General features: G+C 37.6%; 1 protein-coding gene across 1 annotated transcript; it reads left to right on the forward strand.

The window, feature by feature from the left end:
• Positions 1–16,758: 16,758 nt before the first annotated feature.
• Positions 16,759–57,393, forward strand: LOC131901209 (POTE ankyrin domain family member A-like; the record flags this gene model as incomplete). Its single annotated transcript, XM_059252438.1, has 18 exons — positions 16,759–17,009; positions 19,038–19,152; positions 19,311–19,484; positions 23,552–23,658; positions 24,502–24,639; positions 26,604–26,662; positions 33,080–33,110; positions 35,568–35,640; positions 42,044–42,131; positions 43,923–44,005; positions 45,876–45,933; positions 48,204–48,232; positions 48,316–48,376; positions 51,426–51,454; positions 51,545–51,605; positions 55,497–55,525; positions 55,615–55,675; positions 57,299–57,393. Coding segments are annotated over exons 1-18 (1,542 nt in total), but the record flags the coding sequence as incomplete, so codon positions are not given.
• Between the last annotated feature and the right edge of the window lie 9,362 nt (positions 57,394–66,755).

Here is a 66,755-nt window from a genome sequence, read left to right on the forward strand (position 1 = left end):
TTTATGTTTCTGTGTAGACTTAGGAAACATTTATTACACTAGGCTTTTTAGACACAGAGGTAACTAGGGTGAGTAGCATGGGAAGGAGATGGCTTGGGTGGGCTGTCTGCATATGTTGGGAAAGTTCTAGTTAAATGGGTGAAAGGTCATGTCTAAAGTAATAGGAGGCAAAAAGGCAGAACACAAGAGAAAGGTATTTCTGACTCTGGATGCTGCTACTCAGCGTAGAACAACAGATCAGCTCTTACCCACTGCATGACACATGGCTGTCCCAGATTTCTACTTAGCATGGTGAAATAATTGTCCTTGGCTTGCTCTACAGTGGTGTCTATAAAGATGATACAGGTCTAAAAGCATTTGTAACAAATACACCTAAATGTACAACCCCTTACAAGGTATTCTGCATCAGAGCTGGTTTATACCAAAGTCCATGCTCAAAGGGTTGTCCAGAAGTAGAATTCTTTCCTGAGTCCATTGTCCTCTGTGATTATGTTGGATACCTACTGTCTTAGTTAGGGTTTCATTGCTGTGAAGGGACACAATGACCACAGCAACAATTTTAAAAGAAAACATTTAATCAGGTGGCTTACAGTTTGAGAGGTTTACATCATTATGATCATGGCAGGACATGGAGGCATGCAGGCAGACATGGTGCTGGAGAAGGAGAAAAATGTGGAGATGAAGCTACATCTTGATCCACCGGGAGCAAAAAATTGTTCTGAGACACTAGGGATGGCATGAGCATAAGACATCTCAGCCCTCCCCACTGTAACATAATCCTCCAACAAGGCCACACTCTCTCCAACAAAGCCACACTCCCTAATAGTGCCAATCCCTATGAGATTATGGGGGCTTATTGCATTCAAATTAACAAACTTCCAAGATATCCTTAAAAGGCATAATAAAACAGATTATGGTGGGCTAATAGAAGATGTTTTTGAGAGGAGAGTACTTTTTTTAAAAAGAGGAGAGTCTTATCATTTATTTCTACCCATCTTAGGTTTCTTTTTAAAGACTCCACAACAAAACAGAGATTACCAAAAGAAAAGCATATTCACTTACCTAGTGCAAACTTTCACAGCACAAGTCTTCCTAAGGTAGAAAAAAAAACCCAAAATTGCTTAGACATGAGATAATTTTTTCAAGATTGTTTTCATCCAGAATTAATTGTCATTACATAGAATATCTTGTGCTTAAGAAGTAATCCTTAAGTGTGCATATTTTCACATAATATTAAGTAAATATTCTAATTTACAATTGAAAGAGTCAGGTACTTTAAATGTACATTAGTAGCAACATTTTGACTTCACTTAATCATTATCAAATTACTTAATCATAAAAGCATATAGTATTGATGCCCAGCCACTTAGTGAGCAAGGGAGTTGGGAGAAGGTGAACATAGCATCATCAGCTGCCATCCATCCCCACCTCACTGTCATTTGCCCTGGGGAGCCTCTAACCCTGAATCCCAGACCCCCGTGCACCCAGCCAGGCACCATACTCATTTGGAGAGTTCCCTCTTAGACCCAACTTAATGAGCTTCCAGCTATCAGGTAAAAGATGGAAAGAGGTATCTCTCACTAAAACTGTTTGATACCTATGAAAGTATAAGAGCAACTGCTACCAATGTACATGCCTGCGCTGTCTTTGAACAGGTCTCATTCCCTGGTCTATGCCACCCCTAGTCAGGCTACCAAGCATGAAAGACAAGAACAAAGCCTTTGACACTTGTGCCTAAAGTTTCAACAGGAAGAGCAAGCAAACAGAATTAATCCATCCCCAGAAGTCTACATGCCTCTTCCAAATGGCAGCCACCAGAAGCTTCACAGACTCCTGCCAAAAACTGTCCCAACAGCTGCAGAACACTCCTTAGTTTAGAAGTGGGGTAACATCCCAGGTGCAGGTCGAGTGACCCATGGAGCACATGGAGATGGTGAAAGGGCATCAATCCTGCTGTGGAGATCATCTCAAGAGGAATTACTGACCCTGCAGGCTGCTAGAAACCAGGACAAGGCTACCAATGAAAGGGAGTCTTCCAAACACTCATCTGGTCTCATATCAGGCTTCTGTCTCCAAATTCTACAATGTGTAGGCACAGAGGTGCACATGGCCCCAAAATTATGGGCCCTTACTCTAGATTTCATTATGGTCCTGATCCTTGGAGTGGGCTAAAGCCTTCATGTTCACCAGAGTTCCTTCCTACCACAAAATGATGCCTTTATGTATCTCCCATGTTTCCCAGTATCCCTACCCTTCTTAGCTTTTCTGATACTCAACTCCTGGTAGGTCCAGTCATTTTACCCATGCAGCATGGTATTGAGCTGTGAACATGCACCATGGCTCAGGGCCAGCACTGCGCCTCTGAGAGTATGTAGTAGACCTGAGGTTTTATTCTAGAGTTGATGGAAAGTGAAATGTGAAAGTGGAAGTTGATGGAAATATGAAATGTGTGTCAAAATGAAAGCAATAGGAGACAAGCAGATGAATGGCAAATAGTGAGGGCTTTTGGATCATGTCCTCTCTGTGTGCCTTCATCAGTCTTCAGATATGAGGCTGCACGTTTCCTCCATGGAGGGACATGTGGTGCTTCTGACTTGCTTCAGGAAATTGTCGGGAAATCCTTTCTAGGTTTTATGAGCAGTTTCAGGGGAAGATCCAACTCCTTCCTCACATTCATTTATCCACTCAAATAACTTCCTATGTCAATCCCCATGTTTTGATATAGCATATTCTGAATGCCAACAAGTATGCAATAAAGCAAAAGTCTGGGTATAATTAATGACTCTGCTCATATTTGATCCTGAAGTGTAACTTTTATATAAATTTAAAGATGCATCTCAGTATATCATGTTCTGTGCATGTCATTTTGCATCAACTTTTCATTGATTCTTCTTTTAAAAGTATCTAGAGATTGAAATGTACAAAGTACTTCATCTAAGTGGAATGTTTTTCTCTGAGTCTTCGAGACATTAGTATGCTAAAACATGCAGTAACAACAAAGGCTATCTAAGTTCAGAAGTACCTTGGAAATTTTGATCCTTGTAAGAATGTTATATTGGGAAAAGTATGTGATGATTGCTGTAAGTGGTTAAATGCTGAAACCTGAAGTATCCACAGTGGTCTCAGATCACTAATGACTAATAACCTTAGACCTGACAAGTGCATGGGGCACATAGGACAGACTCTCAAAGGCACAATGCCAAGAAGGAACATGGCATCTCAATGACTCACCCTGGAACCTTCCTTGGTGCTTTTTCACTGGTTATTTTCAGTGAACTCACTTTCCTGTATGCCAGAGTAACTTCACTTTTGCTTTTTCCCATGAATTACTCTGGACAAGCAGTTTCTTCAAGCTAGACACACAGCAACCCTCATCCCATCAAGAATTCTTACCCCTAGGGTGAACTTTTATTAAGAGTATCAATCATTTGAAACAAAATTCTGCACAAATTTTCCAATGGACTTTAATATTAAAATATTCTCTAAGTTTCAGAACCACAAGAAAATCCTCTAAGGCAGAAAGCCACGAGTTGATCATGAAAAGTACCAGGGAAGGGCCGATGAGATGCCTAGTTGGGTGGGAGGAAAGAGCTTACTCCTACAAATTTGTTCATTGACCTCCATATAAACAGAATGTCAAAATGGCATGGTGTGCATTGTATGTTCATTCTCTCTCTATCATATGTATGTATGTATGTATATGTGTATGTATGTATATATTTCCCCCTCTCAAAATAAGTAAATGGATATATGTTATTATTTTAAATTCCAATCAGTAGATTTCCATACCCTATTCATATGAAATAATTAATTTTTAAAATAATGAAAGAAATCGATGCAGCTCACAACTGTTTGTAACTCCATTTCCAGAGGATTTGACACCCTCACACAGGCATACATGACGGCAAAACACCAATGCATTTAAATTAGTGAATAAAAAATTAAATTTTTGTAGGTGATAGTGGGGTCAGAAGCCCCACAAGCATGCCACAGAACTAAATAACCTAGGCTCATAGTGACTCAGAGCCTGAACCACCAACCAGGGAACATGCATGGGACTGACCTAGGCCCTCTGCATATATTTTCAGTTGTATAACTTGGTCTTCTTGTGAGACTCCTAACAGTGGGAGCAGGGCTTGTCTCTAATTCCTGCTTTTGGGACCCATTCCTCCTACTGAATTGCTATATCCAGCCTTAATAGGAGAAGTCATGCCTAGTCCCACCACAACTTGATATGACATGGCAGGCAGATATCTGTAGGAGGCCTGCACATTTCTGAAGAGAAGAAAGAGAAAGAGGAATGGATGTGGATCAGGAAGAGTGGAGGTGGGCAGAGGGTTGAGAGGAGAGGATGGAGGTGAAATTTTGGTTAAGATGTAAAAACAAAAGTAAACAAATAAATAAAAACATTCATTCTAAAAGAAGGGAGAATATTGATGTTTATCATATTTAAATATGAGATACTAAAAAATGTCCCTCAAGGGACATTGCCACTTATTCTAACTTTTTATTGTGTTTATAGTTGTACAGGGATAGTTAAATCATGCTAGGCATATTTTTGAGCTGGTCTAATACATAATGTGTTTGCTTTGTACTTGGAATAATTATATCATGTTTAGGCATTATTATGACCTGGTTATTGTTTTACATTTAGAAATTAATCATGATATAAAAAGATATAATTGTGTGTCAAGTTGACATGGGGTGAAGTTGTGATAGATATTTTTAGTTATCAATTTTATTACATCTGGAATTAACTAAGACCCAAAAATGGAGGGGCACACCTGTGAGGTATTTTTGCTTAATTTGAAGAGAGAAGATCCACATAGAATCCAGCTCTTTGTAGTTGGAAGACATTGTCTGGATGTTAATGAGGAAAGAAACACCTTTAACTCAGACATTTTGAGCCCCAAAACCTCACCTGTAATCTGAGCCAGGCCTTGTGCTGGAAGCCCATATACAGAAATGGAAGAAGGGAGCTTTTGCTCTTTAACTGCTTGCTCTCACCTTGCTAGCAAGTCCATTCCTTCACTGGCATTGGAGCCATCTTTTTGAGATTCCAGACTATACTACTGATGGGCTGAGACATGAAGCATTGTGGACTGAGCAACTACTGGATTCTTGGACTTTGCCATTATAGCCAGCCAATGTTCAATTACCTGGACCACAGCCTCTAAGTCATTCTAAAAAGTGGGCTTTTGTATGTATAGAAATGCATTCTAGAAGTTGTTACCCCATAGAACCCTGACCAATACACCAGACAGGGATAGAACTTTTAGAGTAGTTTGGTCCTCACAAGAACATTATCTCAGTTATGAATTGCACAGAATCACTGGGCAAGAAAATAAAATAACACAGGTCTGAAATTTCTCAAATAGAACACACAGTAATCAAATTAAATGAGTAATTTTATGAGATGGAAAGAATCTAGCTTAAGTGAGGAATGAAAAACCAGATGTCTTAGCTATTGTGGGACAAGAACTGACAACACACACACACACACACACACACACACACACACACACACACACGCGCGCGTGCACACTAAGATCAGAAGACAGTAGGTACCTTTTGCTCTTGATAGTGATAGTTCTAGCCTGGAGGCACACGGAATTACTTCCTTTACACATTAAATCTCTGCCTCACTCTCAGTCTCAGAACTCAGATCTATCCCAGAGGAGCTTCACCAGAGTAAATCAGTCATCTTGAAGAACTTTCTCGATATAATCGAGATCTGCTGTGGTAGCAGAGCACCTTCAACCACTTCTCTCCTTTTATAGTTTTGCCCAGAATCACTCTACACCAGAGACATTGTGGCTCTGATGCAGGCTCCATCCACTCCCTCTAGTCATGAGGTTCCTCCCAACATTGCTTATCTGGACCATCAAGAGGGATTCCTCATCCTACCTCCACCCCCAGCAGGGTCTTCTCAATTCTGCATTTCATCAGACAGGCTGAATAGGTGTTGTCAACCTAGAAGAGATCTAACAAATCTGTTCCATTCTGACAGTCAGTGAGACTGGGGCAGGATCCTGAACCTATGAGAGCCCTGAATGGATGTGTAGCAGCCTAAGACAATTAGCATGCCTCTCCCTACAGTTTTCAATAAACTTCAGTCTTTGTTTGGGAGTGATTCAATCCACCTAATACAGCACACGTGGCTGGGAGGATAAAGGTCAATTGCAGGGACTGGGGAGATGTCTCATCCATTAAGAGCATTTATTGCTGTCTCAGAGAACCCACAGGACAGCTAACAAACCTCTTTAACTTAAATTCCAGGTGGACTCTGCCCTCACCTGGCCTCTGTAGGAATTGCATGTATGTGGTGGTAAAACACCCCTAAGTATAAAGAAAACACCACAAAATATCCCAGCATGTCTTACAAGAAATTATCTCTACTGATCTGTTATCACTCATGATATATTTCAAGAAAACTAGAGGCATATTGCTTTTCATTTCCTGATTTCTTTTATACAATTTTAATGAACATTCTTATTTCCTGAGAGGCCTGGAGCAATATATTTTTGTTTCCCTTAATTTGGTCTACATGATGATTTTGTTAACATGTGTATACAGTGTACCACATTTAACTGGTAGCTAAATATATGACCTCAAAGATACAATATGTCTAGTTTTTCTCTTATGTAGTTGTTATCCATGGAGTAGGCTATGCCATCCACATCCAAGGTGCCATCCCCCTGTGTAGTCCTGAGACTCATAACTGGGAAATCCTTGTGCAGCCCGAGCTTCCTAGAACTTACTGAGATACATCCAAGCCTGTGAGTTCTGGGTTTACAGGAGTGTGAAACCTCACCTGACTAAAGAAGAGGGAAAAGTGTCAGAGAGCTACTGGGCAGGATTTTTTCTCAACTTTTAAAAACTGATAGAAGTTGATCTGGAAAATACACACTGTGCTGGATTAGAAAAAACAGCATGTTTCTCAGAGTGAAAAGTTTGAAATTGTATTTTATTCATAAAATACATTCATTTTACTCAATGGGGCCTTTAAAACAGCATCATTATATACAGTGTATAGCCTTAGCAAACTATTAAAACAATGACAAGAATAAAAGTAATAATAAAAGTTAACAAAACCTTAAATGAAAATAAGAAAACCAAAAACCAAAGCATAAATATCCCAAGATATAAAACAAAATATTAAAGAAATTACACTATAGGGACCCAAGAGCATTGCCCTTCATTCTCATTGCACCAGGGAGAGAGAAAGAGACAAAGAGACAGACAGAGACAGAGGGGTGGAGATTTTGAAAATGAATCAAGTAGAAATCCCGGAAATAAAGATTTCAACAAATCAAACTAAAACAAAAACTGTTTGGCGATTGGCTTCAGCCTTTTTTTAAATAAAAAAAGAAAAGAAAGAAAGAAAAAGAAAAGAGAAAAGAAGTATAATAAAAAAAGAAAACTGACCTTCAAGATAATGTGGGGAGGGGGGCTGGAAAGATGGCTCAGGGGTTAAGAGCACTGGCTGCTCTTCCAAAGATGCTGAGATTGATTCCCAGAACCCACATGGTGACTCCCAACCATCTATAAAGAGATCAGGTGCCCTCTTCTGGCCTGCAGACATACATGCAGGCAGAACACTGTATAAATAATAAATAAATATATTTTTAAAGAGAGAGAGAGAGAGAGAGAGAGAGAGAGAGAGAGAGAGAGAGAGAGAGAGAGAGAGCATCTAAGGGCTTACGAATACAGTCAACAACAATCATACAAAGTCATGGAATGCCCAAAGGAGAAGGGGCAAATGTTGGAAGGAAAGGCCAGGTAATCCATTGGATGTCATAATAGCAAGGTTTCTTCTAAGCCAGGAAAAGATGTTGCAGTCAAACCATGAATATGCAAAAAAGAATGAATCTTCAGAGCTTTGTGAATTACTAAGCTCCATTAAAACAAAACCAAATGGAACTTCTCAAGAGAAACAAGAACAGAAGGAAATATAGGCCACCAAACCAGCTTGAAAATTAACACTTGTGGGAGTCTGTGTCCAGAAGTGAGAAACAGGGAACCAGTGTCATGAAAGCATGGATTCTACGATGAAGGCAGCTACACAGAGAAGACACTGTGAAAATTAAGATAGTAGAGTGTTGAGGCTTGAATGAGAATGGACCCCGTAGACTCGTAGATTTGAATGCTTAGCCATCAGAGAGGAAATTTGTTTGGGAAGGATAAAGAGGTGTAGCTTTATTGGAGGAACTATGTCACTAGAGGTGGGCGTTGAGGTTTCAAAAACCAATACTAGGTCCAATGTCTCTGTCTCTTATCTCTCCCTGTCTCTCTCTGCCTCTCTTTATCTCTCTCTGCCTCTGCCCATCCTCTGCCTGCTGCCTGTGGATCAGGATGGTAAAGCTCTCAGCTACTGATTTAGCACCATGCCTGTCTACTTCCTGCCATGATGATAATGGACTAACCCTCTAAAACTGTAAGAAAGCCCCCACTTAATTACTTTCTTTTATAAGAGTTGCCTTGGTAGTGGTGTCTTTTCACATCAATACAACAGTAACTAAACATACAGTAAGCCATTAAATGTAAAGGAATACAAAAGATGGCAAAGGCCAATGTAGCTTTATTTATTAGCCAGTGGGAGCAACACATATTCACAGTACACAGAAAGACATCCCACAGTGCTCCACCTTTTCTGTCTAATCAAAAAGGAAGGTTTCCATTTTAATACAGTAAACTAATATGTAACAAAATAGTTATCAAGCAAGAATTACAGTTACAATATCTAGTCTATTTGTATTTGGCAAAATTAAAGAAAATATTTTATCATCTATTCTGTATTTGTGAGTCTGAAATTTCATAGCTAATTTACCTCTTATCATAACCAAGAAAAAGTATAATTATAACTATCTAGTCTTCAGCTCCATCCGAGACCCCAGAAGGATATAATATTACCTGAATAAACAGGAAGTACATTATAAGCAACTTCCAAAATTCTGGAAATAACAAGAGATGTCTGGTTGCCTGGACAGTCACCCAAAGTTTCTCTGCAACGTTGGGGCATACATTTTCAGCCTATAGGCCTAGAGTCTCTCCCACAGCAATAAATGGAATAAATTCTCAAATTAAACAATACAGATTATGTTGATGAGTTACTAAGCATGGCCTACCTCACCAATAAAAATGCACACAGGCTGGAAATAAAGAGTGGATATCAGGTTCTGATTGACAGGAACCCCAAGGTAACCAGGAACTGCTATGGTCACAAGGACAAATGGAAGACAAAAACTGCAAGAAAAAGAGAGCTTTCCTCTAGAGGCCAAGGCATTAGTTAACCATGAAGATATGAATGAGAGTATCTGTGTCTCACATTGCTATAGGAGTTTTACAGGACCAACACCATTAGGCTAAAGGGAGGAGTGGACTCGGACATCATCATGATGTGCTGTTCATTACCCATTTTCACCAATAGACAGGTCATCCAAGTGAAGAGTAATAAGAAAATATCAACCTCAAACTACCACAGGCTCGTCAGACGTCTACAGGACAATCTGTGTACCAGCTGAGAGACATCTCTAGAGAGAGTCATATGTTAGCCCACAAATCTTAATAAACTTTGAAACTTGAAATCACATCCTGTATCTTTTCTGACCGTAATAAAATAGAATGAGAAGTCAACAACGAAAGGTATTTTATGAATCACATGATGTCGGGACCGAGACTACACACTGTGAAGTCAGAGGAGATTTCAATGTTCTCAGAACACCAAGAGGAAAAGGGAAGCAAAGCATACCGGAGCTGTGGGTGCAGAAGCAGCAATGCCCTGTGAGGGACCAGTGCCTGTGTCTACAGTGAAGAAGTAGAAATGGACCCGGTGAGCGGCTTGCTGACGCATTTCAAGGAATTAGAAAAAGCAAGAACCGAATCCAAAATCAGCAGGCGGGAAGAGGTAGGACAGATCAAACAGGGGACAGAGTGAGAAGAGCCTTCGCTGTGTGTGAAAAGAACAAGGAAATAAAGTCAGCTTTTCAAAAAGATAAAGAAAAGAGACACACTTTTAGTAGACCAATAAAGACTGAAAGGAAAAATGCAAACCAATAAAACTAAAGACGGGAATGGAGACCCTGTCACAGAACCACAAATGCTATGGTTGTCGTTACAGCATTTATATGATAACAAATGAGGAGAACCGGCTTAGGAAGATGGATCCATGTGTGAAGTACTTGCCGCATTGATCTGAGTTCAGTCCTTAGACAAGTCATAGTGGTGTTCATTCACAATCCAGCTGTGGGGATGTGGAATCAAACAGATTCCTGGGGCTCACTGACCGTACAGCCCAGCCCCTTGGTGAGGCCCAGGCCAGTGAACACTGTGTTCAAAACTAATTATTTCAAAGGTGGATATTACCTAAGGAATGACACCCAGCCTGGTCTCTGACTTCCTATGCACATACACAGCACACGTGAACACCGCAAATGTCCATCCACACATATCTGCATATGTGCACACACACACAAATTAGAAAGTCAGAAAAAAGAAAGAACTTTAGAATGTGTATGGCCTACCAAAATTGAATCATCAGGACATAAATAGATCAGTAATGGATAAACAGATTGAACAAATAGTGGAAAGTCTCCCTAGAAAAGCTGCGGTCCAGACGACTTCACAGGTGATTGATATCAAACTCTTAAAGAGCTAATGACATTTAAGGCTTTAAGGCTGCACCACAGAGCTAAGAGTAAAGAAAATTTATCAAAAACGTTCTGTGATGCCCATATTACCCTGGCCAAGTCCAGACAAGGACACAAAGTCTGAAAACTACAGGACCATGTCCCTGATGGACTCAGATGCAAATGTTCTCAGTGAAAGAGCAGCAAACAGCAAGCCTGGTGGCTACACCTTTAACCCCAGCACTCAGGAGGCAGAGACAGGCAGAGCTCTCGGAATTCAAAGCCAGCCTGGTGTACAAGGAGAGTTCCAGGCCAGCCAGGGCTACCTAGCGAAAGCCTGTCTACAAAACAAAACAACAACAAAGAAAGAAAAACCAAAACCAAGAGGGTTGGAGACATGGCTCCATGGTTAAGAGCACCTGTTGCTCTTTCAGGGGACCAGGCTTCAGTTCCCAGTAGCCACGTGGAGACTTATAACCTTCTCTAACTCTAGTTCCATGAGAATCAATGCCCACTCCTGGCTTCTTTGGGCACTGGGCATGCACATGGTGCACATACAGACATGCAGGCAAACGCACAAACACATACAAGAAAAATGAACCTTTAACACATCAAGAAAAGAGACCAAACAATAACAATGGTAACAAAGTTTGACAAACAAAACCCGCTGTGCTTTTGTGCTGTTGTCCGGCTGTCCCCATTTGCTGTTCCTAATTAATCTTAAATCTTCTGTGTCTCTTAGCATTTCAACTGAGCACGTACGTGCTTCCATTTTCTCTCCTTGCATGTGTTCCATGTTTTACTCTAGAGTTTACAGTTTTCACTATAGATAATACAAATCCACTTTCAAATAGCACCAGGATATTTTCTTGAGAGCATAATTTTTTCACATAAAAATCTTCCTAGTCCTTTTGTTTTGTGATGCAGCCATTTCCTTTTTCAATTTTAAGTACAGACCTAAGCATATGTGCATGCATACTTACATTCCTTTTATTATTGTGCATAAACATGTATCATAGCTAAGAATAAAAACAAGTACTTATTTTACCTTCATGCACTCTACATTTCTGTCCTGTGTAGGTTCACATGTGTACAGCGTTGAGGAGGCCAGAAGAGAACATCAGATCCACTGGAGCTGGGGTCACAGTGGTTGTGAGCCACCATGTGGGTGTTTGGATTTAAACTCTAGTCCTCACCAAGGACAGCTGGTGCCCCTAACCATGAAGCCATCTTTGCAGCATGACAATCTGCATTTCTGACCTACATCCTTTTTGTTTTTTCCTAACAAATTTTTAAATAAAGTTTTCAATTTATTCTTGGAACACTTCATACACATACATAATATATCTTAATGTTACTCCCTTCATTTCTTCCCTTCAATTCCTGCCCTCTCTTGGACCCACCAACCTGTCTCCTTCTAAACTGCCTGTCTACTTTTTATGTTTAATATAGTAATAGCCTCTGTGGTGGCTTGCATAAAATGACCCGCATAGGTCCATAGTGAGTAGCACTATTAGGAGGTATGATCTTGTTAGAGTAGATGTGGCCTTGTTGGAGGAAGTGTGTCACTGGGGATGGGCTTTGAGGTTTCAGAAGCTCAAGCCAGGTCTAGTGGCTCACTCTCTCTTCCTGCTGCCTGCCAATCCAGATATAGAGCTGGATTGGCTCCTTCTCCAAACTCTTGGCTCCTTCTCCAGCACCATGTCTGCCTGCACACCACCATGCTTCCAGCCATGATGGCAATGGACTGAACCTCTGAACTGTAAGCCAGCCTCAATTAAAGAGTTGCCTTCTGTGGTCACGGTGTCTCTCCATGGCAACAGAAACCCTAACTAAGACAGCCTGCCAGGACCACTCAGTGCTGACATATGGGCATGGTCGTCGGGCTGTCCACTGGGCAGGAGAACTAGTGAAGAAATGACCCTCCCTCCCTGGGCAGCCATCACCTGCTGAGAACTCCACAACTAAGGATGGCTCTCTAAACAATTCAATGGACACTTCTTACATGGCAGGCTACTGGGAACAAACTTTCAGGGTTTGTTTTTGTTGTTGTTGTTGTTTTCATTTGCTTGTTTGGGGTCTGAGAAAGCCCTACTTTTTTCATTAGGAGGGACAGTCTGGCTGGCGAATTCACTCACGTTGTGTATCCTCCTTCCTGTCTTTCTCCTGTGTTTGTAAGGAGATCTTGGAGAAAATTCTTTTCCTTGTTCTTTCATATGTGAGGCATTCTTGTTTCCTCGGGGTTATTGCTGGATGTTTCCTCTTTTATATTTTAATTTCTAGAATATGATTTTTTTTCTTACTATATAGCCAGGATTTCCTTTTAAGTCTCCAATCATCACCCACACTCCCAACTTCCGGGATCCGTGGTTCAGTGTCTGAAGCAAACCAGCTCTAAATACTTCCTTTCTTTTGGGTTCTTTTTTGTCTTCTGATATTCTGATTACATAAAAACTGCACACTGTTCAGTTGCCCACAGTTCTTGAATATTCTGTTCCCTTTCCTGATAATCACATCTGGTTCTATTGTGGTTTAGATTTATTTATTTTCTCAGGCTCTCTTCACCATGTTATGTCTACCAAGGAGCATGTCAGATGCCTTCCCAGTTGGTAGAGCATTTTATTCCACAGAGGACAAAGTGTTTATTTCATCTTATGTAGTGTAGTCCATTTTCTTGGAAATCAGGGCATGAACTCAGAGCAGAAACTAATGACTAAAGATTTTGCTGGATATAGTAATCTGGGCTGGCATCTGTGGTCTCTTATACTCTGTAGCACCTGTGCTCAGGTTCTTCTGACTTAAGAGTTTTCATTAAGAAGCCAGGTTTATATTCTAATGGGTCTTCCTTAATCTGATACTTGTTTTTTCCCTTGCAGCTTTTAATATTTTTTCATTATACTATATTTTTAGTGTTTTTATTAAATTTGATTTAATTATTCTTACATATATACAGAAAATATGTAGATGCAACTTGCTGTGTCCATTATGCATTGCTTATATGTATATGTTTTAGGTCTAAATACATGGTATTGGATAAACTATCAGGGTGCACATCTCTGGAAAAACTAATTTTTTCTCATTAGTCATGAAACATTTCTTAAACAACATGTAGCGATGATTCTGCATGAGATTTTCCTCATCCAAAATAGCACATCAATGATATTTTCATTGCTCAGGTCTTGTTTAAGAAGCCATAGTGCTGAGACTTCATGGACATAGCTTCCCTGTCATAGCTGGAAGACATAATCCTTTAGCAGATTTCTGGATACTCCAACCCTTATCTTTCCACCTCTTTTCTAGCTATGTTCACTGAAATGCAGGTGTAGGAGTTGTGTTGTAGATGTTTCAAGTGGGGCTATGTAAACATGTAAATGAGGCTGCAATTTATGAATACTCCATCTCCTTATACATCAGTGTGTACCGACCTATAAAGAGCTATTTATTACACATTAAATACACCTTTCTTTCTCTAGGTGAAAATTCATCATAAAGTTTCTCCCACAAAATAGAAAGTTTTCTAATTTGTTTCATCTCTGTTATTGCACTTGAGAAATATATTCTCCTTTCCACCAAATCAAGTCATCACAAGTAGATATAGAGAATGTATACACATAAGGGGGATCTGTTTCTCCTAGGTTAGTAATGCATAATACAAATTGTTGTCTAATGGAAAGGGGCTGGGAATCAAGGTGGGCATATTATTATATTAAGGCATTAATAAATGCACATTCTTACCCACCTGTATAATAACTGCATTTTATAAATTCTAAACTAAAGTATTTTTAATAAAATACACATAGAACTATAATGAGCAATAGAAATAACTACCTGTAAAATGGAATACTGCTGAATTATTCATTATAGACTTTCTCTCATGTATTTAAAGAATGCCAAATCCTTACAACTTCTGTTAAGGAATCAACTCTAAGTCTTCTTGCAGAAAGGAATTTGGTTGATAATCATGTATGGGTAGTATGTGCTTGAAAAAAGATCTCTTTGTTCTGGATAAGCAATATTCAAATATAATTTTCTCAAATTGAATGTACAGTTCTTCCTTACTTTCTTCTGTATAAAAAACAGAAGAGAACCTAAGATCTTGTCCATAACACTTACATACCTATACTGAGTCAGAGGCCATATGAACTTGTAAAATAGAATTTGCTTGTTGTAGAAGAAATGTTGATGATATAAACTTTCATTGTGGATTGGAGGAATTAGCCACTTTTTCACCCAGCTACATAATTTAAATGCTCTGATATGCATTTTACATAACTTTACCAGCATGTCAAAATTGTACAGTAGTGACGATGTGCTTACAGAACACAACGATAACATAAACAGCTGAATATATAAGAAAAAGAACACAGATTGTGCATGTGAAACTCAGGCAAAAGAATTTGAAAACGACTTCACTCTCTGCATGGACATCTCTATGCAATAAGTATAGAAACTTTAAAATGCATCAGCAATAGAGAGAATCAAGCAGAAGAACATCAGGGCTGGGAATAAAGGTGGGCATACTATTATATTAAGGCATTAATAAATTAAATGTAATTGACACATTATTCAAGATCTCTGGGATGCTGCTATTCAGATATTGTACTCGTTAATTTTCTGTTTCTGTGATAAAACACCATGACCAGAAGCATCTTACAGAATGAAGAGTGTATTTGGGCTTCCAGATCCAAAGGCATAGGAGTCTATCATGGTGGGGAGACTTAGCACAAATGGCTCACATGGGGGCAGGAAAAGGAAGCTTAGGGGTTCCATCTCAACCACACTCAGGAAGCAGAGAGCAAACACAAGGGCAGAGACTATGACCATTCAAGGCCTGTCTCCAGGGATAGATGTCATCTATTAAGGCTCCATCTCCCAGATGTTCCACATCCCCCAATTAGTACCACCATCTGGGACCAAGTGTTCAATTATCTAAACCTGTGGGGGACATTCTTGTTCAAAAACACCTCAGAGACTAAATATAAATATCTGGTATTGCAGATAGAGTGGAGATAATCAGAGCATAAAAATCAAGTTCTGTGAAACAATAGCAGAAATTTCCTCATATCTAAGGAAATTTATGAACCAGCTCTAGAGAAGACATTTAGAACCACAACAGCCATGGCTGGATAATAACTTCTCCACATTGTATTGTAAAGACATTAAGCAGGGAAGAGGAGCTTGGACCTGCCTCATCTGAACATACCAGGTTCTACTGACTCCCCAGGGGAGACTTTGCTTTGGAGGAGGTGGGAATGGGAGAGGGGGTTGTGAGGGAAGGCTCGGGGAGTGGGAGGAGGGAGGACAGGGGAATCCCTGGTGGATATGGATATGTAAAATGAATAGAAAAATCTCTTAATGAAAGAAAGAAAGAAAGAAAGAAAGAAAGAAAGAAAGAAAGAAAGAAAGAAAGAAAGAAAGAAAGAAAGAATTTGCCATTTTTGAGGAGGTTCTCACTATGCAGCTCTGGCTCACTTGTCCAGGCTGACCTCAAACTCACAGAAATCCATTTGTCTCTGTCTCCTGCCAAGGACTGGGATTAAAGGTGTGTACCATCACTCCCAAGCACACAAAAATCGTTATTTTACAGCTTTTCACCTCACTGAAAATTGCAAAAACACAGAACCAAAAACACCAGAGAGAAGTTTCAAGAAATTCCATGTCCTTACGAAAGCAATCCATCCATGACTTCTTAGTAAAAATGTAAATAAAAACAAGCCACAAACCCAAGAAGAAATTTTATAATGAATAATTGCAGTCCCAAAAGAAAAGAAGCACCAAGCAAGATTACAGTGGGGAGGAAAGGATCCACCAAACCTGAGGAAGAGATTGAGGATATGTGCATACGAGTGCAGGAGACCGCCACATTTACATTACACATGCGCAGTGAGCACCATTTGCTCCATAAACTGTCAGTTATGCCTGAGGAAGAACGAGCATGCTTTTGTTTACCAGTGTTGCTTAGCAACGACTGTTCTATAACTGCATGCTTCGGTTTGACTGGTCAAACCGTAGCCTCGCACTTGTGAGAGTCGCAGGGTTAGGCTCTCTGGTTGTTAGACGGTCAGTGGTTAAAAGTTCATCATTTCATAAAATTACTTAGTGTTGAGTTGATAGAAAGGTGGTCACAGCTATGCTGTCCACCCTGAGGAAGCTCTTCTGCTTTAAGAAGGAGCCGAAAACCCCCTTGGGGTTTTGTGATGGCCCAAGCAGGGCAAAGGGATACTTGTCCTGCTTTCACTGTGGAACTAAAGACAGGTACCGCCAGCCTTATGACCCTGAAAACCAATTTCATGAGGCAGTATGCATGGGAAAGCTCAAAGTGGTGGTGCGACTCCTCAGGAAGAACCAATTTCATGTGAATGATGAGGATGAAGGGAAACGGTAAGAACACTTGGAAGATAAGGATGAGGGGCCTTGAGGAAATCGGGTGATGGGAGAAGCCTACCTTTCCTAGCTCTATTGAGGGCAATAGGGGTGAGGAGAGACCAGCTGTGCTTTCTGGACTACAGTCTCCTTGGTACCCGTGATCACACAGGTCCAGTGTCCAGATCTTCTTCTGGAGAAGGAGAACCATAAGACCAAAGCTCCAGCAGGTTTACTGTCACCCCGTAATTCCCCTATGGAGCATTTTCTTATGGAGCATCGAATACACAATAGAATAATCTAACAAGCTATAAAGAAATGGGAATTAATTTCAATGTACCTAATAAACACAATGCTGTGTAAACTGTAGAAACTACAGAGATCAAGTAGTGTTCCTCATAATGTCTTCCTCCCACCTAAAATCACCCAAAAACATTCAATATGGATCTTTTATCTGTGTGTACTAACATTTATATTCCTCACTGAAAATAACAGAAATAATCTAAACTTGACAGATGGGTGTGTGCTCCTCTTCCTGCTGCTCCTTCATTTTCTTGTTGTTTCTCACTAGTTTCCTGGGGATATCACCCTCCCATCTCCGTAAATTTCTCTTAAGTTCCTTCACTCATTACTTCATATGTTTCTGAAAGTTTATTCAGTGCGGCCTTGATCAACCACCATTTTAATAACACAATGTGCTGACAAGCTCCAAGTTCCCTGAAAGTTACTTCTGACATCTTTACCTACTTCTGATAGAGTTGAATGGAACTTGCAGTGAATTTCATGATTTACAAATCAACAAACTATCTTGCTTTCCCAATTTTGGGTTTACTCGAGGTGGCCCACAGTGTCCTAAATCTCCCTCGTGAAATTGATATTAGATACTGACGTTAGACATAGCATACATCTAATTTCTCTGTATGCTATGAATTTAACTATTATCAAAAATGGGCATTCTTATGTATTTGACTTGAAGTTCCATACTTACTTCCTTTGAATTAAAGTTCCTTAAAAATCAAAGCCAAGTTTGCTGTGCATTTAGATTTTGCTGTTGATAATTTTCAGTTTTTATCAATAGTACATTTCATAGCTTTCTTTAAAAAATCCAGTAAAAGTCTAGAAATGTTTTATATTTATGGATATGTATATATGTATGTATATGTATATCACATTATATATCACATTTCACTTAGTAGAGACACCATGCATGGCACAATGACATGCTATCTTATGTATTAAGAATTGTCTTTAAGTTTTGGCAGTCACTGTTGTACATTATGAAATGTAAATGACATTTCAATTTTAGCTGAGTTAAAATACGTGAAAAACCAAATCTCAAGCTCAGTGGTGTGTCATATCTACAATCCAAGCTCTTTGCAGGCTGAGGCAGCAGAAGCATAAGTTTATTGCAGAACTTGTCTCAAGTTTTGAAGAGATATCCTTAGACTCTAAAATTTATACTCCTTAATATATTTACAAAATAGAGATAATGGAACTAACATTGACTTGAAATATGTTTATTATAGTGTTAACATTCATAACTTAAGTACCGAAAAGATTGTTAAGTTGTTGTTGAAGAATATTTTCTGAATAGTTGCAAAGAATCTAATTGAGTCATCCAAATTTGATAGAAGTATTCCTTTTAACACCCATTTTCTGGACAAGAATTCACAACACAGGAAGGCTGAGAAGTAGTTGGTTGATGGTAGTGTCTAGAGTAGGATTCAAACTGAAAATGAGTTCACCCAATAGTCATGTTCTTTTTGCTCAAATAGGCTGCTCTTTACTACGTAGTTCACTAATAGAGCACTTATCTAGGCTGCAACAGCTGTGTGTATTATTCACACTGCGATAAATGGTAGTTGCAATAAATTTTTAAATACAGTAAATTATAAGAGCAAATAAAAATAAATTTTGAATGAAGTTAAATATTTTTATGGGTCTATGGACTTAAATACTATATAATATTTATAAATGCCAGAGTGATTGTGTATGTTGATAATAGTGCCTTACAGTTTTCCTTCAAAATGTCTCTCATTCCCACAGAACTGCGCTCCACTTTGCATGCTTCTATGGCCATATCAATCTGGTTTGTTTACTGTTATTTAAGGACTGTGAGATTAATGCCCTTGACAATCAAATGTCCACACCACTAATGAAGGTATTTCAAAGACTTCAATTTCAGTAATTAAGTTGATCTAAGTGTTTAGAATGAAAGTAAAATTAAAATCACTTAAATATAAATCATGGTGAAAGCTGGGGGAAGTTTCTTGTGTGTTCTTTAAATTGACAGTGTTTTCCTGGTAACGATATCCACAGGCTGTACAAAGCTGGGAGACAGAGATCGTGTCTGTCCTACTTGATCATGGAGCAGATCCCAATATTAAAGATTGCAATGGAGAAGCAGCAATCCACCATGCAGTGTATGTAGACAGGCCAGATATTGCCAGCAGTCTTCTTGAATTTGGGGGAAACATTGAAGATACTACAAAGGTAAAAATTTTCTAAATTGAATCCCCAAGTATTTGAAAACTATATGCTTTAACAGTTGTCATATCTTGGTCCAATTTTTTCACGTTTAGAAGTTGAAGTATTACTTGACTGGCACTTTGAAATAACTTGATCGGTATCCATCTAAGTATTGATATGTTGTTATAGTTTGTTTTTTACCCCATTGAGTCCAATTCGTGCTGCCCACATACTCTTGGGTATGTGACCATCCACTGGAGCATGATCAGTCCACCCAGGCCACACCTTTAAATGAAAATGACTATCCAGTCCTAGCAGCTATAACTGTCAAGAAGTTCTCAGCTCAGAGCAGAACTTCATGCTAAATTCTTGCTTGCATAATGACATTTTGTGTCACTTGAGCTTCCAACCATCTTCTGAATGTTTTCACGGTGACTGTGATGTCATATGAACATCTACGCTGGTGTGCCCATGAGACACTTTGCTTTTGGTCATCCAGTGGACCTGGCTCTTACAAGCTTTAACCTGATCTTCTACAGTGACCCCAGAGACTTGAGAGGAGGTTTATATCAATAAGGTTAGAAAGATGGGTGGGTACAGAAGAGGGGTGCATTTGGAAAATAGTGAAAGGGAAGGGGTGAATATGATTAAATTGCACTGAATATAGCTCTCAAAATTATTTCCAAAGGGGGAGAAGTAAATGTTAATTTATTGAAATCAACATTAGAGAATTTAGCTTACTTTTATGGAGCCATGGAAAATATTTATAAAAATAGATAATGGACTAAAAGGATTATTTGACTTACATTTCCAAGTTACTGTGTATTACTGGGCAAAGCACAGAATCAGGATCTTGAGAAAGCTGTTGACATATCATCTATCCTCAAGAGAGGGAGAAATGAATGAGTCCAGGATGCCTGTTTGCTTACTCTGCAGCTATCTCTGTAAAGTCTTACACAGCCATGTTCTGAAACAAGGCTGTGGTGCCACCCACCAGGGGCTGGGTTCTCTTCATTGGTTAGCCATCAAGATAACTTCCTATAGGCAGCTGGATATAGCTTTGTCTGTGGTATCAGGAACTTGTAATCCTTCCTTCCTCCTCATATCTCCACAGAAACAGAATCAGTGGCCTCTTGAAAAACTCAGAATAGTACGTGTACCCCAAAACTGCCTACATACCAATATCACACCCATCAAATATCCAATTCCAAAAGCTTCAACACCTACCCAAAATATTGACAAGCTGTGCTGGGATATAAATCACTTCAGGCTGTGGGTGATACTTCACCTTCAAAATGCTATCACAGACTGAATATTTGCAACTGAAGCATGGTACATTGCACTACAAGCACTTGATTTCCACACATCCATTAGTATGCATGCAGCAGAGGTTAAAATTTTAGTAAACAAACCCAAGGGCTATGGAACAGCGCAGTCCATTCATAACCTCCATTTTCTCCAGGAATGCAGTGCATGCTCAATCTCTAAGAGAATTTTAAAAACTATGCTTCATCCTGACTATAACAAATCAAATCATTTTGCTTTTGAGCCCCTATGATGGAATGGTTCCCTGCAGGTACTTCCACAATCCAACCTCCAAGTGTGTTCTATTTGCTAACAAATCCCATTTCACCTGCTTTGCCGATACAGGTGTTTCAGTCTACTAGCCTTATTTCTTAGTGTTTGATATAAATTTAGGATGTCTGAAGATTCCTTTTCTCCCTTGGCAGTTTGCAGAGCACCACAGGAAGCTAGTACTTGGATAGGAATCACTGGGTTAGTTCCAGCTTTATTCCTGCTAGTCTTTTCTCCAAAGGATTTGGTGTCTTTTGTAGCAAGATCTTACACTTAAGTGACTGGAGGCATCCAAGAGCACTGGCAGTAGCTCATACTGTTTGGGAAATCTCTAGAACTCCCAAAAAGTCTAGGGAATTTTTGCCTGCCTGGCACTGTGTATTTTGTTAGCTGTGGAGTTGGGCAAGGCTTTTCCACCCCTTGTTGCATAACTTCATGTAAATTACAATACATCGTCTTAATCTCACTGATATTGATAATCCTAAAATCATCATAGACTTCCAATATTAATTTTTTAGATAGGGTTTCACTATGTAGCCCAGACTCTCCTAGAAATCACGATCCTCCTGCAATAATACCCTGCACTCTATTAATGGGATTACAGTTGTGCCTTCATTTCTGAATTCTAATGTTTAAAATACTTTTAAATTATTGCTCTATTTTGATTCCTGCTTAGGTTGTTTTCTAAGCAAAATATAAACCAGAAAGAAAGCAATGCCTTGCCCATCTCTAAAACTTCCATTACACAGATCTGTATGCACTAGCTATAGTACAGTACAGTCACTCAGTAAATTGGAGTTAGATGCAATGATGATTAAAATGCAGCAAATACAGAGTATAACAGAGATCCACAACTAGTGAAAATGCAAAGACCAAAGGACCATGGGTGCCTACCACAATCCTATATCTACAATACAATGCCCACACTTAAGTTTCAGGTGACACTGAGAAAGAAAGTTCTAAACAAAAAAACAAACAAAAAACTCTGAGTTCCAGTGACCAGGATGACTGTTGCAGAAAAGTGTCTTCTAGATACAAAAGGGATAATTCATCTATGAAATCTTAATAATATGGTTGCCTAAATAAGACATGCACAAGGAAAACACCAGTTGACATGCAAACACTTGATAGGGGAAACTTCAAAACTACACTCGTAAATAAAGAGTTGCCAATTATCCATAACTGCTGAGAGTAGAATTCAATTTTCTCCAGGGATACACTCTAAACTCCTCAATAGTTTATCTAACCACAGTGGCCATGCTTAAACACACACACTTACACACATGCACATGCACACACATGGACACACAGACACACACAGACACACACACAAACCAACACACATACAGGAAGAGAGAGAGACAGAGGGGGAGGGAAAGAGAAAAGGAGAGGCAGAGACATAAAAAAGAGGCACACAGAGAGTCTGCTCACATTACATGGAACCAGTAGGTTGTACATAATACACATGTGTGTGTGACAGTAATAAAAAACAGGTCCTGAATTTCAGAGGGAGTTAGGGGGAGTTGGAGGAGTGAGGGTGTAGAAACTATGTAAATACAGATCTCATGTAGGAAATTGTCTAAAAATAATATAAATAAAAACATTTAAAAAATGTACTGGATTTTCTAAACACTAAGACAGTTTTCAACTTGTAACAGGACAGAATACATTTCAATGTAAGCAATCAAAGATTCTTTGAGTTGGGCGGTGGTGGCACACGCCTTTAATTCCAGCACTCGGGAGGCAGAGACAGGCGGATCTTTGTGAGTTCAAAAAAAAAAAAAAAGATTCTTTGATTTCTTACTCATTTTGAGGTCATTTCTTTGGTGACCTGTTCAGAGCAAGAGGCAGACATTGTTACCCTTGGCCCTTCCTGAATGGAGAATCACGAAGAGCTTCCTCTGTGTCCTCAGCAAATACCACATCATTACAATACTCTGAGAATTGTGCCTGTGAAACAACTTCTGCTGTTGCTGATATTTGCCCCACAGAAGATTTGCCAAACAATACTTCAGAAATCAGGTTTTAAATACTGGACAATTCCATAGTTTTGTCATCGTCCTTAATTGAATTTTTCTGTTGGGAAATGCTACATCTGCCACATAACTGTCTTTAGAAATACAGGAGAATTTCTGACATAGAAAAGACAATTTTGCTCATCCATGCAACTTAGGATCTAACGCCTTTGCCACTGTGTGTCGGTGTGTGTCTCTTCAGATAAACTCTGAGGGGAGAGTGCCATGGCTTCAAAGTACCATGACAACTTCTGTGACAGGGACCACAGGTCCATGGGTGTCACATGAGTTCTGTAATGGACTAGAGGACTTTGTGAAAACTGCAGCCATGGTTAGAATATTGCAATCTTGAGGATCGTTAGAAGGTGCATTAGGCTAATAAGGAAAAGTCTACTGCGGTCAAGTCTATGGTAAACATTACAATCACAGGGCTACATATATGATTTTCAGTTTAGTTGTGAAATATGCGGTATTGTGAATGATTAATTGATATCATTACAGGATGGGTTGACCCCTCTGCTGCTAGCACTCCGAGAAAGGAAACACCGCATGGCAGCATACCTAATCACACACGGTGCGAATCTTCACGTATGTGATAAATATCAAAGGTACTACACTTTGCATTTTTAAAACACTACTTGTGTTGAAAATAGTCTAGAATAGTAAAAATCATTCATTTCAAATGTGTTATGGGAATAGATTAGAAAAAGTCAATAAAACATCAGTTACATATCTAAAAAATATCTATTACATGAAATGGTTATGCCAAAGAATGATAGTCAGGTTCATATTCCCTTTCATAATGAGAGGATTTTATTTTGATTTTTATTTTGACTGCCATATGATCTTATATGAGTTGATAGCATTTATCTTAGGTTTTACATTTACAGTGTCAGTTCCAAAGTTTTCAAGTTTGCAATCACACAACCTTGTGAACACCCTTTAATCTTCAAATACTTTTGGTGGTGTGCAGAGAAGGATGATACATGAATGGTAGTTGTAAACTTACATATATGGCATGATATTAGTATCAGGAATTGAAAACATTCATTTTTAACATTAAAATTATTTGATAACATTATTACTATCATTTTACACAAATTGCAATTCCATATTTAACAGTGAATTATATTATAATAGAATAGGAAGGAAATGGTGTTCTTTTTCATATAAAGCTTTCTGTACTTCTGGTCAATTTTCTCTAAACAGTTATTCACCATAAACAATTTAAAATACAAATTCTACTCTATAAAGTATCATAGTGGGCTAAGAAGTTTTCTGCTTGTTTTCTAGTTTTAGCCTTGGACATATTTTAGGAATCTGAACTGTGCTTTCAGGATGCTTAAGGCTACTTAGTTAATGGGCAATTCTACACACAAAGGCCTTATACTTATATGGTAAAATGTATACAGTTCACCATTTAAGTAATTGAATTGCCTCTGTCATTCTAGAACAACACTCATGTATGCAGTTAGATGGGATTGTGAAAATATTGTTGAAATTTTACTGAAGAAAGGTGTTGATCACCAGTTAAAGGACACATTTGGATGGAGTGCTCTTTATTATGCCATTGTGGGGAAACGCAAAACGTAAGTACAGAAGTTAAAATGCTAATTGAAACTAAATTTAGACATGAAATATTTACCAATGTAGTATTTTAACCAAGCGTGACTTCATTATTTAAATGCTTTTGGAATGGAAGCATTTTAGTCAACTCTACTTGCCATGAGACAAGCAAAGGGATAGATTTGTCAGAATAGCAACGGGTGTGCAAGAGTCTTAATCTCAAGACTGATCTATGATGATGCTGAGAATCACACTCAGGAACTTGAATGTATGAGGCGTTTATTTTACCACTCAACTTCATGGCTAAAGTCTCTTTGGGAAGCTTTAATATCTTTGTCTTTCAAGATCCCAGCATGCTCTGGTCATTCCAAAAATAAAGCAATGCATGGCACAGAATTTTAGTTTTTGAGTTACTTCTTTGAATCTAAACATGTGTAGTTTGACAGAAAATCTTGACACTTCTCTTCCAAATATTTCATCCAACTTATTACCTGAATGCTCAACAGTCTAACATGCTCCCTCAGTCCAAGAAAGTAAAAACTCCTACATATATCAGATAGATATGGCATACATGAGGAAAACTTAGGAAGCATTTATTCATGGGGATTTAATGTGATTACACCTGTCTTTTAGTCCAGTGTTAAATAAACTTGATTATCAGGTTGTACCTACTGATCTGTATCTTTATCATAATAGTTATGGAGCCATGAGAAAAGGGTAGTTGAAAATTCAACTATGTGCTTGAAAATTCAAATTTTCTCCTAATATAACAGTGTTCTCTGGCAGCTAAAACTCTTAAGATTTCTCCAAAGCTGTTGCTAGGCATCTGAACCTTATCACTTATTCAAAGCATTCCAGTATCCTAGAAGACAATCATGGCAAGATACCTTGGAGGAGTCTCTCTTTTCAGCCATCAAATGGGTTTGCAGATATACTAAATTATCACATGAATCCAAGCACTTGCAGAAAGAGGCCAGAGCTTTCTTTCTTTCATAGTAATCTGTAGGCAAGGGTTCCTTTGTATCATCCTCTGTAGCACAATCTGTGTTTGTGACAGATCTCTAGCACCTTTCCCAGGGAAGATGACAGAAAGTGATTGGCCTACTAAGTGCTTTTTCTGTGTAAAGGAACATTTTTCAAGATACTTGAATCTTTACCTCAAGATTTCAGGATATTTCACAACTCTGCCTCAGAAGGAAGACACTGAATACAATTCTGTGAATCTAAATTATATTCACTGTATTCAGTATTTAAGCCCCATCACAGCCCATGAGTATACTTATAACATGTATAAAAAATGATTTTTGTCTTCCATGTAGGTAGATGGTAAGCACGCGATTCAGGATCATTATGACAAAACTCAGATCATTGTTTCCTTCTTGGCTAAAGGAAGACCAGAAATAGAGCAACCTATGTCTTGGAATTCATTAGTGTTCTCACCATAGGCTTACTCTTTATTTCAGTAATATCAAATTCTGAATTCTGTAGCATTTGATAATAGGTCCATTCATGAATTACAGAGTGCTTTCATTTAGGATTCTAATCAGATCAAGACTGAGAAGCAAGTTAGATACTGCTTTACTATTTCTGTGCCTGTTTTTAGGTGGTGAAATTTTCATAGCAAACTGTTAAACTAAAGTAGGGAAATCCTGAGTTTTGGAAACTTAAGTTGGAGCCTAAGGAAACACTTTCCCAGAGCAAGAATACTTAGGACTCCTTCCTATATTAGGGCACTTTCTATCCTGTCAAGATAATCTGGATGATTTGAACCATAGTAAATCTACACCATTTCACTCTGTTCTTTCTTTCTAAAATGAGACACTTTGTAAAATCTTTTAGAACTAATAAATTTGAAGGGTATGCCCAGATGACTTGATGGAATCTTATATTGTCTTTGAAATATCTTAAATATTTAATATATTGATAAATGGTTTTCCATCCATATTAAAATAATAACGTTGTTTACCACCATTTCCATACTTGGCAGAAAAATGGTGATTATTCAGCACGACTTACTCCTCTCGAGACAAGAAAATACCTTCACACGTAAGTCTTTTGAAGTTTCCTTCTCTGTAGCCCTTCTTTAGATTAAAAATGTTGCATTTAGAATTTTTCAATTCTCTGTAATTAGATATTATTTGGGTATATACCCAAGAATGGTGTAGCTGGATCTTGAGGTAGATCCATAACCAGCTTCTTAAATAATGGCCAAACAGATTTCCATAGTAGTTATGTGTTTGTACTGCCCTTACCTTTGGGCAAGTGGATGAGTGTTCCCCTTCCCCTTCCCCCGCAAAGAGCAGTTTTTATTTTTAAAATTCATTTAAATTATGATAGAATTAATATCCTTTCCCCCTTTACATTCCTCTCTCCAGCTCCTCCTAGGCAGTTTTAAAAACCAAGTGTCTATTGACGGCTGAATTGTTTAAGAAATTAGTTGTATGAAACTGCTTTGTTAAAAAGTTTCTCAGTTTTGCACCGGAATTACACACTTGCATGTAAAAATATTTTTTAAATTACCATACTGTGGTGAGATGCCAGCCTCTCCCCAGCCCACAGCACATTTTAGTTTACTTCATACATTTCTTTTTCTAAAAATGTTGACATAGTGCCTATTTCATTAATAGTTCACTACACTGTATTGTAATTCATTTTATTTGTTTATTTTATTTCATGTGTGAGTGTTTGCCTGCATGTACACCAGGCATGTGCACCATGTTCATGTCTGGTGCTTGTGGGAGAGAGAAGATGGTGTTGTATTCTTTGGAACTGGAGTGACAGGTGATTGTAAAATACCACATAGGTTCTGAGAACAGAACACAGGTCCTCTTGAAGAGCAAAGCATGCTGTTAACTTCTAAGTTGTCTTCTTAGCTACCCACACACATTATTAAAAAAAACACATTATTTTCTCACAGTAAAAATGAATGCATTGCAGTAAGTGAACATAATTACTTTGTTATACATATCATAGAAAACATGATTTGTATGGCTAAACAAGACACAATATTCAATCCTTTTGTGATTTCCTTTCCTCTGTTTGTTATTAAAAGAATGTTTTCTTTTCTATAGATTTTAACTAAAGTACAATTAGATCACTTTCCCACTTCCCTTTCTTCCCTCCAGCACTCTCCCCATGCTCCCGCTTCTTCCATGTCCCCGCAGGTCTCAAATTGATAGTCTCTTCTTCCCTTATAATTACTCTTCAACGCACACATTCACACACAGAGACACAAATGTGTAACTACAACCTACTGAGTTCAGTTTTCTTGTTTGTAGTTACATGGTTTCAGTGCTGACTACAATTTCATCAGTCAAGCAATTAGGGGTTCCTGTCTGAGAGAGACTCACTATCCCTATCTCAGCAGTCATTAGTTTCCTGCAGTTCCTTGTCCAGGAGCATGGCCCTCGGAGATTCCTCCCTACTTCTTCCTTAGCATGTCTATTGATATTGTCTCTGTTCAGATCTTGTTAATGTAGCCATTTCCATGAGAGACTGTTTCACAGCAGACTTCCTGATGTTTGCAGTCTTTCCATCTGCCTGTTCTGTGATGTTCCCTGAGCTATAGATGCTGGAGTTGAAATGTTGATTTATCAACTGAGACTGGGATCCCTAGACTCTGCTGATCTCTGCTTCATGTCTACATTCTGGTGTGAGACTCAAGAGAATCTTGATGAAGGAGTCATCTTTATCTTCTCAGAAAAATAGCTATTAGATTCATTAGTTCTTTGTACAGTTTTCTTTTTTCTATTTAATTCATTTACTTTTTATTATTTCTTACTATCTACTGTTTGGGGGTTTGGTTTGTTCTTGTTTTTTTTTTCTTCAAATTCTTGACTTGGATCATTAGGTCATTTATTTGTTTATATGCATACTGGAGTTTATTTTGCTGCCAATTTTAACTTTTATGACTCAGTGGTTGCATACTGTACATGGCATTATTTCAATTTTCTGTATTTCTTAAAGTTTCCTTTGTCTCTAGGCATATGCTCTATTTAAGAGGAGCCTCTTTGTGCTGCTGAGTGGAATATATATTCTTTGGTGTTGAGGTGGAATATTTAATTATTGGTTAGGTCAATTGAATGAAGATGTCATTTAATTCTGAGATTGTATGTACTTGGGCTGGATGACCAATCAATTGGAAAAATCAGTGTTTGCAATCACATAATGTTATTGGGTCTGTGTTGATCTGTGCCTTTTGTTCCATTAGGTTTCTTGTGAAGTTGGGTGCACCTGCTTGTGTGTGTGTGTGTGTGTGTGTGTGTGTGTGTGTGTAAGTATTCTATTTTGTATTTGTTGATACTTTAATTAGTATGAAGTGCACATCTTTGTCTCTTCTGCTTCATTTTAGTTTGAAAATGATTTTTCAGGTACTAGGATGCCGATACCTGCTTGCTTCCTGACAGTGTTTGCTTAGAATACATTTTGAGAATACATTTTGCATCCATTCATTGTAAGAGGGTGCTTGACTTTTAAACTAAGATGGGATTTTTCATAGACAATAGATAGTTGGATTTTGTTTCTTAATTTGTTTAGGTAGCCTTTGTCTTTTGACTGGAGTGTTGAGGCCATTGATATCTGGATTCATTATTGAAAGTTGTACCTAGATTGCAGTGTTTTATTTTCCTGTTGTTTTGTGTTGTTAGATGCCCTTTGTATTTCCTTAAATTATAGATTTGCTTGTTTTCTTTCTAAAAGTCTCCTCTCACACTTACTCCTCTCTTCAGTTAGAAGTATTACATTTAGTAGTCTGTTTAGAATTTATTATTTGCTATGACTGTTTCAGGCTGCTTGTATCATGGAAGTGTTTCCTCTTCAGCTATGGCAGACAGATTCACTGGGCACACGAGTCCTGGTTGACATGCATGGACTTGTAGTATTTGAAGTTCATTGCTTCAGGCTCTTCTGCTTTTCAGAGTTTTATTTGATAATTCAGCTGTTGCCCTGGGTATGTTCATTTCCAAATGACTTGTATACTTTCTTTTCTTAAGCTTTCAATATTTTTCCTAGTCCTGTATATTTGGTGGTGTTACTATTATATGCTTTGGAGTTTTCTTTTTCTAATCTTGTCTGGTTGGGATTTTGTTTGATTCTTGTATCAGTGTGTGTATATATTTCCTTACTTGGATGAAGAATTCCTCTGTGATCTTTTTATTAATCTTGTCTATGCTATTGATTGAGAATACTGTTTCCTCATGTATGCCAATAGAATTCAAAGATTTGAGCCTTTGATAGTATCTCAAATTTCTTTCCTGGTCTTCTAGCATGGTTTTTTTTTCTTTTTTTATATTATTTGCTAATTAATTATAGATTTTTCTACTTTTTCTTTACATTCTCATATTCTATCTTTTGTTTGATTTGTTATATTGGTAAGGTTTTTCTCTGAACTTTCTAATTGGCATGCTGAAATTTTCAGTATTATATCTATTGCAGCCATTGATCTGGACCTAGTCTTCTGTGTATGGTGACAGCCACAAACAAAAAATGTGGGGGCAGAACAGGGAAGAAGTGACTTACCCTGAAAAGGTTGTGATATATTGTGTACTCTAATAAAATTTGCTTGAAGGTAAGAGGACAGAACAAGCCACTAGATTAAATATAGAGGTCAGGCAGTGGTGCCACACATCTTTAATCCTAGCACTCGGGAGGCAGAGATCCATCTGGATCTCTGTGAGTTATATCCACCTTGGACTACATGAGATTTAATCAGTCTAGGAGAGAAACAGAGGCAAGCAGTGGTGGCACCAACCCTTAATCCCATTACTGGGAAGTCACATGCCTTTAATCCCAACACTAGGAAGGAAGTGATGGCTGGGTGGAGAAAGGTATATAAGGCATGAGGAGACAGGAACTAAAGGCTTTTTGGCTGGAACCCCTTTTGTCTAGAGACTTTTCAGCTGGAGCGCTTTCAGCTGAGGACTCAGAGGCATTCAGTCAGAGGATTCCTGGAGTTGGCGAGGTTAGACTTGGCTATGACTTGTTTCTTTGTCTCTCTGATCTTTCAGCATTTTCCCCAATATCTGGCTCCATTTTTTAATTAAAATAACATTTAGGATTCCTGTAACAGAGGGCTCACAGCTTTGGGTCTGGAATAGGATTGTTGGCTTCCAGAGAAAATGAAGTAGCCACCTAGCTAGCAAAGGTAGCTAGGAAACATGGAGGCCATGCCTGCTGCATTTCTCAAACAAGGCATGTGGGTTTGGAGATAGTAGTAGGGGATAATAGGATGGGAAATGGAAAAAGAGAATTGCCCAACAATGGTGGCTCACAAACAAAGAGGGTTGTCAGCTTGGATCTGGAGCAGGTGTGAGTTTACTGATGGCAGTTTTTGGGGGGTGACAGACAAAAAGAGACTTATTCAGTAAAGGTGGCACAAAGCCTAAAATAATGGTAATTTTGTATTCAAATTCTTCCATTTAAACAAATACATCATATAGTGTTACTGAAATGTTTATATACACGGTGATTACTTCTGGCTCTAATGTATGGCAATGGTCTGGTTCCTAAATGTATAATTAGAAATTAATATTCTTATCTGTGAGGTGTTGAACTCAAGGTTTCATACTTTAAGAAGGAGGTGCTCTATGTGTTTGCTACTCCAATGACCCTATTTTTATTTTTATTTTTGTTTATTTTTGTCTTCCTGCTTTGTGTTGCCAAACTGACTCTTGACTGCCAAAAGGCAATCTCCAGAGGTCATACTTTTCCAAACTGTAGTCAAGTCTTTCACATGGCTTTTTCCCATATGCAGTAACCTTTAGAATGTGAATACTGTAGATGAAGCAAATAATGAACCTCTTCTTTGGGGAAAAAAAGAAGAAACTAGTCTACTAATTCCAGATTTAAATTCTGTTTTTATTGTGAGTCATTAATATCTATAGTGCTTATCAGTAAATATGAAGCCACTCATACACCAGAGAATACTTGACTATCCATCCACAATCCCATTTTATCTTTTACCCTATTTTCGCAAGACAGGTGCTCTGCCACTTGGGCACATTTCTAGTATTCATTTTCCATGGGAAGATACTTTCTCAAGGGTAATGTCAATAGGATCTCACCATGTGTTGTCTTTCTTATTTTATATAAAAGGAGAACTGTAGACAAAATTCTAAATGGTCTTAGTAAATAAGAAACACAGAGCCAACTACAGAGTTAAAAGTCCAAGAGATCAGAGCACTAGTGAAGAGCCCAGACAGCCTTATCTTAATACCTGGCTGCTGTCTCTTCTCTAGAGAGAGAGACCTTCTTCCTGTGTGACTTGTCTTTTTATTGCCTTTCTGTTCTGCCTTCTCATTGTCTCTAAACCCAACCACATGACTTCTCTGTCACTGCCTGTCTATACAGACCTCCAGGTCTCTATGGTTGGTACTGGGATTAAAGGTTCAGGTCACCACTCCTTGGCTGTGTCCTTGATCACACAGAGACTCTACCTGCCATGGGATTGGATTAAGGGTATGTGCCACCACCACCTGACTTCTGCTTAGTGGCTCGGTTTTACTTCTGATCTCCAGGCATCTTTATTAACATACAAATAAAATCGCATTTCAGCACAAATAAAATACCACCATAGGGAACTATGTTTCTATCCCAGTAGAAAGATCTTAAGTGTGTTATTAAGTGATATATATGTAGATACCTACATATGGATTTATAGTTTTATAATAAACAAACCTCCAAAGCAGCTTTCTCTGACCTAGCCTTCCTAGTACATACTTTTAATCTTCTGTATTTTAGCCATGTGCAGAATAGATATATTCTTTAGGAGGGGATCTTACCAGTAGTTATGTCCAAAGGTGACAATAGCAATTGAGGTTCTACCTTATTGCATCATAGGTAAGAATGAAAACTATAGCCAGATCTAAAAGAGCTCATTAGAACCTAACCACAGAGGAGATTGGGAGGGTGGGCAGCATTGATTTCACCTTACCTCTCTTTTCTGATACCTTGCAAGTCTTTATGAGAAACCTTGTCCAGATAGGTTTCCATAATTTTAGAGGAGATTGATAAGTACAGTGATCGTTGCCTCAGGTTCTCTCTGATAGGTTGTTTCATCCCTACCTAAAGGATTGCAGCCGTGTATCTGGGGAATATTTGTTGTGTTATAACAAAATATTTATGCTGTCTTCAAATTGATCCTGGTACCATTCTTCCAGAAAACTACTCTCTTTGCTATTTATTGATGATAGGCACTGATTCTGGCAACGGCACTATTTGCCATTAGTTGGACTTGTTGTCAGTATACATGGTCACCTACTTTGAGGTATCAAGTGCTGATAATTTCTTTCATTCTTTTATTCAATAAATCCAAAGGAGGTGAAGATTTCCTGATGCATTTGTTATATTCCAGTACCATAGTTATTATTTACCCTAGAAGATTTTTTACTCTAGAAGATTTACCCTATGGTATTTTATAGACTAATATAATCGACTGAAATATGTCTACTTTTCATTCAATTATAGGAAATCAGCCTGAAGATGTCTTTTTATCGGGGTAAGATTTTAAGGTCTTTGAATATGAATGTTAACTTATAATTAGAACCAGGGAAAAGAACTAATGTTTATTGAATATTGTGTTCTTCACTGATTCCATCTGATTTATTTAGTGTCCATGATGCATTAATATAATCATATGTTTTAAAGCTTTCATATCCTTGTGACTGTCTTACTACTTTAGCAAAGGTCATCCAGAGAGTTTGATTAAATCTATGATTCCCATAGGTAACAAGTTGCCAGCTCTTGACTGAACTGTCAGCCGGTGCACTCTCTTGTTCCTGTGACTACATTGAGATGATCTCATGTAGAAAGCCAGTTTTCCTTATGTGTCAACTCTGGATTAGAGTTTTCCTGAGAAACCTATCTATAACTCCATAGTTTTTCTTTTGAAAGTTGTTCTTAGACACTACATTGCTATCAAGATTGGAGGGGGAAACCTCTCTTTATTGTGTCTGTAGTGCCATAGGTTTGAAATGAGCAAGATGACAGAAGGCTTGGAATTACATTATTGGAATGGTAGTCCATGTGCACATATACCATGTTATGTTGATACAACTGAGCATCTATTTAAGAGACGTTATGACCTTATACTCAGTTTTGTTTTCTCTTCAAACTACTGGACTGCCTGGGTACAGGAGAGTTTTTTTCTCATTTCATCAAGTCTTTGTTTCCCCATGACACTAAGCATTTTGAAATTTTTTATTGTACATTGATTTTTCCTCATGTTTCTTGACCTATAGTTTAGAATTTTTGACTGCCAGGTACTGCTTCTTGTTTTATTAGAAAATCTCAGATCTGAAAAATTTGTAGTTTTTAAGGAATTTTGAAAACTAATAAAAATATCCTGAGCACAGAAAACTAGATCCAACGTTATACATAAACAGTTGCTCTGAGGGAGAAGCCAAAACTAAAACACAGTATTCTATGGATGTGGAAATACAAATGGCCCAATTTAGATTCCCATGCATTCCTTCACTAAAAGACCAGTCCTTACTGACCAGTATTTGATTGAGAATTTCTGTAGGAAAATATGGGAATGAGTCAAGTGTTCCAAGAATGGTATTAAAAGTAGCCTAATGGTGGATGATTTGAATGACTTTAACAGGGGAAGGGCAATTTCGAAAGGAAAATCATGGAGGCCAATAGGACTAAGAGTTTGGCCTCGTGATTAGTTTTTTAAAGACAATAAAGTTATTTACATAGACACAGGATGGTGAAAATCATCTGAGAATGGATAGGGTTGAACGTAATTTGGAAACTATATTACCTTTTGTGCTTAATTGATAGAAATGACAAATAGATTCTTCTGTTGAAACTTACTTGAGCAACCTTAAGTCTTTATAGAAAACAGGAATGTGGTATCACAGAGGGTGGGCTAGAGAATGTTCAGAACCAAGGGCTGAAATGAAAAATATCTGTGATCCACTGCCACTGCTTCTTTTCCTGTTACCTTTGCCAAATTCCTGTCCTTTTCAGATTGGAATTGCAGAAAATAGTCATAGAATTTTGTAACATATCTAGGCTTGGGATGTGTGTTGCTGACCCTCCATTTAGCTTATTTGCCTGAACCAGGGAACTAGCTGTCTTTCAGGTTCTTTGAGCCTGTACTTTCAGGCATCTGCACCTTCCTGGGATGAATATTGAAAGGCCAGAGAGCATCACTGAAGACTGCAAAAGAGGGAACGAGGAGTGGTATCCTATATAAGGAAGACATCTAGAGAACCTAGAGGGAAACAGAGGCAAAAGTCCCAGGGATCTGCTTTTCCAGAAGTCTCTGCCATCAACCGAGCACATATGAAGGTTTTTAAGTGCTTGGTAGTTTTTGAATCAGCCTCTATCAATGTAATAACTGAATTATTACATTTTAATGTTTGAACACCCATGATAAGAGGATTTCAAACCTCAGTGTGCACATTTGTTTGTTCACTTATAACTTTAATGTTCAAGGATTTCACATCTTTTTCATGACTTTATTAGTTGTTTTACAATGAATGGATGTGATGGTTTCCTTTCAATGGGTATTTTCCATGCTCAAGAATGAAGGTTGCCATTTAGTAGTTATATAGTTTTGTGCTTTATTAATAGAGTAGAATGAGGACACTATTGTTTTGCTTTACTTGGGGCTATTACCTTTATTTAAATTAATGATTAAAGAGTATGTGAGCAATTCATTGTAATTTGCATGCAATCATCAGGACAGTTTTCAAAACAAATGATTTTCAGGTTCCACAAATATATTGACTGACACTATTTGATGTGGAACTATGTGTAACTCTTTCTTGACAAATGCAGAGATTAGGAGAAGTGGAGACAGAAATTAACAGCTGAACAAATTTTATAAAACAGATGTCTAATAACAACAGAAACACCATCTGCTATTCAAATAACTAAACATTCAGGACAAATGCTTTTGTCCACTACTCACTTATTTGTTGTTGTGTGTTTTGCTTCAAAGACATCACTTTGAATCTGAATCACTGATTTCCGTGTGTGCAACAATGGAGGACACAGCTAATTTGAAAACTCAGGTAATCAATGCCTTCTTGAGGTAAATTCTTGTGCTGAATTTCTTCTTTGTGGAGTTTGAAATGGTATAATATAGCAGTTGTCAAAATGTCATCACTTTAGATGAAAAATTGGCTAGAATTTTTTTATAAAATTATGACAATATTACTATATTGATGTTGAAAAGTACCAAAACATAATAATTACTTTAAGGTTCTAAAAGCCAAAAATGAGATAAGAAATAAGTAATCACAGAAAAATTAGTTTGTATAGTTTTACCACAGTGGAGGGAATTTGAAATTTGGGAATATTTGGACAAATAAACATTAGTAGTTTTATTTTTATTTCTTATAGCATGACTTACATAATTTTCAGGCTTCTCTAAATATGTAGACTAACCTATTCATTATGTTACTTAAGGTAGCTTACATATCCAACCCATGTATTGAAGGGCACAGAAATTAGCATTAGTTTTTAAAGTACCTTTTAAAAAATCTTTTACTCATGATACTAACTTTTAAAAACTGTTAAATGGATGTCAACTACATGTTAACTGGATGTCAACATGCAGAAGACTGCGTATAGATCCCTATCTGTCGCCATGCACTGAACTCAAGTCCAAGTGGATCCAAGACCTCAACATAAATCCAGTTACACTGAACTTGAGAAGAGAAAGTAGGAAGTAGCCTAGAATGCATTGGCACAGGAGACCACTTCCTAAATATAACACAGACACTGAGAGAAACAATTAATAAATGGGACTTCCTGAAACTGAGAAGCTTTTGTAGGGCAAAGGACACAGTCAATAAAACAAAACGACAGCCTACAGAATGGGAAAAGATCTTTACCAACCCCACCTGACATCTGACAGAGGGCTGATCTCCAAAGTATATAAAAGAATTCAATAAACTAGACATCAAAATTCCAAACAATCCAAATAAATGGGCTACAGGCCTAAACAGAGAATTCTCAACAGAAGAATCTCAAATGGCCAAAGGACTTTTAAGAAATTGCTCAACATCCTTAGCCATCAGGGAAATACAAATCAAAATAACTCTGAGATACCATCTTACACCTGTCAGAATGGCTATGATAAAAAACACTGAAGACAGCTTATGTTGGAGAGGATGTGGAGGAAGGGGAACACTCCTCCACTGTTGGTGGTAGTGCAAACTGATACAGCCACTTTGGAAATCAGTATGGTGGTTTCTTAGAAAATTTGGAGTCAGTCTTCTTCAATACCCAGCTATACCACTCTTGGGCATATACCCAAGGAATGCTCAATCATACCACAAGGACACAAGCTCAACTATGTTCATAGCATCATTATTCATAATAGCCAGAAACTGGAAACAATCTAAATGCCCCTCAGGTGAAGAATGGATAAAGAAAATGTGGTACATACCACAATGGAGTACTAGTCAGCAGTAAAAACAATGATATTATTAAATTTGCAGGCAAATGGATGAAAACCCAGACTCAAGAGGAAAAATATGGTATGTACTCACTCGTAAATGGATATTAAATGTAAAGCAAAGAATAACCAGACTACAACCCACAACTCCAAAGAAGCTGGCTAACAAGGAAGACCCTATAGATCAAACAGTGAAGGCGAAATAGATGAGATCAACATGAGCAAACTGAGGGTGAGGGGGAGTAATGGAGGGCAAGGAATGGGGGATGAGAACATAAGGCAATGGGAGGTTTGAGCTGGAACAGGGACAGAATGGGATAGCAAGGAAAGAGATACCATGATAAATGAAGACATCATGGGAACAGGGAGAAACAGAGTGCTAGGGAAGTTCCCAGGAATCCACAAGGATGACCCCACCTTAGACTACTAGCAATAGTTGAGAGTGTGCCTGATCTGGCCTACTCTGATAATCAGATTAGTGAATACCGTAACTGTCATCATAGAGCCTTCATCCAGTAACTGATGGAAGCAGATGCAGAGATCCATGGCCAAGCACCAGACCAAGCTCCAGTAGTTCAATTGATAAGAGAGAGAAGGAATTCTATGAGCAAGGGACATTGAGATCACAATGGGAAAATGTACAGAGAGAGCCAGTCAAACTATTGGAAATTCATGAAGTGTGCACCAATAGTTGTCGAGGCCCATGGGACTGGACTAGGCCCTCTGGATAGGTGAGACAGTTGTTTGCCTTGAACTGGTTAGCAGACCCCCAGGCAGTGGAATTGGGATCTGTCGCTGGTGTGTGAGTGTGTTTTTTGGAGCCCAGTGCCTGTGGTGGGACACCCTGAGCAGCCTTGGTGCATGAAAGAGGGGCTTAGGCCTGCCTCAACCAAATGTACTAGGCTCTGCTGAGTCCCCATGGGAGACCTTGCCTTGGAGGAGATGGGAATGGGGGGTGGGTTGGGGAGGAAGGCTGGGGGTGCAAGGAGGGAGGACAGGGGAATCTGTGGTTATTATGTAACCTGAATAGAAAATTTCTTAATAACAAAAATACCCAAAAAACCCTCTTACTCATGACACTAACTTTTAAAAACAATTTTTCAAGTCTGGTGTAGATGGAAGTTTTCCTGTGTCCTGAAGCCACTTGGTCCCAAATAAAAACACAGAGGTTTATATTAATTATAAACTGTTTGATATATGGCTCAGGCTTATTGCTATCATATCTTAAATTAACCCATTTCTATTAGTCTACGTGCCTTGTGGCTTTGCCTGTATTTTATTACATCTTGCTCCCCCGACAGCTTGCAGCATCTTCCTTGACTCCACCCTTCTTCTTCCTCTATCTCTCTTGGTTTTCCTGCCTGGCTCCATCCTGCCCTGCCATAGCCCAATGCAGCATTATTTATTAACCCATGGGAGCAACATATATTCACAGCATACAGAAAGACCATCCCACAGCATTTTGGTAATTTATCTAGAAAAAAGTATTATTTAAAATGATTAAAATGTAGAAATACAAAATCTTTCTCTCAAAGTAAGTATAATTGTAGCTTTGCATTATTCATTCTCATAAAATATTGGATCCAGTCATCATGGCACAGTCTTTATCCTAAAATTCAGATGACAGAGGCAGGTTGAACTTTCCAAGAGTTCAAGGATGTTCCTAATGAGTTCTGTCTCAGGCTGCCAATGGGTATATAATGAGGTACAAAAAGAATGTTTGAAGGCTCTTCACATCCTAGTATAAGTTTGCACTTCCTTCAGGAAGGAACAAGTGTTTCCCTTTCCTTGCATACTCCCCAGCTGAGCTGTCATTTGTTTTATTGATCTTGACCATTTTGACTTAGGTAAAATGAAATCTCAGAGGGGCATTGATTTACATTTCCGTTGATGACTAAGGATGTTGAACATTTACTGAAGTGTTTCTCAGGCATTTGTGTATCTCTGCTTTGTTCTGTACCCCATTTTTTAGAACATGTTATTTGTTTTCTTGATATTCAGTTTATTAGTTCTTTGTGGTTTAGATGCTAATCCCCTATCAGATGTATAATTGGCAATGGTTTATTCATTTTCCATGCCATAAATTTTTCCATGATGCTGTTCTATTCTAAGGAGAAGCTTTTCATCTTCATGAAGTTACACTTGCTAGTTTTGGTTCTAATGCCTGTGTTATTGGTATCTGGTTCAGAAAGTCAGTCATTGACTGTAACAATGAATTCAAGCCTTTTCCAGACATTTTCTTCTATCTTAATCAGAGTTTATGGTCTTATGTTGAAGTCTTTGATCCATTCGTAGTTGAGATGTATGCAGGGTGATAGATATGGATCTACTTAGTTCTTCTGCATGTGGCCATCCAGTTTGACCTGAACCATTTGTTGATGATTCTACAGGCACATAGAATTATCCAAACATAACAGGCTATGGTGAAGGCCTTTGGTCTCACTCCACAACCAAATAGAAAGACCCTATTGGTGAAAAAAACACATATTAAATAACCAAACATAGAGTAGATGGATTTGTGCCCAAATAGAATCATTACACCTTCTAACTAATGTTCGTGGTGCTAGAAGATACACCTCCTGCTCACAGAGGAGAAAGGTAATCATCGATATCACCAACTACAACCCTGTGACCTACAACAGTGACCTGTCTGAAGCATATGCTGGTCCCATAGTAGCATAAATGTTATGGGAATAACAAATAACTTTTTCATTGGACTTAAAGACTGCATAAGGTGGAATACAAACCTAACACTGCCAAAGGGGCCAATAACGTGATAATGTAGGGTATGGGCCTATGGATAAACCCAATGCTACTCTTCTTCTGAATGAATACAGCAAGAAAATGAGTCCTAGAGACATGTCACTATACCTTTCCCAATCCTCCTTATAGAAGTTTTCTCTTGCAGTACATGGGAATCAACACAGAGATCAACAACTGGTCAAAATGCAGAGTGAGAGACTTTGGACCACCTAGTCATAAATTGGATGTCTTCATCAAACCTCCTCCATCAAGGCTCAGTTTTTATGTAGAAAAGGAAGCAGAATGATTATAAGAGCCAGTGCTTATGGATAAGGTCAAGGAAACTTTGGCTTCCAGACACAACAGGACCAAGACCAATGCACATATGAACTCAGAGACTACGCCCATACACAGATGATTTGCCCAGGTTCCAACAAGACAGGGTGCCAGCACTAAGAGGCAGAAGAAGACACAGGCTGCCATCCATAACCAGGACACAGTTTGTAATTGATAGCTGTTGGCAAAAGGAAAAATCAGTGTTCTACTTGAAGCATCACTGGGTATATCAAAGGCACTCCAGAGAAGACACTATGACCAGGGGAAGTTGATCAACACAAAGGAAGCAGTGTTCAATTTTGTGTTTGTGGTATTGTTGGGGGCTGATTGTTCTCTTGTGGCATGTTTGTCTTATTGGTTGTAAGATTGTATTTTCAATTTGGGGGTAGATTTAAGAGAGAAAGATTATAAACTTGGGGGGTAGGTAGATGGGGAATAATCTGGGAGTATTTTGGTTGGGAAAATATGTTCAAAATATATTGTACATGCAAATTTTTAAATCAAAAACGGAAGAAAAAACTCTTCATATAATTGAGGTATACATGTTTCCCCCTAATTGTAGCAAGTTCTAGAATAAGGTCTTTGATAACCAATGCTAAAGGCAAAATTTCAATTTCATCTTATTTTTGCACTCAAAATCTTTAAAAGTAACCTGAGATTCTTTGCATCATATGTAACACTTCAAATTTTAAAGGATATCTACACAGTGGTTACATTGCTCATTTAAATCTCCAAAATCACTCTGAGGTTAGGCTTCCTGTTTCTGGGTGTCCTAGATCACTTGTGATTAGAGTTTTGTAGTTTTCTTTTTTGTTTTTTCATTTATTACATCAACTATGAAATTAGTGAATGCAAGGCAAATTCTTTACCACTCAACCACACACCCAGTCCTTCGAGTCTTATTGTGATAAGCTATACATAAATTCTTCAAATGTGGATTTCAGCATATAGTCAATAGGGCTTTTTATTCCTTTCTTCATGTGTTTTATGAATGTTGGGACCAGACTGACATATATTTCAACAGTATTTGAAGACTTACAAATCCTCAACTGACATAATGACATTGATGTTTCATCACAGAATCTTTCTGAATTAAAACTACCAGTTCATATGACTTAAATATGAAGTGATAACCATTAGTGTTATGCCATTTAGAGAATAGTGAATCTATGTGAACTTTAAATTTTCTTACCTATCTCACAAGTAAATGACTAAAAATGCTGAGTGTGTAATTGCATAAGGACCTCTCTACTATTTCAAGTATAAAAAAGCACCAGGAACATTCCAGACATAGAATGAATGTTCTGATGCTTCCCTTCATGTTAATGCTTGTTATGCTCTAATGATACCCATTTTTTACTGTGAAAGAGTTTAAGATTTCATCGAAAGATTACATGCATTATATAAACAAAGAAGAATCACTAATTGCTTTTTAATTTTATGAAACTATTTTCTCTCTAAGATTTTAACAAAACTATTTTTTGTACATCCTTCTTTTCATAAACAAAACTAATTCTAAAATATTTCAATTCTTTTCCACCTGGCGTAGTTTGTATTTTCATACTAACCAAAGGGCCTTATTATAATATTAAAATGATTTTCTCAAGGAATTGATTTTTAAATCAAATACTTTGATATGGCAAGCACATTAACAGTTATTACTTAAATGTATCCTTTAACTGTTTAATTTTTGGTGAGGAATGTAAGTTTCATATTATGAGTTTAGTTCTTTATTGAATTCTGCAGATGATCTTTTTCTATTTCTGCTACAAGGCTTGATTTTAGAATATGTGACTGTATGGGGTAAAAAGACAGGTTGATTTCAACAGCATGCAAAAGGTTATCTACAAAAATATTCTATCCTATTTTTAAGTTTAGTTGAATTCAAAATAGGAAATTCAACTATATTCTCATTATTATTTTCATTATTTTAGCAAGATATTCCTGAGAATAGTCTGAAAAGTGGTGTGGATGACTTACCAATAGCTTCCAAACAATATGAAAATGTAGAAGAACAAGAAGGTAATGCACATGCTTAACTTGTAAGATCACTTGGCAGAGAGGTTTGCTTAAAACATGGCAACAAATACCTTAGCCAAATAAAATAACCCACGTAATACATATTAAATCAAACAAAAGTAAAAATGTAATGGTAGACAAGAAAAACTTTCATCCAAAGTTTGAAATAAGAATGTCAGTAAAAGAGTTGCCTTTTATTTTATTTAGCTTTTGATAATTTCATGCTTGTGTACTATATTTACATCATTTTCAGGTGTCTGGCTATTCCTACAACCTTTCCTGTGCTCAAGTCGTTAGTAACTATGTGTGTGACTTCTATACTATTAGTAAAGACACACTATTTTTTTTTTTGTGTGTGTGTGTGCGCGTACGTGCGTGAATATGTGTGTGCATGCGTGTTTGTGTCTCTGTGCGTGTGTGAGTGTGTGTAAGTGCATGCATGCTTGTGTGTATTTGTTTAGTGTGTTGCTTGTATGTACATGTGTTTAGGACTGATCACTGGAATTGCACAACCTATTATCCTACTAGGATGAGCTCATCTCTGGAAAATCACCTGATTTGTCTTTGTTTATCAGTCACTGATTGCCTACAGATCTTCATCTAGGGGTTGTGCATTGTGAGATTCACTTCACCCACAGTAGCATTTCATCAAGTGTTGTCCTTATACAGGTGTCTTTTCAGATATCATACTTTTGAAATTTCATGGTAGCAATATCTAAGTCATGCATAGAAGATGCTGTGTAGCTTCAAGAGTGCTGGTACTTTGATTTTACAATCTATCTACCCAATTCTTGCTATTTTTCCTGATCCTTAGATTTAGGACTTTATAAGTGGAGTTGCGGCATATTATGGTCACTCCTTGGAGTCTGATTAATTGTATATACTGTAATACTTTTATGTACTGTGTAAAGTAAATTCTTTGAGGAGAAATGACAGCTACATTCTTCTGTGGTATAACCGTGACTATAAAAACCATATTTAGAACACAGTAAGTATACTGTTATAAGAAAACGGGAGTAATTGATGACTCCTTGTGTTTATGATTTCTCCATCCATGGATAGTTGATTAGTTTCCCAGTACCAGGAATAAATTTCTCATTGAGTGGGTCTCTGGACCGATAGGACAGCTGTTGGTTACCCCAAAAATAAAAGTGTCGCTATCCTACCATGAGCGTTATCTTGCCAGGCCTTTCAACATCTTGGTGGTGGGATTACTGATTGCTTATCTCCCTTGGCACTTTGCATAGCATGTTCTCATAGTAGGAGAGCAGGTTTCTATGTCAGGTCCAGCTAAATTACTCCAAATTCTGTGTCTAAAGTGTGGAGTCTTGAGCAATAGGGCCTTATAACTAAAACTATTTTGCCAGTTTCAATAAAAAAATTATTTCATAATCCTTCTCCAATTTCTTTAATTTGAACAATTTTGAATGTGCTTGTGGGTATGAGCACATGATAAATGTTCTGAAAAATCGATGACGTCTGAAAATGTAGATTTTAGAGAGCTTGGTCATTTATGAGAGGTGTGTTACTACTAGATGAATTAGTCAAGTATTTGGATGTCTTGAAGCTGGCAACATGCAGTTTCTGTACAAGTGATATACAGGTATTTTTACAACTTGGGCATTTATCTAAGCATGTAAATATTCATGTATAAAGTACATTTAATTGAAATATTTGATAAGAGTACATTTTTTTCTAAATTCTAATTATGAATGTATTTCAGTCTATTGTCATAGAAAATTGTGTATCTAATTGTTATATTTATTTTTTAAATAAAATATGTGGATATGTCAGAAGAACTAGAATTAGAAACAATACCGGATTTAAAACTGGAAAACGAAAATGCTTATAATAAGAATGAAGACTATCAAAAGTTGGTATGTAACTATTTAAATTTAAATTTCTCACTTACTACTGTTTGGTTTGATGATCTTACCATAGACCAAAAGAAACTACACTTCAGGCTACTATATTCAGTCCATCAATGATGATTTAACATTGAAGTGAAAGTCTTTTACCTATTATAAAACACAGGGTATTCTTAGAATCCAGTCACACAGCTAATCATTGTCTTTTATAAGTAATTTAGTAAATAATTATGTGATTATTACTTGTGCTTTATGTTAAGCTCTTTACGTAGCTGGAGAGTCTTATGGCTCTCTATTTAAAATAGTGGATGATATAAAATTGTGACTTCAGAGTTGGATTTATTTCATAAAGTTGATTCTTCCTGCAGAAACTAAATTTGTTATGTGATGATTATACTCAGTTATGTCAAGGAGAAATTTTTTCCTTATGGTCATTGGGTTATTTCAAGGTCCTCATTTGAGAAGATAATATGGACATATAATCAACTAATCTGCCAACAGAAAGAACTTTTGATTCCATAAAAGAGGCTTCATTGTGAAGGAAAAACTCAATTATTTTGCTCAGTTCAATGAAGAAAATTAATTATTTCCACATTATTGTCCAATATGCTTAATTAATATATATATTGGGAGTTGAGTTAATATAGAGAATTCAAATAGATTCAAGACACTATAGTTTCCCTTTTACACAATGTTAGGTACTTACTGAAGTATGAGTATGTTCTGAAGACATTTTTAATATTTTAAACCTACATAAATCTGTATAGTCAATATCTACTCTATGTTGAGAAATCAAGAACTGAGAATTTCAGAGGAAAGCCTAATATGCTATAGTAATAGAACAGAAAACAAGTAAAAAGCAACTGTTTTAGTTCAGATAGGTGCATTTTGTCATAAAGAAAACATATGGTACAGAGAGACATTTAGGTAAGATTGTCGTTAATACAGGGTAGGAGTGAGAATGGTATTTTGTCATCAGAGATCAAAGTATGAAGCCTAACATGTTTTAGAAGATGAGGGAGTGTCCACTCAGTAACTGTCAAATAGGATGGCATTACTGTACATATAGAATAGTGGACAACATATTCTCATAACTTTTAAAATTCTTGAATGACGAGAAAGCAAGATTTGTTTACTCTATTAAACATGCAAAAAATGTGAAATGGTGTTTGGGGAAGATTTCTGTTCATTGAGAAACATTTGCAAAATATTAAAACTGCATAATGGTCTAATGTTATTGTCTAAAGGTAACATAGGAAATAACTTGTCTGCTTATCATTTTAATCCAGATTTACCATCTATAAGAAATTAATGAAATATGTCAGTTTTGTTTGTTCACTTTTACCAAAATTAAGCACATTCTGCCTTCTTCACTACACAATCAGCATGATATAACATGAATGCTTTTAACATAATACATATCTCCTATCAAGCCTAACCACACAAATAATGTCATTGTATAACACCTCATGATTAATATTAATCGTGTCCTAGAGGAATGGCCTTACTAAAGATGTGAACATTTGTGTCATTAACATTCTCCAACTTTACTAAGAAGAACAAATTAGTTTTATGCATTGTAAAATAAAATAATTACTTCTATTGATACATACACATCAGGCATTACTCTGTCTATGGATGTTTTTCCTCTATTCTATATTTCTTGTATGTAATTGGGAAATGAAAGACTTAAACTTGACTGTGTATGTAAGATTCTCCATTCAAATACCATGGTTTTTGATATATACTGCATATATTCTCATGAACAATTTTCTTAAAGTCCAATATCATGATATGTTCAGAAATAGAAAATGAGACCTTTTGAAATTACACTACTAATATCACGTGACGGAGTGTCTTTTACCCTAATCCACTGCAGAAAGCTGCCCAGTCATCCAACATAGGAAATGGTCTAGAAGAAAATGAAATAATTCAAGGTAAGAGTCATCATGAAGAGACTTTATGTAAGACAAATGCTGGTATGTTGTGCTACCAGAAGAAATCACTGAATAAATTTACACTTAAATAAAAGACAACAAAAGTGGTAATAAGCCCCATATGTTAATATGCATGAGCGATGTGTAAAATTGAGATACTCCCAGAAGGATCTCTGAGTTCTCTTCTACCTGAGATACCTAAGGTGCCCCTTTGTCCATTGACTCAACTAGGTATAACTGAAGGTTTCATGTTTAGCAAAAGATGTCTAATTGGGGCTTTATCTCCTCTTTTATTTGGAGACTCCATTTGGATTTATTTTATATGCATATGTATTTAGAAATATTCTACAGCAGTATGTTTCCATATGGTTTTTCACGTGGACTTTAGTAAATTGTCCATCCCCATATTCCTACCCTAACCTCTCACTTGCATCGCCCTTCCCCCCACTGTCTCTTTACAATTATATATTCTATTTCCCTTTACTTGAATGATCCTCGCAAGCAGTCCCTTACTTGATGCAGAGTCTATGGGTTTTAGCATACATGTTGAAGACTTAAATGCTAACACTCACATATAAGGGAAATTATACAGTATTTGATTTTTGGATCTGGGTCTCCTCATTGGTGATGATTTTTTTCTAGCTTCCTACACTTATATGTAAATTTCCTTTTTTTGATAGAAGCAAAACACCCCATCGTGTAAGTTCACCATATTTTCATTATATATTTGCCAGTTAAAGGACATCTAAATTGTTCCCTAAATCTGGCTATTTTAAATACTCAATAATGAGCATGTATGAGCAGGTATTTATTGTAGTAGGATATAGAGTCCTTTGGGTATATGCCAGATAGATGTATAGGTGGCTTTAGAGAAGGATTAGTAGCCAGCTTCCTGAGAAAATGCCAGAGTCATTTCCTTAATGGCTGTAAAAGTTTACATTCTCATCAGTAATGAGCAAGTGTTCCATTTTCCTCATATCCTCACAAGCATGAGTTGTCATTTGCTTAATTGAACTTTGCCCTTTGGACAGGAGAAAAATGAAATCTCAAAGTACTTTTGGTTTGCATTCTCCTGATAAAGAAAGATGATGAGCATTTCTTTAAAAGTTTGTCAGCAGTTTGTGTTTTATCTTTTAAAAATTGTCTTTGTATTCCCGAACACCATTATCATTGGGTTAGTTGTTTCCTGGGAGTCCAATTTTTCTTCTTTATGTATTTTAGATACTAACTGTACATTAGAGGTTTGAATGATTAAGTTCTTTTCCTATTATGTAGCCTGATGATGGTGTCCTTTGCCATAAAGAAGCTTTCGGTTTCATGTGGTCCCATTTACTAAATTTGGGTCTTAGTGCTGTATTGCAGGTGTTCTGTTCAGAAGTCTTTCCTGTACCAGTGAGTTCAAGCCTGTTAAAAACTTTTTCTTGGGGGGCTGGAGAGGTGGCTCAGAGGTTAAGAGCACTGCTTGTTCTTCCAAAGGTCCTGAGTTCAATTCCCAGCAACCACATGGTGGCTCACAACCATCTGTAATGAGATCTGGTGCCCTCTTCTGGTCTGCAGGGATATGTGCAGACAGAACACTGTATACATAATAAATAAATAAATATTTAAAAAAAAAAAAAAAAAAAACTTTTTCTTCTGTCATATTCAGGGTATCTAGTCTTATTTTGAGATTCATGATCCATTTGGAGTTGAGTTTTGTTCAGGGTAATAAATACTCCTATGTGTATTCTCCTTCATGTATCCATGAAGTTTGGTAATCTCCATGTATGGAGGATATTTTTTTTTATCCAGTGTGTATTTCTAGTTTCTTTATGAAAAATCATGTATTCATAGGTGTTTTGACATTAATTTGATTTCATTGATCAACATGTCTATTTTGATGATAGAATCATGATGTTTTTATTACTCTAGTTCTGTAACAAAACATGCAATCTGGGATAGTGATTTCTCCAGCGTATTTTAGTATTGAGAATCTTCTTAAAACTATCCAAGATTTTTTTTGTATTTCCATATGAACCTGAAAGGCTTTTTGATGCTGTTGTGGTTGTTTTTTAAATTTTTCTGAATTTTGATGGGAATTAAATTGAATCCATAGATTTCTTTTGATATATTTCAGTATATTTTTTGTCAGCTGCTTTCCTAACCAATAAAATAATATATAGTTATTTTGAAAGAAGGGACTAGAACTCATTGCCCTCTGAAGCCTTTATAAAGGTAGGTTTGGAATTCTTATTGTGCATAAGATTGACTATACTTTCTTTTTCTTTCAGTTTGGGCTGAAAAATGTCCACATCCAGAGGTAAATGCCTTTTAATATTTATATTGAATAATTATATATTGTTGAAATCCAAAATATTGATTAAATGTCTCTTTTCAAAATAGCTGAGGGATGACTGTCATCTAGTCTCCAGATCCAAGCCTGAAACACAGCAGTCTCAAACAGGTAAATTTTGTAAGTCACTTTCTCCTGATCAATTTATTCTAATACATTTCAAATACACACAGTCTTCCTGATGCCAATTATATCTTGACTATAATGTTGGAAGGTTTTGTCATAAGCAATGCCAACTCACTAGTGGCATACATGCTTCAAAATTATTACATTGACAACATAAAACATTTAGAAATGTCAGCTCAGCTTCAATGTTTAATACTCATGTTGGACTGCCTTATCATTTCCAGTGTGCAATCTCTGTTTATTAGTGACTTGTAGAAGTCAATCATGAGACTAATGAGACTGCCCCAGTGTGTGACCATAATTTCTTGATGGATCTCAGAATGCACACCTACACACATAGCTATCTGTAAGGACAAGGCAGAAACTTATTTGAGCTCAGAGATTCTGATCTGGACTGGACAAACAGCAATGTACAATATCTTCAGGAAAGAAAATCAATTTTTGTGTTGCTCTAGAACTCATAGTACACTGCTTCACTTCACTCATAGTGCATTGTAATTTAATTACAAGGAATAGGAAATGCATTTAGAATTCTTATCTACAATCTATTTCAATAACACAGCATACACTATCATATAGTGGAGCAGTCATTGACAATCCCAAAGCTTACATAGATATCTTGCCATAGGAAACTTTCAGCTTCATGTGGTCCCATTTATTAAGTGTGGGTCTTAGTGCCTGTGCTACAGGTGTCCTATTCAAAAAGTCTTTTCCTGTACCAATGAGTTCAAGCCTATTACACACTTTCTCTTCTGTTATATTCAGTGTCTCTGGTCTTATTTAGAGATCCTTGATTCATTTGGAATTAAGTTTTTATTTAGGGTAGTAAATACAGATCTCTGTGCAGTTTTCTCCATGCAGCAATCAAGATTAGTTCATTACCATGTGTGGAAGATGTTTTTTACCCAGTGTGTATTTCCAGTTTCTATATGAAAAATCATGTGTCCATTGGTGTGTGGACCTCCATTTGGTGTTTAGTTTGATTTCATTGATCAACATGTCTATTGTGATGCTAGAACCATGCTGTTTTTATTAGTCTACCTCTGTAACAAAACATGAACTCTAAGATAGTGGTTTCTCCATCCTCTTTTCTTATTAAGTATCCTTTTATCTCTATTCAGTGTTGTCTTTCATTATTTTGTTCTTTTTTTATTTAAAATTTTATTTTACATACCAACCACAGATCCCCCTCTCATCCCTCTACCGACTCCCCTCCAGTATACCCCCAGCCCCTCCTCCAAAAAAGTGTTAGGTCTCCCATGGGGAGTCAGCAAATCCTGGTACATTCAGTTGAGGCAGGATCAAGCACCTCCACACTGCAGCAAGGCTGAGCAAGGCATCCCACTATAGGTAATGGGCTCCAGATTGCCAGCACATGCACCAGGTATAGATCCTGATCCCATTACCAGGGGGCCTTCAAACAGACCAAGCTACACAACTGTCTCCCATATGCAGAGGGCCTAGTCCAGTCCCATGCTGGTTCCACAGCTGTTGGTCTAAAGTTCCTGAGTTCCTACAAACATGGTTTAGTTGTCTCTGTAGATTTCCCTACAAATCTTGACCCCGCCCCCCTTGCTCATAGAATCCTCTTCCCTCTTCTCTACTGGACTCCCAGAGTTCAGCCTGGTGCTTGGTTGTGGATCTCTGCATCGGCTTCCATCAATTACTGGATGAAGGCTCTATGATGACAGTTAGGGAATTCACCAATCTGAATGCCAGGGTAGGCCAGTTCAGGCACCCTATCCACTATTGCCAGTCTTCTAATCTGGGGTCATCCTTGTGGATTCCTAGAAATTTCCCTAGCACCAGGTTTCTCCCTCTATCAAGATATCTCTTTCATTGCTCTCCCACTCTGTCCCTCTCCCAGCTCAGCCATCCCATCATCCCCTCATGTTCTCTTCCTCTATCCCATCCCCTTTATTGCCCCCCATCCCCACTTTACTCATGGAGATCTCCTCTGTTTCTCCTTCCCATGGCAATCCATGTGTCCCTCTTAGGCTCCTCATTTCCTAGCTTCTTTGGAGCTGTGGGTTGTAGTCTGATTATTTTTTTTCTTTACATCTGGTATCCACTGATGAGTGATTACATATCATGTTTGTCTTTCTGAGCCTGGGATACCTCACCACAGGAGTCTTGCCTGCTGACCTACAACTGGGGCTGCAATGGGTGGGGGTAAGGGGGTTTGGGTTGTGCCTCTGAAGCAGGGTGACCGGCTGGGAGTACAGTAAGTCACCTCTTGGTCCAATGGGAGCCAGCCAAGTCTATGTCTCAGGGAACAGCTATGGTCTTGGGGGATGGGTGGATTTGGGAGAGCAAGAGGGACTTGTAGATAACAGAGTCTTATGTGGAGTGGAGGTAGTTAGTTCTGCCTGCAGGAGACTTTCCAACTGGCCTGAAATTGGGGCTGCAATGGGTGGGGGAATGGGGGCATGGGTTGTGCCCCTGGGCCTAAGGCCTAGAGGCTGGGTGACTGGCTGGAAGAGCAATGATTCACCTCTTGGTTCAATTGGAGCTAGCAGAGTGTGTGTCTCAGGGAGCAGCTGCAGTCTTGGTGCAGTGGGTAGACTTAGAGGGACAGAGTAAGACTTGTGATTAAAGGATCTGATGGGGTGGTGGGAATCAGACCTGCCTGCAGGAGTGTTGCCTGCTGGCCTGTAACTGCACCTAGGAGAACGGGGACAATCTGAGCTGGTGGAGTCTCTCCATTCTTTTGTTTGGTTTGTTATTTTTTTATTTTTATTTTTTGGATTTCCATATGAACCTGAAAGGTGTTTAGACGCTGTTGTGGTTGGTTTTTCTTTTTTTCAATTTTTCTGACAAATTATATTAGAATTTTGATGGCCCTTGCACTGAATCTTTAAGTTGCTTTGCTAAGTTTCGGTATATTTATGTCAGTTTTTGTCCTAAGCAGTAAAATAATAGGAGTTTATTATGAAAGAAGGGAATGAAATCTCACTGCCATCCGAAGCCTACATAAAGGTAGTTTTGGTGATCTCATTGTGCATGAGACTGACTCTACATTTTTCTCTTTCAGTTTGGGCTGAAAAATGTTCACACCCAGAGGTAAATGCTTTTTAATAGTAATATTGAATAATTACATCTTGATTGAAGTCCAAAATATTGATTAAATATCTCATTTCAAAATCCATTCAGCAGAAGGATTATTCTCATCGAATTTCCAAACCCAAGTCTGAAACACAGCAATCTCAAGCAGGTAAATTTTGTAAGTCACATTTTCCTGATCAAGGTATTTTAATAAATTTCAAAAGCACACAGTCTTCCTGATGCCAATTATTTCTTTTTTTTTTTTTTGTTTTGTTTTTTGTTTTTTGTTTTTTGTTTTTCGAGACAGGGTTTCTCTGTGTAGCTTTGTGCCTTTCCTGGGACTGACTCACTTGGTAGCCCAGGCTGGCCTCGAACTCACAGAGATCCGCCTGGCTCTGCCTCCCGAGTGCTGGGATTAAAGGCGTGCGCCACCACCGCCCGGCTGCCAATTATTTCTTGATGATGGTGATGGTAGACTTTGACATACGCAATGCCATCTGATAGTGGCATACATGCTGGAAAATATATTACATTGGAAATATAAAAAATTTGCAAAGTAAGCTCAGCTTTAATATTTAATACTCATGATCTAAGGCCTTATCCTTTCCAGTGTGCAAGCTCTCTGTTTATTAGTTACTTATAGAAGTCAATCGTGAGACTAATGAGATTTCTCCAATGTCTATGATTTCTTGATACCTGGGTCTCAGAATGAACACCTGTCATACCCAAAGTTACCAGAAAGGGCAAAGCAAAAACATATGTGAACTCAGAGATTCTGTTCTGCACTGGACAGCCAGCAGTATACCACATCTTCAGGAAAGAAAATCAAGTTTTGTTTTGTTCTAGAATTTATAATGTATATCTTACCTTCATCTGTACTGCACTGTAATTTAGTAACAAGAAATAGGAAATGTATTTAGAATTCATATCTATAATTTATTTCAATAACACTATCATATGGCGGAGTGATTATTTAAAATCCCATAACTGGTATACATATCTTGCCATAAAGAAGCTTTTAGCTTCATGTGGTCCCATTTATTAAATGTAGGTCTTAGTGCCTGTGCCACAGGTGTCCTATTCAGAAAGTGTTTTTCCTGTACCAGTCAGTTCAAGCCTATTACACACTTTGTCTTCTGTCTTACTCGGGGTCTCTGGTCTCATTTTGAGATCCTTGATCCACTTGGAGTTGAGTTTTATTCAGGGTTAGAAATACAGTTCTCTGTGCATTCTTCTTGAAGCCATAAAGTTTGGTGAGCACCATGTATTGAAGCTGTTTTTTTCCAGCGTGTCTTTCTAGTTTCTTTATCAAAAATAGTGTCCATAGGTGTGTGGACCTCACCACAGGAGTCTTGCCTGCTGGCCTACAACTGGGGCTGCAATGGATGGGGGTAAGGGGGTTTGGGTTGTGCCTCTGAAGCAGGGTGACCGGCTGGGAGTACAGTAAGTCACCTCTTGGTCCAGTGGGAGCCAGCCAAGTCTGTGTCTCAGGGAACAGCTATGGTCTTGGGGGATGAGTGGATTTGGGAGAGCAAGAGGGACTTGTAGATAACAGAGTCTTATGTGGAGTGGAGGTAGTTAGTTCTGCCTGCAGGAGACTTTCCAACTGGCCTGAAATTGGGGCTGCAATGGGTGGGGGAATGGAGGAATGGGTTGTGCCCCTGGGCCTAAGGCCTAGAGGCTGGGTGACCGGCTGGAAGAGCAGTGACTCACCTCTTGGTTCAATTGGAGCTAGCAGAGTCTGTGTCTCAGGGAGCAGCTGCAGTCTTGGTGCGGTGGGTAGGCTTAGAGGGACAGAGTAGGACTTGTAATTAAAGTATCTGATGGGGTGGTGGGAATCAGACCTGCCTGCAGGAGTGTTGCCTGCTGGCCTGTAACTGCACCTAGGAGAACAGGGACTCACCTCTTGGTCCAATCTGAGCTGGTGGAGTCTCTCCATTCTTTTGTTTGGTTTGTTATTTTTTTATTTTTATTTTTTGGATTTCCATATGAACCTGAAAGGTGATTAGATGCTGTTGTGGTTGGTTTTTCTTTTTTTCAATTTTTCTGACAAATTATATTAGAATTTTGATGGCTCTTGCACTGAATCTTTTAGTTGCTTTGCTAAGTTTCTGTATATTTGTGTCAGTTTTTGTCCTAAGCAGTAAAATAATAGGAGTTTATTATGAAAGAAGGGAATGAAATCTCACTACCATCTGAAGCCTACATAAAGGTAGTTTTGGTGATCTCACTGTGCATGAGACTGACTCTACATTTTTCTCTTTCAGTTTGGGCTGAAAAATGTCCACACCCAGAGGTAAATGCTATTTAATATTAATATTGAATAATTACATCTTGATTGAAGTTCAAAATATTGATTAAATATCTCATTTCAAAGTCCATTCAGCAGAGGGATTATTCTCATCAAATTTCCAAACCCAAGTCTGAAACACAGCGATCTCAAGCAGGTAAATTTTGTAAGTCACATTCTCCTGAGCAAGGTTTTTTTTTTTTTTTTTTGGTTTTTCTGAGACAAGGTTTCTCTGTGTAGCTTTGCGCCTTTCCTGGGACTCACTTGGTAGCTCAGGCTGGCTTCGAACTCACAGAGATCCGCCTGGCTCTGCCTCCCGAGTGCTGGGATTAAAGGCATGCACCACCACCGCCCGGCTGATCAAGGTATTTTAATAAATTTCAAAAGCACACAGTCTTCCCGATGCCAATTATATCTTGATGATGGTGATGATAGAATTTGACATACGCAATGCCATCTGATAGTGGCATACATGCTGGAAAATATATTATATTGGAAATATAAAATATTTGCAAAATAAGCTCAGCTTTAATGTTTAATACTCATGATCTAAGGCTTTATCCTTTCCAGTGTGCAAACTCTCTGTTTATTAGTTACTTATAGAAGTCAATCTTGAGACTAATGAGATTTCTCCAGTGTCTGACTATGATTTCTTGATACCTGGGTCTCAGAATGAACACCCGTCGTACTCAAAGTTACCAGAAAGGGCAAAGCAAAGACATGTGTGAACTCAGAGATTCTGCTCTGCACTGGACAGCCAGCAGTATACCACATCTTCAGGAAAGAAAATCAAGTTTTGTTTTGTTCTAGAACTTATAATGTATATCTTACCTTCATCTGTACTGCACTGTAGTTCAGTAACAAGAAATAGGAAATGGACTTAGAATTCATATCTATAATTTATTTCAATAACACTATCATATGGTGGAGTGATTATTTAAAATCCCATAACTGGTATACATATCTTGCCATAAAGAAGCTTTTAGCTTCATGTGGTCCCATTTATTAAATGTAGGTCTTAGTGCCTGTGCCACAGCTGTCCTATTCAGAAAGTTTTTTTTTCCTGTACCAGTCAGTTCAAGCCTATTACACACTTTGTCTTCTGTCTTATTCAGGGTCTCTGGTCTCATTTTGAGATCCTTGATCCACTTGGAGTTGAGTTTTATTCAGGGTTAGAAATATAGTTCTCTGTGAATTCTTCTTGAAGCCATAAAGTTTGGTGAGCACCATGTATTGAAGCTGTTTTTTTCCAGCGTGTCTTTCTAGTTTCTTTATCAAAAATAGTGTCCATAGGTGTGTGGACTTATGTTTGGTGTTCAGTTTGATTTCATTGATCAACACGTATACTGTGATGCTAAAACCATGATGTTTTTATTACTCTAGACCTGTAAAAATCATGAAATCTGGGGTGGTGGTTTCTCCAACTCTTTTTGTATTGGGGTTTGTTTTACCTCTCTCCGGGGTTTTTTCTTCGTTCATTTATTTTTATCTCTATGTGGAGCTGAAAGGCTTTTTCATGCTGGTGTGGTTATTTTTTTTCAATTTCTCTGACTAATTATGTTGTAGTTTTGATGAGGATTACATTGAATCTATAGATTGCTTTTAGAATGTCTCAGTCATTTCTGTCAGCTGTTGTCCTAACCAGTAAACTAATAGGTGTTTATTTAGGAAGAAGGGAATAAGAACTCACTGCCATCCAAAGCCTATATAAAGTTACTTTTGTAGTTCCCATTGTGTAGGAGATTAATAAATTTATCCTTTTTCTTTTAGTGTGGGCTGAAAAATGTCCTCACCCAGAGGTAAATGACTTTTAATATTTATATTAAATGATTAATATTTATTGAATTCCAAAATATTAATTAACTATCTCATTTGAAAATCCATTCAGCTGAGGGATTATTCACGTCTAATCTCCAAACCTGAGTCTCTACCACACCAATCTCAACCAGGTAAGTTTCGTATGTCACATTCTTCTGATCAGTTTATTTTATTACTTTTCAAATGCACACAGACTTCCTGATGCCCATTATATCTTGATGATGGTGATGATAGTGTTTGACATAAGCAATGCCATCTCACTGGTGGCAGACATGCTTCAAAAACATTCACATGGACAATATGAATTATTAGTAAATGTAAGCACAGCTTCAATGTTTAATACTCAGGTTCACTCATCTTAACCTTTCCAGTGTGCAAATTCCCTGTTTATTAGTGACTTCTATAAGTCAATCATGAGACATATATGACTTCCTCAAAGATTGAACATCATTTCTGGACACCTAGGTCTCAAAACGCACACCTGTAGTAAAGCTCCCTGAAAGGTCAGGGCAGAGACATGTTGAGCTCAGAGATTCTGTTCTGGGCTGGACAAACAGCAATATACCACATCTTCAGAAAAGAAAATCAATTTTTGTGTTGTTTATAACTCATAGTGCACTGCCTTCCTCCATCTGCAGAGCATTGTAATTGATTTACAAGGAAGAGGAATGGCCTTTTAAAACCATATCTATAATCTATTTCAATAAATTAGGGTACACTGGCATACGGCAGTTCAGTCATTGAAAATCTCATTACTTATATGCACATCTTGTTTGCTTTTACACCTTTTCATTTCTCTGTACTCTATTGTCTGAAACTCATCTCTCTGTGTTTATATCAGTAAAGAAACCATGTCTGCAATGGCTTATTTACTTTCAAAACTTAAAAGTCAAAACCTATCAGAATCACACAAAGTAATTAAAAGAAAACAGGAAACAAAAGCAAATGAGATCTTCGGATCTTAGTACAAACTTTAATATAGTTCCTACATGTCAAGGAGAAAAACCGATACAACTGTAACAAAGTAGGTTCAAGTTGAAGTCCAAAAGAAGAGTTTAAGCATTATCTTAAGCTAGGGTAGCTACAGCAATACCCATTTTTCTTGGGAAAAAAAAGGGTGTACAGTACAGAATGACTCCATGTGATAAAGTGAGTCATAAAAGAGCAATTCGTCGGGCGGTGGTGCCTTTAATCCCAGCACTTGGGAGGCAGAGGCAGGCAGATCTCTGTGAGTTCGACACCAGCCTGGTCTACAGAGCGAGTTCCAGGAAAGGCTCCAAAGCTACACAGAGAAACCCTGTCTCGAAAAACCAAAAAAAAAAAAAAAGGAGCAGTTTCAGTGCAGAGCAAAAGCATGTTATTCTGTTGACAGAAAAATGTGTAGTAAACCAAGTACCATTTGGGGGAAGTGAACAGTGAGTTACTTAAGTTACTCTTGCAAGGCAAGGATAGTTTACAGGATGAAAGTGTTATTTTCCACAGTTCCTTCATATGTGGATGTAAGCATATAGGTCATTTATAACTTTCCTGACAAATCCTATGAAGCATGTATGACTCAAACCTGGCCAATATGTAGTACCTGTCCAAGTGTTGATTTGTCTACAATTACAAGTTTTCTTGAGGATGTAAATATACACCTATAGCATGTGGTTAATTGAAATAACATATAAAAAATAAAACCCTAACTTTACATTACTTCTATTTTTATAGAGTATTATTTTGCCTAATTGTTGTTCATATTTTTTTTGTAAAAGATATAATATTTTCAGAAGAACTAGAAGAAGAAATAACAGAATTTAAAGTGGAAAATGAGAGAAGTTTTGATAAGCATGCAGAAAATCAAGAATTTGTACGTAAAATTTAAATTTAAATTTCTCATTTTCAATTGTTTGCTTCAATGACTTTGCCATAGACCCACATGCTACATTTTAAACCACGTTATTCAGTCAAAAATTAATAATTGAGTAATAAAATGAAAGCATTTAATCTATTCTTAATTACAAAGTATTCTTAGAATCCCTTGACGTTGCTAAATATTTCCTTTGATGTATAATAAGTAAATTTCTGATCATTGTAATTGCTCTATTTTTAATGTATTTACACACCTGGGTAAAGACAAGACTCAATGTGAATATCATGGATCAGTTTTTGAAGTAACAATGCATTCTTTATATTCTACATACCCTCTCTCATGTGTACAATGTGTAAAGATTTTTAACCATTCTTCCATGCTGCCTTGTCAATCACTTTGTGGTATCCTTTGCTGCACAGAAGATTTTTAGTTTCATGGGGTCCCATTTATTACTTTGGTAATTACTTGTTTATAGTGTCTGTACCAGTGACCTGCTCAGAAAGTATTTAGCTGTACCAAAGAATTAATCATTAATCTGTAACATTTGGGCCTTGTGTTGAGATACCTGGATCATGGGAAGCTGAGTTTTATGCAGGGTGAGAGATAAGGCTCTAACTTCATTCATCCACCTATAGTCCAATCTGTCCAATGTGACTGGCACCATTTGTTTTCTACAATGTGAATCTTTGGCCTCTTTTACAAAAATTAAGAGACTGCAGGACTGTGGGCTTATATGTGGGTCATTAGTTTTCTACCACCAGTCAATGTTTGTTTGGGGGCCACTGCCATACTTTATTTATTATTTCAATTGGTTATAGTAACTTGAAATCTGGAATGGTGATGCTTCCATAAGTTTTTGTTTTTGTTCTTTTTAGTTTGCTTTGTTTTTGTTTCATGGTTCAAAATTGTTTCAGCTATTCTTGCTCTTTTGTGTTTCCGTTTGGGATTTAAAATGTCTTTTTCATTTTCTATGAACATTGAACTGGAAATTTTATGTGGATCATGTGGTGTCCACAGATCGCTTTTATTAGGATGACCAGTTTCACAATATTAACCCTACAATAATGATCACAGAAGGTCTTTGCAAGTTATCGTAACATCTTCAATTTCTTATTTTCACTTTCTTACTGCTTTCATTGTAAAAGTTTCACTTTTTGGTGACATTTATCCTAATTCATTACACTTTGAGGTTATTTGGAATAGCATGGTTTTCTTGATTTTACTCTCAGTACGTGCAGTATTTTTAGGTAGGCTACTGATTTGGAGGCTCAGATTAAAACCTGTTACTTTGCTAAATGTATTTATCAGCCATTGGAGTTTTCTGGGCAAAATATATTTTTTATAGAATCATATTATTACAAATGAAAATATTTCACCTCTTGGTTCCTTTCTTGTATCTTCTCTTGTCTTACTCTTCTAGTTAAGACTTCTAGTACTATATTGAACAGAAGGAGGAAGCGTGGTCATCCTTGTCAGGTTCCTGATTTTAGAAGGAAGGATTTGAGTGTTAACAATATGTTAGTTGTGTGTTTGCTTTTTATTGGCTTTATTATGCAGAAATATGTCCCTTTCATTCTTAGACTCTCTGAGATTTTTATCATAAAGTGACGAATAATATTGTCAAAGACCCTTTCTGTATCTAATGACATAATCATGTGCTTTTTGTCCTTGAGTCTGTTTCTGTAAAGGGTGGTGTGAAAGTGCTATCCTCTCAATTGAATTCATTAGATAAGTTCTTCCTATTTTATGGGTTTGTACCCTCAGTTCAGTTATTTCCTGCAGTCTACTCCTCTTGGTGTGCTTGTTGCAGAGCTTTCAGGTGTTCTCTTAAGTCTCTAAAATGAGATCTCTCAAAATTCATTATGAAGGCAGTTGGTGCTATGAACTTTCCTTTTAACAACACTTGCAATGTGTTCCATACATGTGAATATGTTGTGCATTCACTTTTATTGAATTTGAGGAAGTCTTTAATTTCTTTCTTATCACTGCCTTGACCCAGTGGTAATTCACTAGAGAGTTGTTCTGTTTCCATGAATTTTTAGACTTTCTGTTGTTTCTGTTGTTGTTGAAATTCAACTTTAATCCATGCAGTTTGATAGGATGCAGGGAGTGTGTGTTTCAATTTATTTGTATCTGACAAAACTTGCTTTGTGACTGAATATGTTGTCAATTTGGAGAGTGTTCCATGAGGTGCTGAGAAATGTCTTCATTTATGTTTGGATGAAATGGTCTCAGGAGCTCTGTTGGGTCCATGTGAGTCATAATGTCTATTAGCTCAATAATGCCTCAAAATTGAGAATCCATCTACCTCTAGACACAGCTGTAACAATCTTGGGTATATACCAAGGTACGCTTAATCGTACCACAAGGACTCTTACACATCTGTGATCAGAGTTACTTTTTTCATAACAGACCAGACCTCAATACAAGCTAGATGTCCAACAACACAAGAAAGGATATAGAAAATGTGGTACACTTACATAATGGAGTATTACTCATCTGTTAAAAAAATGACATCATTAAACTGACATGCCATGTTGATATGCAATGCTTTGTTGATACTCATGGAAAATTTGCCCTTTCTTAAACAAAAGGGAGGAGGAGTTGATGGGGGGTGAGAACAGAAAGTGAATGGAGGTGAGGGACTGAAAGGCAGGTGAAGAGAGGGCAGAAATTGTGGTTAGGATGTAAAACAAACAAACAAACAAATAAATAAATAAAAGAATCGAAAACAAACAAAAACCAAAATCAAACCAAAAAAAGAAAAAGGAAAGAAATTTTCAGGCAAATGTGTGGAACTGGAAAAAAACATCCTGAGTGAGGTACCCAGAACCAGAATACAAACTTGATTGTGCCCTAGCTCAATTGTCATCAGACAGGCTTCACCCAACACCTGAAGGAAACAGATACAGAGACCTGCAGCCAAAATTTAGGCCTAGCCTGGGGGAATCCTGCTGAAGAATGGGATTAAGGATTAGAGGAGTCAGAGGGGTAAAGGACATCACATGGAAACCCGCAGATTCAACTAACCTGGGCTCATAGGAGCTCATTGAGATTGAAATGACATCCAGAGTGCCTTCACGGACTGACCTAGGCCCTCTGCATATATGTGGCAGTTGGGTAGATCTTCCTTCTTGTAGTACTCTTAAAAGTGAAAGCAGAAGTTTTCTCTAATTGTTTTGCTGGCTTTAGGGATCTATTCTTCATACTTGGGTCCCTTGCCCAGCCTTAAAGCAAGCATTTGTGTTTAGTCTTACTGGAACTTGTGATGCCATGTTTTGTTGAAATTCATGGTGAGCCTGCCTTTTTATGAATAGAAACTGAGTAGTGCATGGGGGACAGTGTAGGGAGAGACACAGGAAGTAGAGGTGGGGTGGAAAGCTGTGGTTGGGATGTGAAATAAATAAATAAATTTAAAATAAAACCAAAAAGTTGTAATTCACATGTAGTGAATATTTACTATATGCTGTGATATTAAGCCCTGGATATTACAGATCAGGAGAGCAACCAACAGAATTTACAAGAGCCTTTGAACAGAGATTCAAAAATACTCAATAAAATAACTTTCAAAGCTAAACTAGACACACCCCAAAAAGATGGTCTGCTGTGGGATGTTCTGTATGGCAAATGTGTTGCTCTGATTGGTTGGTAAATAAAACACTGATTGGCCAGTAGTCAGGCAGGAGGAAGTACAGGCGAGACAAGGAGGAGAATAAAGCTGGGAAGTGGAAGGCTGAGTCAGAGACACTGCCAGCTGCCACAATGACAAACAGCATGTGAAGATGCCAGTAAGCCACGAGCCACGTAGCAAGGTATAGATTTATAGAAATGGATTAATTTAAGCTGGAAGAACAGTTAGCAAGAAGCCTGGTAAAGCCATACAGTTTGTAAGCAACATAAGTCTCTGTGTTTACTTGGTTGGGTCTTAGCATCTGTAGGACTGGCAGGTGAGAGAGATTTGTCCTGACTGTGGGCCAGGCAGAAAAACTCTAGGTACAATGATCCACCATGAACAACTTGTTTTTTATCTCAGAGATGCAGAGATGGTTTGAAATACACAAGTCAACAGATTTAACAAAGCACAGAAACAGACTTAGACAAAAAGTCACCTAAACTTCTCAATACATGTAGATAAGGCCCTTGCCAAAATCCAATATACCATCATGATAACAGTCCAGAGAGTGTAAGACAAGGAGGACAATACCTCAACACCATAACAATTATATAAGGAGAAACTCAGAGCCAACATCATCCTCAATGGAAGAAAACATGAGTGCATTGAGGTGATAAGAGACAGGTTTGTCTATCATCTTGAATCCTTTTCTATGCTGTGCTCAATCTATTAGCTGGAGCAATAAATCAGGAGAACAAAATTAAAGGGAGACAAATAGGAGAATAGAAATCAATACTGTTTGTATTAGATATGGTTTCTATTGCTGGGAAGAGATATCATGACCATGGCTACTCCTATTAGGGAACCATTTCATTGGGATGGATTCCTGTTTCACAGGTTTTGTCCACCATCATCATGGTGGGACATAGCAGCATGCAGGCAGACATGGTCCTGGATAAGGAGCTGAGAGTTCTCATCCTGATCAGCAAGCAGTAAAAGAGCCTGTGTCTACTCTGGGTGTAACTTGAGCACAGGAGACCTCAAATGGCCCCCACAGAGACAAACTTCCCCCAACAAGGTCACACCACCGCCAATAGTGACACTTCCTATAAGCTTATGGGGCCCATTTGCATTCAAAGTACCACACTGTCCAAAGAAATTTTCCTGATAATAGGGTAGGCAATTCTTTATTTTATAAATGTCCTCCAAATTCATTTGGGAATATAAATAGCGTTAACAGTTCTTACATAAAAGTAGTTGCTTTTATTTTGATAATATTGTACATCAGGTCAAATCCTCTGAATGTGTTTCCTTTTTTCTTTGTACTTCTTACTTAGTGAAGTGCCATGAAAAATGAAGGATAGATTTAAACTTTACTGTGCACAATAGATTTGCTATTAAAATGTCTTTGTCTTCAATATATACTACATAGAATTTCAATAAAATTAAGAATTCAAGTATGTTCTTAGAAATCAAATAAGAACTTTCTAACATATGTTACCAATACTGCTGTTGATAGAGTGTGTGTGACCCTAACGTACCCCAGGAATCGTCTACAAAAGCTCCTGACTCATCCAATATGGACAACGGTGCAGAAAAACATGTAATAATGCATCAGGAGAGAAGTAAGTACTACATTTTGAAATATACTTATTCTATAGAATGATTGTGTATAGAACAGAACACTATCTGTAATAGACAGACAACTACACATATAGGAAACAAAAGGATTAGTAGAATGGTAGTAACACACACATTATCAAATCTGAGCAACAGATAAGATTTTGTTTGTCAAATACGGAGTCCTTGCTCCCACCTCTCAGGTGTCCATATTTCATTTGCTTTATCTTCAGAAATATATGAGATCAATCTGAATATATAAGTGAAGGGAACTCTCATAGAGTGGGGGCTGCTTCCTAAACCTCTGCTCAGAGAAAAACCACACCCAGACACATGTTTTGGAGAGAGATCCTTTATTAAGCAGAAAAGAGAAGTTAAATGTTTCCACTGCAGTTTATACTTAATTCAAACTTTTGCTTGGGAAAATGAAAATAAATATTTTCTCATCCCTAATGTAATTCATTATAGCAATGGACAGCTTTTCCCCTAAATGTTCATTGTACTTTGCTTAGTGAAATATGTGCACTTCTTAACAGCATCTGTCATGGAAGACCAAGAGCATGCCTCAGAAGAGCAGAGGCAGCACAGTGCTAGAAAAAATAAGCGGCCATTTGTAAGTATATACTTCAGTTTACATTGCACATTTATGCTGTTTCCACAGTAATGTTCCATAGGCCAAATAAGGTTAAATTTAGTATGTCTTCTAGAATTAATACATAGAATGTAAACGTTTGTTTTTTTAAGTATTCTTACTATTTATTCTTTGAAACTACATTCACCACTGATTCCTTCCATCTTGTGCTGATGGAATTCATCATTCTTCTTCTTCTTCTTCTTCTTCTTCTTCTTCTTCTTCTTCTTCTTCTTCTTCTTCTTCTTCTTCCTCTTCCTCTTCCTCTTCTTCTTCTTCTTCCTCTTCTTCTTCTTTGCTTAATGTCTCTTAAAATTTACTTTTGTTTTTGTTTTTGTTTTTGTTTTCTGAGATAGTGTTTTTCTGTGTATCTTTGCACCTTTCCTGGAACTCACTTCTTCCTCTTCTTCCTCTTCTTTGCTTAATGTCTCCTAAAATTAACTTTTGTTTTTGTTTTCTGAGACAGTGTTTCTCTGTGTAGCTTTGCACCTATCCTGGAACTTGCTCTGTAAACCAGGCTGGCCTTGAACTCACAGAGATCCGCCTGTCTCTGCCTCCTGAGTGCTGGGATTAAAGGTGTGTGCCACCACTGCCTGGCTCTTAAAATTACTATTAATAGCCCACTGAGTCCAAGTAGGGCTGACCATCTGTGAATGTGTGTGAAGACACTTTCTGGGACATGAGCAATCTGTCCTAAGCCACAGCCCACAGATAAATTAATCTCCTCCTTTCACAACCAGCCATGGCCAATTGCTCCTCATCTAGTGCTGGGGCCTTGAGAGATGTTTCCTCACTCATGCTGGCATCTTGACTGGCTTGAGCTTGTGAAAGTCTAGTGTAAGACACAACTGTTCTGAGTTGATCTGTGCATCCGTTATGCCATGTCCCCAAAAGAACATTTCAGTGTACTTCAAACTCTTACATTGTTTTCAGACCATTCTTCCTCATTGTTTCTTGAGCTTTCAGTAGTGGAAGGTCAATGCAAATGACCCATCTGCAGATGAACCTTCACACTGGCTTATCCTTATCATGTTAACTAGTTAATATTAACATTAACCATTACCCTCTGAAAAAAATATCATATGACCAACAATGAGAGCAGAACAAACCTATGAGTATAAATGTAAATAATAATAGCACTAGTTGATTCTCCTGAACTACCTTATGACTATTCCAGACATAAGCTTTTGACAAGGTTTACAGCATCAGACATTTAATCCATTGCTTGGTGCAGGTCTCCCATCCATTCCTAACAAGGTTGGTTATTTACATAACTACCACACAACCATTGTGGACAGCTTGCCTGGCTGGTCACTGTTGTCATAGGAAAGGTCCAAGACTGGATAGACTCTTGATGTATTTCATGACCAGTGGCTGGAATTACAACTTTTATTATGATGAAAGGCAGAAATTCCTTGTCTGCTAAGGATTGAATTCTAAATGCCCTGCAACCAGACTGTGTGGTATCTTCAACAAAGAGTCTTACCATTTAGTTATGACAAACAACCAGAATGTGTAGAAATAGATTGTTATTTGGGATGACATGGAGGCCTACTTGACAGACAACTCAAAGGGAGGTATGCTGTCCCTTGTTTTGGAGTTTCAATGTAAATCTCATGTCTTATGAGATAAGTCAACACATTCCAGGTACCTCTGAACTAACTCTTTTTAGTATGTCTTTTAAACTATTTGACCAACTAGTCGCTTCCACAAGCCTTCATACAGCCTTAGTTTATGTTCAGTTACACCTTAGTCCCTGCTCTGACTTACTCTTCTACCTTCATTGCCACTTAAACCTTAGCCCAGAATACTTATTGCTCCAGTGTTATTTCTTGTCACCTGTGTTCTACCTCCCCTTAAATTATATTTTACTTAATTTGCAAGATCTTGGTTCCTATAAGGCTTTATTCATAGACCTTCATTTTTATTTGGCACTCATCATTCTGTCCTTTATCCTCCAATCCTTCCATGATTGAAACTGTCAACATCCAGTATTCTCCTTCTCTGACTTAATTTTACATATATTTTACTATCTCCCTTTCAATGGGTCCATCTACAATAGACCACGTCTAATTTCTAGGTTTCCTCGTGTAATCCTATTTGAACATACAAAAGTCTAATATCTACACATGAGGGCAGCATATCACATTTGCTTTTTTAATTCTAGCTGTCCTCATTGAGTAAAACTTCTTCTAGTTCTATTAATTTACTTGCAATTTTTACTATTTTATTTTTCTTTATTGAGTAATATTCCATTGTGTGTATATACCACATTTTCCTTATCCATTCATCTGCTGATGGCTATCAAGGTTGATTCTATATCCTAGGGCAGGTGAGTGGGATTCTTTCATTGATTTTTTTATTCAGTTTGTTATCACTGATTTTGGTGTTAAATTTGTGAAATGCTAATTTGTTGTAGTGTTTATCAGCTGTAAGACTTTTTGTGGAGCCTCAACCCTTTTACAGCTGATAAAATCCTACCATCCTTAAGTAGGGGCATTCTGAGTTCTCTCACACTTTGTATGCTTTAATATCCTTCTTACCTTATTGGGTCTGTCTAGAACTTCAGCTCTTTATTAAAAAGAATAGAGACAGTGAACAATGATTGCCTTTTTTTCTCATCATTATGGTTAGATTAATATTTTTTCTCCATTTTAGAATATGTAGATGGTAGGCTTGTTGTTTATTGCTTGTATAATTGTGACATATTCTCTACCCATACCTAGCCTCTCCTGACTTTTATCATTAAGGTCCAAATGTTCAATTGTGTTAGTGGTCGTTCATGCATATATTGGGATGATCATGTGAATTTCTTTATTCCATTTATTTGATTTGTTGTATTGATTGATTTACATACATTTTTCTTACCCTGCATTCTTGGATGAAACCAAAAGGGCCATCATGGATAATCTTTTTGTTATGGTCTTAAATTCTCTTTGCCAATATCATTTTTAATTTTATATATATGGTTATTTGCCTACATGTATTCTTGTGCATGATATGTGTGCTTGGTATACTCAGAGGCCAGAAAAGAGCATCCAATTCCCTGGAACTGGTGTTACAGATAGCTGTGAGATATGGTGTGGATGCTGGGCATTGAAAGTGGGTCCTCTGGAAGAATAGGCATTGCTTGTCAATGCTGGGGCACTTCTCAAACCCCAGCTTGTCAATCTCACATTTAGAAGTTTTGTATCTGTTCTCATCATGAAAATCAGTCTGTGGTTTTAATTCTTTTCGTATGAATCTTTCTCTTGTTTGGGTATCAAGGTATTACTGGCATCATAAAAATTTTGGAGAAATCCTTTGTTTTACTATTTCATGAAATGATCTGAGTAGCAATGATATTCATTTTTCTTTGGTATTCAGTAAAATTCTTCAAATACTCCATCTGGTCCTGGTCAGTTTTTAGTTGAAAAGTATTTTGTTCCTTCTTCAATCTCAATAGTGCATATATATATCTCATTCCTCCTGACTTAATTTCATTACATACAATGA

This window comes from Peromyscus eremicus, unplaced genomic scaffold (assembly GCF_949786415.1).
Source record: "Peromyscus eremicus unplaced genomic scaffold, PerEre_H2_v1 PerEre#2#unplaced_57, whole genome shotgun sequence".
In the NCBI taxonomy this organism is placed as follows: Eukaryota; Metazoa; Chordata; class Mammalia; order Rodentia; family Cricetidae; genus Peromyscus; species Peromyscus eremicus.